This window comes from Mixophyes fleayi, chromosome 8 (genome assembly GCF_038048845.1).
Source record: "Mixophyes fleayi isolate aMixFle1 chromosome 8, aMixFle1.hap1, whole genome shotgun sequence".
Taxonomy (NCBI): Eukaryota; Metazoa; Chordata; class Amphibia; order Anura; family Limnodynastidae; genus Mixophyes; species Mixophyes fleayi.
In genome coordinates, this window is record NC_134409.1 from 31,266,600 (window position 1) to 31,338,688 (window position 72,089).

At 37.9% G+C, this 72,089-nt stretch overlaps 1 protein-coding gene across 2 annotated transcripts; it reads left to right on the forward strand.

The window, feature by feature from the left end:
- The first annotated feature begins 17,510 nt into the window (after positions 1-17,510).
- Positions 17,511-52,177, forward strand: LOC142099135 (uncharacterized). Of its 2 annotated transcripts, XM_075182300.1 has the most exons (14): positions 17,511-17,616; positions 17,775-17,851; positions 18,972-19,031; positions 19,234-19,290; positions 24,881-24,919; positions 25,952-26,005; positions 28,989-29,036; positions 30,320-30,361; positions 33,619-33,663; positions 37,946-37,990; positions 40,495-40,545; positions 41,123-41,191; positions 46,388-46,467; positions 48,902-52,177. In XM_075182300.1, exons 1-13 carry the CDS (start codon positions 17,520-17,522, stop codon positions 46,433-46,435), a joined length of 732 nt encoding a protein of 243 aa, XP_075038401.1. In that variant the 5' UTR covers positions 17,511-17,519; the 3' UTR covers positions 46,436-46,467; positions 48,902-52,177. The 2 variants fall into 2 exon arrangements, with proteins under 2 accessions (XP_075038401.1, XP_075038402.1); XM_075182301.1 differs by lacking the exons at positions 28,989-29,036; positions 30,320-30,361; positions 33,619-33,663; ... (3 more) ...; positions 46,388-46,467; positions 48,902-52,177 and adding an exon at positions 27,493-28,177.
- The last annotated feature ends 19,912 nt before the right edge of the window (positions 52,178-72,089 follow it).

Genomic DNA, 72,089 nt, shown 5'->3' on the forward strand with positions numbered 1-72,089 from the left:
GATGAAGAAAGAATGATGGAGAGGAGGTGGTGGTCAGAGAGTGGGAAGGGAGAGTTGGAAGAAAGGGCAAGAAGTTTGATAGAGGCTGGGTCAGTGGGGTTGTCAATGAGGGTGCTAAAGTCACCTAGGATAATGGAGGGGAGGTCTGAAGAAAAGTAGTGTGGTTGCCAGGTAGCAAAATCATCAGGAAATTGGAAAGTGGAACCTGTGGGGCGGTAGATGAATTAAACACGGTGATGGTTGGGGTAGAAGAGATGGATGGAGTAGACTTTAAAGGAGGAGTATGAAAGAGAGGATTCAGGGAGATGACATGAAAGGTACATTTGGTGGAAAGGAGGATGCCTACCCCACTGGCTGTACTGTTATCAGGTCTGACGGAGTTGGTGAATGAGAGGCCACCATAGGAGGAAGCAGCAGGGGAAACAGTATCAGTGGAATAAAGTCAGGTTTCTGTGATGGCAAGAAGGTTAAGAGAGTTGGAGATGAAAAGGTCATGGATAGGGGACAGTTTGTTGCCGATGGATCTGGAATTCCAGAGAGCACAAGAGAGAGGGAAGTGGGGAGATGTGGATGAGATTGGCAGAGTTGCTGGTGCATGGGGGTGGGCTGGATATGGGATGGAGATGAGACGGAATTCACACTTCCGGTGTGATCAGTCATACAAACGGCGCAAAATCGAAGGCAGAACAGAGATTGACTGCTGTCTGATTTCTATGATAGTTTCAAAAATCGTTATTTATACTTTTTCAGATGTCTATCATAATATTTAGACATAACAAAATTATTTTTATATTGGACATGAATCGTCATTGATAACAGTACTGACATATAATATTTAAGTAATACTAGGCATAATTTTAGATTTGTATGTATAAATATTTATAGTTGGCTCCGATTGGTGAGTGCAGTTGATTGAAGTCCATTGGTCAACAGGACTATAAAATGGATTCACAAACAATATACCTCATCCACCTTCAAAAATTCTTATGGTCGAAATGTGTTGAAGGATGAGGAGAGACTCATTACAGTAATCACCTGCCGGTTTAATCATCTTTGATTCGGATCAAGCATCTAGTGGCCTTTCTTACCCCGGAGACAATTAAGACCTTATGTACACTGCCTGTTTACTTTGTTTCCTCTGGTAGATTTTGTACAACTGCTTTTCACTTAGAATGTTATTTTGTAGAATATACTAAATAAATGACAACTAGAATCTGATTGGATGCTATAGACAACATCTACACTTTTTCAAACCCGCAGTTTAGTAAATATACCCCTTGGTGTTAAATACATATTTTAGACGATATCACACAAAATATGTTTCTATTATTCTATTTGGGAGACTAAAACAACTTTAAGACATGCATACTAAAGCTTCATCGAAACATATTTCTGGTAAGCTCATTTCCACTCGGGGCAACACGTGTGAATTTCCGTAATTGAAGCACAGAGTGGAAAGTGTATTCTTTAAAGATTGGACACTAATTTATCTCATTTCACGTATATACACAGTGGTGGATTTATTTTTGTTAGTCCAATAGCTTTGTTGGAATTACACTATTTGGATCTTTTTTTTTATTTTTATATTTGCTCTGGATCAATACACGGAGATAAGCAGATATGGACACATCAAGATTTTAAATATAAGTATATTTATTATTTGATTATTATTGTTAAAGTACGTGTGTAAGAGCACCAGTAGGTCTTACTTTTTTTAAAAACAAAAATATTGCCAAACCCCTGTGAGACTGTCATTCATTCATATGGTACATTCATATTTGTTAAACTCTATGGGACTGAGTCACTAAGGAGAACAAAGCATAAATAGGAGTAACTTTCCACCTGGGCAAATCCATGTTGCATTGGAGGGGGAGGTAAATTTAAAATGTGGGGACAGATTTGGGATAGGGCATGTTCTAGATCAAATTTAAATATCAGAGTACAAATAAAGCTATCAAGCATTTGTGTACTACATGAATAAACAGCAATTATTTAACTTATCTGCAAAATAATAAATTGATTTGCACCCCTTGCATTGTAACATGGTTTGTCCCAGAGAACATTTACTCTTTTTTGCCTTACTTTCCTTAATGACTCAGGCCCTATTATTTAAATTATGGGCAGTTATGTTAGCATAGTGACCCTTCCCAATAATTTTATTTTATGTGTATAGTTAGTTTTCAAGAAGAACATGATGATGATGATGATGATGAAGAACCAATTTATTACTGTACTGTTTTTAATAGACAGTTTTGGTGTGAAAAGAACTGGTTTTGTGTCAGTAAGTAACTTGAATATACCTTGCACATAAAATATACAGCAGGCAGCAAGCAAATTAAATGTTTGCTTAAGTAAAATTATATCACCATAATATCACCAATTATTTATATTTTAGAATCTCTTTCACCAATGATTATGATCATAATGTACAGCATATGAAGAATCACCCATTATGATTATACTAGCTGAAGTACCCGGTGGTGCCCGTATTGAAATCTTCAAGTTATTAAGTTATCAATGATTTGGATATAACTGTCAACATTTTAAAAATAATTAGCAGCTTAGTAGCTCTTCCATCACACCCATGATGTGGCTGCCCAGTGTCGTTTTTGTTTTTATATTAAATGTTATTCAAATCCATCCAGTGGAAGGCCCAGAACAGGCTTCCCGGGTCAAAGTTCTACCCAGCGTATACCTACGGGAGGTCCAACCGGGACTCAAAACCTCCTAAAATCTGGGCAGGATACAACTGGACCACCTCACATTGGTTTCATCCCAATTTGTACAGGGATGGCTGAATGCATAACCGGACAGATAAACAAACCAAATCCATCCAGTGGAAGACCCCGAACAGGCTCCCCACATCAAAATTCTGGCCAGCATACACTAATGAGAGGTCTGACTGGAATGTCAACCACCTCATATGTCTTCTGGGATCCAATGTTATCAGTCTGTGAAAATTTTCTTCAAATCCATTCAGTGGAAGGCTCAGAACAGGCTTCCCGGGTCAATGTTCTGACCAGCATACACCACTGGGTGGTCCGACTGGGTCCCTAAACTTTAAAATCTGTCCGAGATACAACTGGACCACCTCACACTGGTTTCATCCCAATCGGTGGAAGGGTGTCGAAGATTTTTGCCTATAAATAAAGAAACAAATAAACTTCTTCATTTATATATGTGCATGATTGTTCAAAAACATTCATGTACAGATTATATAATACATGTGAAACAGGCTGATGAAAAGAGAAGCTAAAATGTCAATTTGGTTTTCATTCATTGTAAAGCTGCCACATGGAGACTAAGAATGAGATCACTGAGTGATCCTTAATATGAGCAGATGTGTCTTTTTGCGGGAGCCATAAAAGAGATGAAACAAAGGTCATATATACAGTCTAACATTCCCATGTTCTAGAGCACATGAGCACATGGGAGAATGACCGTAAATGTATTGTGACATAATAAAGTACTTTTTATAGTTAGGATATCCTAAGTCACAATTGGTTGAATTTTTAATTGATGTTTCCTACCTATTTCTAGGGCTTTTTATAGCTCATTTAAAATGAGATGTAATGTTTTGTAAAGTTTTGAAAGTATCATTTGGGACTTTTATAGTGAGTGTTAAACTATATTTTCATATATATCACCAATTTGTGACCAAATTAAATTTTATCATTGTTTTTATATAACATTTAGGTAAAAATAAGTTGATCAGCAGACACTGCCGCAGCAATAAATAATGCCTATGTATGTATGTATGTATGTATGTATGTATGTATGTATGTATGTTTGTATGTATGTATGTATGTATGTATGTAACATGCAACTCACACTCAGCTGATAAACTGACTGTTCTATCCCAAGCAAGCAGTGACTTTTATATCACAACAGAGTGACATCACAAAGGCTGCTTATGATGTAGGTCAGTCCCATGATTAGCCCAGTGAGCTGTTGAATCTCACCCTGCCTGTCGGCATTTCACCACTACATGTAAGGATTCATATGGTTTCTTACAATCCCAATCCATTATTTTCTGATCACTGAGGTGACAAAGTACCCACATCAGGGGTCCAATATTAGAATCATAGAATTTGACAGCCCATAAGAACATTTTCCCATTTTTATCCCTTACAACCCTAGACCCTATAATAGCTTTTTTTTCAGATTTAGAGTAGCCTTATGTCTATCCCATGTATGTTTACCTGTACTGTATTAGTCTCTACCACCTCTGGTGGGAGTCATTTCCTTTTCAGTGAAGTAATTTTTCCTCAAAACTACCCTAACCTTATTACTCTAAGGTCCCCAATAAAGAGCACTGGTTGAAGTGGAGAGGTACTACACCGGTAGTCTTTTCCTCCTCTGAATGCACCCCATTGACTAGAAGTTATTCTGCACTTCTTTATTTCATCAGTATTTCCATTAATTCTCCTACTTCTGGTGTCAGGCTCAATGGTATAGAGTTACCACATTCTTCTTTACTTCCACCTTTGGGCAGCGGGATTATATTATGTTCATTGTGCCGACGCGTAGGAAAAACCCTAGTGCTGATAGCTCTGTGACGGAGAATGCCGTATATTTGCACCTTCCCACTTGGAGGTACCAGCCATGCGCTGGTTTTTATTATGACAGGAGGACCCAACAGTTTTGATCTTCCTGTTCCAATGAAAACCAGTCCAGGCTAATTTCCTGGGGATTGACCCTCATATTGATGACACTTTTTACTGTGAATTACTTTGTGTCACTGTCTATGAATAAAACTGCATTGTTCCCTTACCCCCTGTTTCCTTAGTACCCACATAACAATTGGGGGCAAGTAGTATTTTTTTTTTTTTAACAAATGCCCCCCATTGTATTTATTGTAACTGTGCTTTCTGCTTTGTTTTTGTATTTTCCTATTACGTGGCCCTGAGCAGGAAAGTCTCTCCCCTTATTATTGAGGTCATTGCTCCAGTAGTAAAGCAATCGTATTAATTTGAAAACCTTTTGGCTCTAACAAAGCTCAACACAAACAATTTTTATTAAATGCAATTTCTCAAATTGGACTACCTACTTTAAAAAGTAAATACACAAACATCAAACAAGGATTCTTCCGTCAGTACATCCAACGTTTTTGCTGCAGGATAAAATACATAAAAAATACAATAAACTAAGAGTAATGTAAATAAATTAGTATAGACAACCTAGCCTGGGCTGCTCTTTGTGTCCTGGAATCAACCTACTTTGTGTAACCTTTGTATTACCGGTAAAACTGAAATAGCTTGTGAGCATCCTGGTGTCTAATAGATGGAGGTTTAACATTTCTTTTGCCCCATTTATGAACCATTCATCCCAAAATTCAAGACACTACAAGGCCACCTGTCTAACTTCATGAGAGTCATCAGTTATGTGCAGGGGCATTACCCGACATAGGACGAGAAACTATAACAGACATCATGGTGATTTATCTCCCATTACATATGGAGTTTGAGGCTGCAGACGGTTGAAGAAGTGTGGACTAGAAATGAAATGATGAAGCAAAACAAGTCTATAGCCAACATTCTCCTGTTTAGAGTTTACATTACTGATTAATTTTTAACGTCAAGTTGCATCATAAGCAACAAGCGTTTGAAACGAATGGGTTAAAGGCAAACAGAAAAAACACAGAACCCCCAATCTAGACAACTATACAATCTAGTTTCTTGCCTAGAAACTAGACAATCTATTACATGGAGTGAGGGGTCATTTACCTTTTTAACCCAAGCCTGGAATGCACAATAGTTTTCAGAAGATGGCCAAATATCAGAAATTAACACATTTCATATACTTACTAAGAGTGGTGGAAAATTTAGAAGTGGCGACATGAAAAATGTAATGAGACTGTAAGTGAATGCAATTTAATAGTTTACAGTGAAGGCAGTAGGAAAAGTAGCGGTATGGCAGACCACTGTATACACCCCTATTTCCATGACTGCTTAATAATTAAAACAGTTAAAAGGAAGATATTGTCATACCAGTCTTCAGAGAGCAATGGTACCTTATTTGTAGGAATTAACTTAGTGGGTAGGTGTTAATAAAAAGAAAAGAAAAGAAAGGAAAACGAAAAGGAAGTGTGCTCAATAGTGGCATATAACTAAGGGTCTATATAGCAAAGACATGATATATAACTTATTTTTACTAAGCACACAAAAAATTGACAGTAATAAAAAAAACTAATTATTATACTTCCCTGTTATTAAGGATTGTGTATAAAGTATAACTGGGAAGAATTTTTCATTGACATTGCAAAGATCCTCGATAGAGTTGTAACCAATGAGAGGTCTCCAGGACGGTTTGCAAAGGAGATAATGGGCTGAACCATGAATGGTATTGGATAGGCATGGTAAGGCTTTCTGATTGGCCAGAGACAAGTGACATCACTGAATGGATTTTGTCAGGTTGTTTATTTAAAATGAGAAATCCTTAGTACATGATTTGCCTCGTTAGAACTGTGCCCCAGAGAAACGTGTGTCTGCATCCAGTGTTTTAGAGTGCCTATTTGTCCCCCCAACCCCCCATTTTCATTGATTAGTGTGTTAAGATAGTTGCAACTTAATATACACACATTAGGTTGTAATATTGTTCTAACATTTTCTGCTTACTTTCTTGCTACAAAATTGTGTCTTACTCTAGAGGAGGCCGCATGTGTTTGACACTTGAGGCTATATGATATGCTGTACACAGGGGGTATATTGTATTATACACAGATAAGAGATATATTACATGCAGGACAATTGGGCCTTTATTTTAGATTCTGGCCACTAAATGTGACATTGGCTAGGAGGAACATAGATGCAACACTAACTGTCCATGTAATATGCCACTGTTGTGCCAATTTGTGCTATGTGACTGACTGTGTACAACACTGTTTCAAAAACTACACCTATTTTTTTGCATTACCAAGTCACTCCTTTAAAAAGGGCACACGTTGGAGTGCTGCATATGTTGATGCTTCTTCCAGGGAGCCGGATAGTATAGAAACTGCTCTGAATAGCATTATGGCTTAGGAGGGTGAGACGGCAGCTGGATACTTTTCTGAGTAGGAAGGGAAGTTTCCCATTACAAGGCAGCGCCACTTTAAATTTAATCGCTGAAGACGCCGAACTCGTGGGTGTTGAAGAACTCGGAGCTTCATACATTTACCCCCAGGACTCCGATATCATCTGGTACCTTGGTTGACTTTGGATAATACAGTGTTCCATATAAAATTATTGGCAAAAACATCTTTAATAGAGTAGCAATAAAATAAGAATCACACAATAACAATGCTACTTGGTTCTCTGATGGCCTAATACCCCAATGGCGTCAGTCTGTCACATCCTTACTAAGGTCATTTGTCTTGCAGCAAAGTAGAAGAAAATTTACTGATTGGTAATCTACTGACATTAGATTTGTTCACTACCTGAATGAAGAATTATTATTAAATGTGATTTTTTTCAGCCAGACAGCTTATATAAAGAAAGTAAATACAGAAGAACATTAAACTAAGTTTCATCTGCCAGTACATCCTGTGCTTTTGCAGGATAAATTACATAAATGTTCCTATAAATTCCGGAATAATAAATTAGAACAGTATACAAAATCTGCCTGGAGCTAAACGTCTATTGCCTAATGGTGCCAGTAATGAGAACCTGTATATTACAACCTGCAGAACCAGGGACACTGACGTAGTTTGTGAACATCCTGGTATCTGTTATTCTGTGGTATATGTTAATCTGTTTAAATAGCTTCTGTATAACTCTGAAGTATTACAATTTATATGGATCAGTCTCGATTTGGAGGGAATGTCCCACTTTCCTAACAGTCTGTCCCTATATCCCAACAGTTGGGACCGTTGGGATGTATGAGGTTGCGAGCGAAGCGACCCTACAACACACCACTAGCCTACTTAACTGTTTATTCTTTGAAAAAGCTCTTAAAGAACCATTAATGTATTAGGCAGCATAACAAGCCACATCATAGCGCAGCAAATAATCACCATTTTTATACCTATTAAGTTTTACTCCCAGGGGCAGAACAATGCATCCTCGGGCCACATTTGGGTGGGGGCTCAGCAATGCCATTCTTGTCTTCGGGGCCCACCAGCTCTGTTATCAAAAGAGCAGAGTGGGGGGCCTCATCTAAGCATGTGTGTTCTGGAGCACGCACCTCTCAAATGTGATCTCCTCTCTGCTCTTAAATGGGTCTCAGGAGTAACATGGCCTCAGATGGGCAGCAAGCTGGCATTGTCGTGCTCCCCTCTCCTCCACGCCCATGAGCCGCCACACCCTCTGCTCCTACTATGTTATGCCTCTGGTTACTCTCATTAATTTCATGGTGAATTGACATATCCCTATGTGGGTATTTAGCTATATTTAGCTATATTTCTAGCTTATTATATATCTATACTTCTATCTCAAGTATGTAATTACATTCCTATTCTTGGCATACTACTATATTCCTAGCCTAGGGATTTGCTATATTCCTAAACTAGGTATATAGATTTATCCCCAGCCCACATATACAGTTACTGTAGGCACTTTACCAAAGTTATTTTAATATCTGCAATTGAACTGATCAGGAACTGGACACAACAATTACACAAATGCTGTTGTGAAGACATAAATCACTATTTATAGGCCATGTTCCTAGGTATACAGAAGCATAAATGTTATGTTAGGAAAAGCTGCAGCTGAAACTAATATTTTACTTGAAAAGTAAGCTACGTTTCTGTGAACCCCATCTCCCTAGGGAATCCAGCCCTGTGCTGACCAGAGGTTGGTTGCCATTATTTCAAGGGAACCCCACTCTGTGGGATTCCCTGCTGGTAAAGCCTAGTGCTGGTACTAGTAAAATCCGGTGCACATCCCATTAGGAAACGGGACGCTATTCCTGGGATCGGTGGCGATAGTTCACGTCACCACTGCCGGTAATTATGTTTCCTCCCTCCCTCTATTTATATGTGACTCTGGCACCATTAGGGTGCCAGAGTATTGGGTCCCCTTACTCCAACGCTTCCTGTGTTTAGCTTGTATCGTGTGGCTCCTGTGTATGACCTCCGCAGTTTCCTGACCTGTTCCTGGTTCTCCCTTCTAGCTTTGGTGATTTGTTCCTGTGACTGACTTTGGCTGCCTGACTACGTTTTTGGATTTCCCTTCGGTACCTTTCCTCCCAGCACGGTTTGACTCAGGTTCCCTGACTCGCCCATCCATCTAATTGCTTTGCTGTTTACTCTCTTTGAGGACCGCGTCCTACGTGTCTCCTGCAGCTGAGTCCAAACTCCCTTGTTGGGGTCCCTGGCGAAGACCAGAGGCACGTTAGACTCCACACCTCTCTGTAGAGTTGAGCCAAAACCAGCAAGCTATCCTCCAGTTTCATAAATAATGTGACAGTAGCACTAGGGTCAATATGTTTTTCTTGAGGGAGAGGCCACAATGATTATTTTTGTTTTGTTTTGCTATGTATTAACTGTTTTGCGCCGGCATGTCTGGTGGCTATATTACAGGTTGGATGTTGTTATTGTGACTGTTGACTTTACTACCTGTCGACAGTCAAATGTCGCCATTTTAGCCACAAAGACACACTGAACCTGTAGACATTTATGACTGTCGACCTTTTGGGGTCAACAGTCTGGCTGTCGACAGGTTCAGCGTCGACATATTGTACTTAACCCAGTGTAGCTTGTGTCTGATTGGCTGAAGTGTGGGAAAACCACCCTGAGTTGCTTTTTGTGTATGGACCCTCAAGGCCAATTAAGCACATTTGTGTCGTGGCTCTGCTAGGAGCAAGTGCTCATCTTTTTATCAGACTTTTTCTAAAATAATTTTCTGATTGGATTATTTCAGGGCAGAAGACAGAACATTACGCGTAGAATTAAGTGAATAATAAAAGTGGAAACGAGGAATTTGGTTGAGTATTTAAAATAAAATAATACATCAATCGGTGTGTATGTGTGTCTGATATTTTACTATTAGCAATGTTTGTGCAACTATATGTTTCAATGGGCCCTGGCTGTCAAGGTTTGCTTGTTGTTCTTCAAATGTATATGTACATAAAAAAACAATGTATTTTAAAGCAGAGACTATTACAATTTGTCAGTAAAAATAAAGGCCATTTTTCACAACTTTGTTTTGTGTCCATTTCATAGGTAATACGTTTTATATATTTTTATTTTCTACTTAACTGAATTATCTATTTGTTCTATTTGTATAAATGTTCCCTTGGATATATTTACATAATTACTACCTTGGATGTGAACAGGAACCAATACACATAAATATGTACTACAGCACATATAGGCGCTCATTAAGGGTTGGACACATGACAACATTTTTGCATAAGATATATATTGCTGTCCTGTGCTTGAGCACTTATATGTATTTGTATACATCCGTATTCAGATTTTTGCACATCATTGACTTATGACTAGAGATGGGCGGGTCCGGTTCTCCGAGAACCGAACCCACCCGAACTTTGGGTATCCGAGTACCGAGCTGAGCAGCTCGGTACTCTCCCGCCCGTTCCGAATCCAAATCGAGGCCGAACGTCATCGTGACGTCGCCGGATCTCGGGACTCTGTTCTCGCGATACTTCAACTTTATAAATACACGCCTCCACAGCAATCCATCGCCATTTGACAGAGGGAGAGAGCAGGGTGTAGTCATAGGCTGATTAGAGCAGGGACAGAGAATACAATATTGTTCTTGCAATTGCTATAACCAAAATCGCTAGTGCAGTGAGGAGGATAGAGGTTTATTATTTTTTCTTAATATTTGGCACTCCCCAGCGCTAATTGTGCATAAATATTTCTGGCTGTCAAAAGTCATATCTGTCAGCAGTATCTACCAAATAATTTTTAGCACTCCTCAGTGCTTTTGGGGTGTCCTCCCTAATTGTGCATTAATATTTCTGGCTGTCAAAAGTCATATCTGTCAGCAGTATCTACCAAATAATTTTTAGCACTCCTCAGTGCTTTTGGGGTGTCCTCCCTAATTGTGCATTAATATTTCTGGCTGTCAAAAGTCATATCTGTCAGCAGTATCTACTAAATAATTTTTAGCACTCCTCAGTGCTTTTGGGGTGTCCTCCCTAATTGTGCATTAATATTTCTGGCTGTCAAAAGTCATATCTGTCAGCAGTATCTACCAAATAATTTTTAGCACTCCCCAGTGGTTTGCGCTCAGAATGGATTCAAAGCAGTCCACATATGATCTGAATGAGCAACCAGGTTCTGTCACCAGTCCTGATGTTTGTGTTCCCAGTACGTCATCTGGCCAAGGCGATGTCAAACAGAGTGTTTTCAAATTAGTGCAAAAAACAAAAACCCCAAAAAAATTTACTGTATTGAAGCGAAAAAGAAGTGTAACTGAGCAAAAGTTAAGTGACGATAAAAAAAAAATTGCAAGCATGCCATTCTACACACGCAGTGGCAAAGAGAGAATGAGGCCTTCACCTTTGGCTATTAGTGGCAGATCCCAAAAAGTTACCCAGCCTACAATTGGTGCACAACTACTGTTACGCGTCAAAGCCGAGCTGCAAGATAACAGTGAGGCATTACAGGAGAATATTTGCTCTGATTCACAAATGACAACAATCCCTGTGGAGAGTCCATCCAACAGTGGGATGTCTAATCGTGAGCATTCTGCTGATGTGTGCCTTAATAGCCCGAGTGTAGCCGGTGATACCCAAATTGAGGATGCCACTTTGGAATTAGAAGAGGATGAGGGGGAGATTTGTGTAGGCGACGAGGGCGCTAATGATGATGTTGATGATTATGATGCAGACAGATACCAAATTGCCTTTCTCAATTTCTATTTATATTCTAGATTATAAAACGGCTGAATAGTTTTCTATTTTACTCCTAGTGGAGAGAGGATCTGATGCAGACAGATACCAAACTGCCTTTGTCCATTTCAATTTATATTGTACAGTATATAACGGCTGAATTTATTAGTATTTTATACAAGTGGAGGGGGGCCTAGAGAGACAGAAACCAAACTGGCTTTCTCCATGTCAATTAATATTGTACAGTCTATAACGGCTGGATTTTTTGGTATTTTATACAAGTGGAGGGGGGCCTAGAGAGACAGATACCAAACTGGCTTTCTCCATGTCAATTAATATTGTACAGTCTATAATGGCTGAATTTTTTGTTTTTTTAAAAAAGTGGAGGGGGGCCTATAGAGACAGAAAGCAAGCTGTCTTTTTCCATTTCTTTACATATTTAACTATAAGTGTAGGGTGTAATATACATCCAAAGACGATGGCTGCATTGCCAATATGCATAGATGGAGAGGAAGACAATCTGTTTTGTGTGTAGAATAAATGAAGGCCTACCAACGAAGAATTAAACAGTTTTTTTGGATGATTTATTACCTCAACAATTAGATTACTTATCTCTAAAACAGTTGGAGCACTAAATTGGGTTATTTTAGGCACAAAAACATGTATTTTCCAACAAAATAGCAAAACAAAACCAAACACGGGGGTCAGTGACCATCTCTACTTATGACTGACATAAACATAAACTGAGTACAGTAAGGTTGTATTCATGTAATTGCCATGAGCCAATAAGACACATCTCTAGATACACCTTTATAAGTCATATATCTTGCAGGTACTGTAGGACTGGTGCAGTGATACACAATGATGATGATGATGACTATCAGCAGCGCTATCTAGCCGCTTCTGAGGGGCTGACTGCGAATTGACCTCTTCAACTAAAGGCACTTAAATCATTAGTGTCGCAGCTACATTACATCAAGTTGTAGATGTCTGTTCACATTACTTAACTGACATTTCCAATTGGACTACTGCAGGATTTTTAAAGGGGAAAACAATGGATGTGGAAGTGTTTGCATTTAATTACATTTAATATTGAAAATGCAAGTTGTGCTCTAATTAGATTAGATGTGTACAAATAGGGTAATGCGCCTTTAACATTTACTTCTGAGTGTCAAGCCGCATCTCTATTCTATCCTTAGGCACATTTCCTGGCTTTGTCATAAGTGCGCTCCTTTTCAGAAGTAAGGTTTGCACCCGCTCCAGGGCAGGTGCAACTGATGGCTGATAGTGATGACCACGACATTGCCTCTCACAATCTACTGGGATGATTGCCAATACACCTTCACACCTGGCACCACTCATCTCATCAATATATAGTGTATATCTAATATATATAAGCCTAGCGGCGTGTGTTAGTGTGTGTGTGTGGAAAAAACTATTTTCTCAGAAAGGACTCATCCAATTGACCTGAAATTTGGTATACTGACATTATTTGACAAAAAAATTATAATAGTGAAGTTAACTTCCATCATCCCCCCTTCCCCCCGTGGGAGGGGTAGTAAAGGCTAAATTTACCAGTTGAGGGCTCAAACTCTTGACCGTGCGGGTATTTATTTACCAGAGCCTGTGTTTGGTCATGGACAATTGTATGTCGCATTTTCATGAGTATGGAGAAGCAGTGATGTGAAAGTGCAGGTTATGAATACTGGCCTTCAAGGAAGACTGATTGAGCACAGCAATAAGGTGTTTAGCAGAAATGTTGTGTATCGAGAGGTTCTAGAACAGTAAGACGATGGAGATTAAGGATGTGGCGATGAAGATGAAGGATGAGGTGATGAGGTGATGAAGAAGAATGATGAGGTGGTGACATGTGGACAAAACCATGTTAAAAAAGGGCGCTTACGTCGGGAAGTAATGCTCTTCCCCTGAGGAGGCCTGGCCTAGCCCCAAATGCATGACAAGAACCTTTTTAACACCTTAAGTAGCTTGATTTGACTAGAATGCATGAGTATCATGCATGGGTTAACTTGTGTATATATAAATATATATATAATTACTAGCTATAAGGTGAGCTTTAACTTTAACACAATGATGAATATACCTGTGCATTAGATAATGAATATGAAACAAAGTCTGTTTTATTGATTTTTATTGACATTGATAACAATAAATAGTTACAACACTTGCGATATAAATAAAAATATTTCAGAAAAATACAATATAAAAAGATTTTATAATGCTATAAAGATGAAGAAAAAAATTGCACAATTACTGTACAAAATTAATACAAAAATTAGATAATAATATTCTTTGTTTGATATTCTAAACTATAGACCTGAATACATTATTAGAATAAGCAAATGATTTTGGGTACTTAGCTTGCAAATCTATATTTTTTTTATTAATAAACATTAATGAGCCTGTGATTCTGAATACAGATTATATGTAATGAACATATCAGGTGCATATCAAATAAAAACATACAATTGTAGAGATTGAGCTCTAGGGGTATATTTACTAAGCTGCTGGTTTGAAAAAGTGGAGATGTTGCCTATGGCAACCAATTAGATTCTAGCTATCATTTTTTAGAATGCACTTAATAAATGACAGCTAGAATCTGATTGGTTGCTATAGGCAACATCTCCACTTTTTCAATCCCGCAGTTTAGTAAATCTAGCCCCTAGTCTTTGTAATTACAGACATTCTATATATACACCTATGGAACTTATCATGGGTAACATATGAAAATATCGCTATTTACGGAGTTGAATCTTTAGTTTGTACATATATTGTCAAGGTTGACATTTTTATCAATGTCAACAAATAATCCCTGTAGACACTTATTATGTCACCATTTCATCATTGTCGACAAAACAAAGCCCTATAGACACTTATTATGTCACCATTTTATCAATATCGATAAATAATCCATGTAGACATTAATGTCATCATTTTATCAATGTCGAAAAAAATAAGCCCTACAGAGATTTATTATGTTCCCATTTGATCATTTTCGACAAATAAACCCTGTAGACATTAATTATATCACCATTTTATCATTGTTGATACTATATACATGTAGCCATATTGTGTATCAACATATTTTGCCTAGTCATTTTCATTGTGCCGACAATATGCAGACAATATGACTGTGTACATGTGGTCCATTTAGGCATTATTGTGTGGACATTTCTACCATTTGAGTTTTGATCGCTGAAATATTGTACTCAGCCTGTAATCATTATTATGATAAAACTGCACAATATGTAAGGTGGAGATAATGCAGCCAACACAGGAACTGTTATGAATTCTGGGATACATACACACACACACACACACACACACACACACACACACACACACACACACACACATACACACACACACACACACACACACAAGATATATACAATTAGTAAGAAATTACTACAAAATAACAGCTAGAATCTGATTGGCTGCTGTAGGCATCATCTGCACTTTTTCAAACCCACAGCATGGTAAATTTACCCTTTGCATGAAATTCAATATGGAATCACTTTGATATTGTTTAGTCACAATATTTTTTTTTTTTTTCATTTTTATATTTTTATATGTTTATTCCATGTGGGGATAATGTATAGTGCCTATCAAAGTGATTTATTGTTTTTTGCTTCATATTTTGGATTGTGGGGCATATTGATAGCTTTATTATTCTCCTTGTAGCCTACCATATGAATTGGAGCTCTCTTTATCATTAATATTTTTAGTTTTTAGTTTGTATATTATGAATGAATGATTTTGTAAGCTGCCACTACTTCTACTAAAAACAGTTGATTTATGCAGTTACATAATAGTATTGCAATGTGAAACTATAACTAGAGACTGATGCAATACATTAACATGGCTGCACGCTGATTGTGCTACATATGTGGGTGTGGCTTACATCTGAAAAGTTAGATTTCAAATAAATGCTTTTATATTTTGTCAATGTCAGAAAAAAGCAGGAGAGGGACTGAACAAAACTTCATTAATATCCTAATTAAAATTCTGAACAAGAAATTTAGTCTATGTGAAGACAGGAAATGCTATCAGTGTAGGTAGGTGGGATAAGCTTTTTTTAAAAATTGATTGATATCTATTGTCGGGAGTATAACCAGTGTTCCCTCTAATCTGAGCAATCTGGAAATGATAGCTAAACCTGTATCTTACTAGGAAATATCCTACAGATTGTGAATGCAAACCTTTCCGGTGGAGCCCTCATTAGAGTAACCTTTTAACTCTTTTCTTTCCAGATTCCTCAGCTTAGCGGGAACACTGAGTATAACTCTTTTCCATCTATATGGAAAATAATATGGAATGTTTTAGCACATTAAAAGGTTATTTGTTCACAGGTACAAATCTGCACTATACAACAGCAACTATTTAGACATTTAACATTTGCTCTAATTGTCTAGGTGTCACTAGAAGCAAATTGTTAATGTTAGATAATTACCCTAGTGATGTGATATAGTAGCTTTTATTTAATGATATTTGGATCATGATAACTGCTAATGTAATTGGTGATATCATAGGTCTTTCTTCATGACATCATAATGATGTAATGTGTCATGTGACTTTATCATTAACATAATCAGAAAATGCTTGAAGTGTTGGGTAGTAGAATTCCATTCACTTACATCCCCATAACATTTTCCATACTGCCACTTCTATGTTTCCACTTTGACCACACATTAAATCTGTGCACTCATCATAGATGGTATTGCTGCAATTCCAACTACATCCATCTGTGCTCTGTATTAAACACAGGCAACAACTATAGGACACTTAGGGAAGTTGGTTAGGGAGGGGATCTATAATAAGGGTTTGTCACAACATGCATTTTTAACAAAAAAACTAGAAAATATTTAATGATTGTAAACAAATTAAATGGAAACTGGGGTGCAAAATGGGTGTGACCACATTGTGCAAACAAAGACAAATATCCTCTGCAGTCACCCAAGACATTATTAATGCTATTTTAGCTACTTCAATATACTCTGCATGAAAATTCTCTACATCACACCTCCAGTCTCAGTGAAGAAGACCATGGGGGGAATTCAATTCCCCCCAAAGTACCGCCGGGTTAAAACTATTACCGTTATTATGGTAGTTTTAACCCAGCTTTTTGTTCGCAGCTCAGGGAGCTGCGAGCAAAAAGCCGGCGTTAGAACTTCCATAATAACGGTAATTACGCCCACTAGTACCGTAATAACGGTAATTACGCCCACTATTACTGTAATAACGGTAATAATGGGCAGTCTGCATTACTATTAACAGTAACGCGACCAGCTGAATATGCCCCCATGAATTCATCCAATGCGGGAACTTACACAAGTAATAAATATTTTTACTTTGCTTCAGTTTTTGTTTTAATATATTTGTTAAATAATTCCATTGTTCTGTTAATGGTGTGTGCAGTGGAGTATTTAAAGGTAAGAGACTGTGGATGTGATATAGGGGTGAGCTGTACATATAAGACAGACAAGGAAGAATTAGACTGCATAAAGACTGTATAAAGGGGAAGTGTGGCCTGTGGAACAAAACATCAAAGAAGTCAGGTAGTTAGAGTTAACTCACAAATAACATTTCCAGTCTGTATTTGTCTTGATGAAACTTTACCACCACTTCTTCATGCGTAGGTTAATGTTTACTTTCTGGGATGGAAAAAGATCCTAGCGGTATTGTGTGTTTTATAACATGAGTGACTTAACACTATAAAAATAATGCAGCTTGTGTCATTCATACCTTCAGCTGAGCTTGCAATCTGCACAATGAAGTTAATCATATTCTTGGTCTTTCTATGTGTTGCCATCTTTTGGGGTATGTAATATTAATATGTTAGTATTGCTTGTAATAAACTGCTTCTTCATTTTATTCTGAATCTGATGTAATCTAAAATTAATGTACAGAAATGTGTGTAAGTACAATATCTATACTTATACTCAGCACATTCTAATTTACCCATGTTCTATTTGAAGCTTATGGTAACAATCCACCTCCTGATCGATCCACTTCTCCACCTGGAAATGGATCGTGTATAATGTCTGCAATTCAGGTATTGTATTTTTTATATGAAAAAAAGTCTTGTTTTTTGAGTATTGTTTGAAGAAGGTAAAGTAGATAACGTCTATCTACACTAAGGTCTCAACTTGTATTCAAACTCCATTCTATTCTGGAACTGAAGCTACAGTATAGTATATTAAGCTCAGAAAATAAATCAATATGATCACATTGGACCTGATTCATTAAGGAAAGTTAAACAAAAAATTTAGTAAATTGTCTTACTCAAGTGTTCTGCACAAAACCATGTTGCAATGCAAGGGGTGCAAATTAGTTTATTGTTTTGCACATATGGAAAATACTGGCTGTTTTTTCATGTAGCACACAAATACTTGATAGCTTATTTGTATACTGAAATTTAAAGTTGATCTAGGACATGCCCTGCCCCAGCTATAAATCTGCCATCACATTTTACATTTACCTCCCCCTCCAAAGCAACATGGTTTTGCCTTACTTGCTTACTTTTGATTAACTTTCCTTAATGAATCAGGCCCATTTTTCTTTTTTTTGTTTTGTTTTTTCTTTTTTTTTTGCCCAGAGAGAGAGACACCAAATTAAGGGCAACATTACCGCTTTGGACAATTTGTTATAATTGCTATGTGTGTGTAATGCCTCTCTAGGTGAAAACATAGGTGAGTTAGCAGATATGAATAAATAAGCCTGAGCTCTCATTAAGAGCCTGATGTAGAGTTGAACACAAGTTACATCAAAACCGGAAACTTACTTTGCATCCTATAAAAGGCGCCTTTTGCGTAGTAAAGTGTAAGATGTGCTTGAGTCTACTTCCAAATCTATATCAGGCCCTAAGTGTATAACTTCTAATTACAGATTTCACATTAAGAACTTTTGGACAGAAAGGATAATATTTATGGAAGTATTTGCCCAATTAAGTATCTTTATTTCACAAACTAGTTTCCTTTTTGCTGTTTAGTACAATTTTTTTTATACATAAAGAACATTGTCCACACAGGTTTCTCTTTTAGACACATTTTGGATGGTCTGAAAAACATATATATATTACTTAGGTTTTCATCATATCTTTCCATAATTTTTTTTTTTTCATTAACAATGTTATACACTTCTGCAACTGATATGTGATTGTATCTTCTAAATAGGAAACGCCAGATATGTTTAAAGCGCTTATAGATCTTGCATGCAGATTTCGAACAGGAGAGGTAAACATTTTATCTTTGCCATTTTTACATGTTAAGAAATTTAAATTAGGGTAGTTCTGAAAATCCTATATTGGTAGTTGGATTGGTGTAAAAGTACATAGACCGTGTCCTTTCTAAGAAGGTACCAGATATTTAATATAATGAATCTCATTGTCTCTTTCTTTTATTGATTTTATTCTTAACTGTTACTTTATCTAAACAGAGTGAAAAAATTGAGAAATTCCATGAAAAGGTTTTTAATGAAATGAAAATAATAATGGTAAGAATCCAGTTCCTCTCTTAAAAGCTATTTATACAATTAAGCTAGTGATCATTTGAGATAGAAAGCGAAAGAGATAGAGAGAATCTCAAACCCAGCCTACTCAGCAATGGGCCAGATCCTCTAGGGGAGGAGGGGGAGCCCTAAAAATGGTCAGGCCCTGCACCTAGAGAATAACAGCCCAATGCTGGACAGTGGCTGTTGGATATCAGGGTAATATTCTTAAAATATAGTGTAAGCTCTTGTGGCACTTCAAATGTCAGCACATACTGACAGTGTTCTTCAGTGCTGGCACTTGTAGAACTACAAATGCCAGCATGCACATGGCTACCAGTGCATATTTGCACTTGCAGTACCAGAAGTGTGCACTAAAACTATTCTCCCCCCCCCCATAAGAAATGAAAAACTAATCTTCTTTTCTGCCATAAATAAATAATGCTCCGTTTTCTTTATACATAAATAAATCCTATGTTCATTAATAAATACAGTAAAATTCACCCATACCTCTAAAAATAAAATGCCTCATTCTGCCATAAATAAATACTGCCCCCATAAATAATAAATAGTTTTTGCCATCATAAAAATAAAAATGCACCCATAATAATAATTACTTACCTAACAACTTCACTGATTCCAATAGCAAGAATAGCAAGATCCATGTAAGAAAAACATTAAAAATACAAAAGTAAGCAAAACAAAAAATTGAACAGATAGACTGCATCAGAGGAGTACCAGACACAAAATGAATTCAACTCTGGTGAGTCCTGTCCTTTACACTGCTCAGCCAATCACAGATATAAAACCTCTCCTGATTGCCTCTCCAGCTGTTATTTAGCCAGAAAGGGCCCAGCAGGGCTGCCATCAGAAACTGTGGGGCCCAGTACTAATTAATCTGGTGGGGCCCCCCCTCCCGATATATGTGCCCCCTCCTCATACATGTGCCCCCCTCCCTCTTCGCCATACATGTGGCCCCTATCCCTCATCACAGTACATTCCTCCCCACTCCCTCAACACGGTAAATGTCTCCCTCTCCTCTCCCCGCAAACACAGTTAATGTCTCCCTCTCTACGAGCTGTGGTGCTGTATGTGGTGGACAAGGGTTTTCTATGCACAGTATTTTGTTTTTTTACTTTCTCTGTTATGGTGCACACAGTACATAATATGTGTTTCCTTACAGACCTGCACTTAGTTTACTCAATCTATCCTCCCCACACTGTGCTTGTTGAAAATCCTACCATAATCTTAGAAAATGTGGCTAATAGGGCACTCAAAGGTCCTGTCTATAATAAAACATGCTAATAAGCTTTATTGATATGCATTAATATAATACTTAAATTGCAAAAAAATGTATTTATTAAAAACAAGATTAGCGAAATAATTAAAAGAGAAAAATATGCTGAATCTGAAAAATATTAATGACTGTTAAGATAGCGACAAATAGCCGCTAAAAGCACGCCGCCCAGGCTCCTGTTAAGTAAACAAGTCCCCTTATTAATTCTTTCTTGTGACATGATATATTCAATTAGCAATGGGGGAAGTTATTAGTTTAAATTAAGGCCACTCTCAATGGTAATTCTGTTGTTTTTGAGTCAAACCCTGCCTAAAAGTTAAATTATATAGCACGGATTCGGCGGCGAGCTTGTCTCGCCGCCACGCGTTTCGCTATTGTCTTTTTCAAGGCAGCCGGAGGCGACCCTTCTATTGGCTATTTCTAGAAATAGGTCCACCCCCTTATTTGCATCATATCTAGCGATGCTTGGGGCAACCGTTCTTACCCCATGTTTGTAAATACGAATTCAAAATGCTGTTAAACACTGAATGTTTCATTTTCAGCAAATGACAAGAAGGTAAATATCAAGACATTGAAATAATAATGAAAATTAAATGACAGGAAAGTAAGTTGCAAAGCATTAGAACTATAATGTGAGGCATTAAAGGGTCCTCCCATTTAGAGGAATGGAACATATGTGAGCGATCCAGTAAAAAATTAAAATAAAAAAATACAAAATTTAAATTTAAAATAAAAAATACAAACCTGATCACCCTGAAGTCAATGGATAATTCCTATAAAACGTTTTCAGCAGTAATATAGTACCCTTAGAAAGACATACCAATTTATATAAATCCTAATATTCCATAAATATAAAGTGTAGATAGAAGAGGAGAAAAATGAAATAAACCTATTAATACTATACAGTGCCCTATAGTGAACATCTAAATTAATTATTAACAAAATTACCCTAGTGAAGAAAATAAATAAGAGATACATTAGCACATCTGCCTAATGTATCATAATATCCATACCCTTAATCCTTCCATTATCATACAATAAATCAAAAGGACATATTACATCCTATATTGAATGAATAATATACATATAGAAATTAACACTACAAATTATTACTGAAGTGAAACTACCAAGTAACAAAATAATAGGAATGAGGGGCAAACACCATATAAAATATAAATAGTGTGAACTAATGGCTTAAGATGAGTGCCTACAAATAAAATAAAATTACTTACACATTCCAGAATGAAAAAGAAATTGCTTGCAGCAGCCCCTCTGTGTGATGTGAGGTCACACCATCATCTGATAGGAAGAGGAGGCTGATCACATGTTCAAATGGGCGGAGCCAACATTCCCCTGCGATCCCTGCTGCTGCTGTGAGCCTGGCAGTGACAGGCAGCTGTCAAACGTGGATCGGAGATGAAATTCACTTTTCACAGCTGCCTGACACTGCCAGGCTCATAGCAGCAGCAGGGACGCTGGGGAGGACACAGCAGTGATGAACAGCTCATTGGTGGCCAGCGGGCCCCCTGGTGAGCCCAGGCCCTATACATCAGTACCCCCCATACCCCCCTGATGGCGACTCTGGGGCCCAGTGCTACTTAGCTTTGGTCCGGTACTCTCTACGTGCGAAAGCCTACCAACCCACCATTAAAGGACTGGTTTGTAGTAGTAGCTTTTAGCAGGGACACATTGGGAACTTAAAGTGGCCCTGGAAAAAAAATCTTAAAGTAGCCTCATGTGGGTGGGACCAATTCAACTGGAGGTAGGGCCAACACATAAGTAGGTGGGATTTGGAACTACTGGAATTTGGTTGTAGTAACATTTCGTAAAACCTGGATGTGATGACTTAAGACACAGTGGGTCATCTCTAAAGCAATGCAGGGAAAAAGCTGCCAGTCCTGTGCTATAAAAATACATGAATTCTTTTGGATGATTTGCGACTGGTTTATGCCCCTGTGCTCAAACTTGATCAGTTGCCTACTAACACATCCTTCCAAAACCCCCTTCATAGAAACATATCTAACTTTGTTTAATAAGTTTAACTATTATGAAAAATGTTGGCACAATTGTATTTGATCAGTCTGCCAGAGCAGTGTATGAGCTCCTTACCCCATTATTGCATCTTTTCTTGACGTCCTGAGATGCAAACTACCAGTCAAATGTCTCTATATATAATATATGAATGTGTACTGCGTGTTTCAAAAAGAGGCATTCAAATAATCCTTATAATAAGTGGCTATAGAGTGCGATCACCACAAAGGTGAAGTTTTGCAAGCATCTGCAAGAAAACACTTCTTTTGTAACAATTGTGTATGAGCCCTAAAAGTGCCCAGTGATTAGTAGTGGTTTGAATTAATAACAGTGCAGGGAGGGTTGGCAGACAATGGCATAAGTGAAGGAGAGAGCTATTCCAAGGGTTTGCTGGTGATATACTAAGTACAAAGGAGGAAGGATTAATAATATTGTCAGTGCAATGGAGGCTGGCCATAAGTTCTACAAAGTGATCTGAGAATGGGGGCAGTGCAAGGTAGGAGGCAGGCAATGGAATCAATGCAAGAACCACTAAAGTATCAGGAGAGCTAGAATAAGGCTCTGGGGGGCCTGGGGCACTTAAGACAGGAGGGCCTTAATTTTAGATACATTTTAGACAACTACACAGACAAAACTGTGTGCACTACTGTTAGTTGCACGCAGCTCTGCCTTCAGAAACAGTACAGTGTGAAGAGGGACATACCTCCCAACTGTGATTTTAGTTGGACCAAATCCTGACTAAGGAAGACAGTCACCCAAATTTGGGACTGCCCCACCAGATTCAGGACAGTTGGCAGACTGTCCTGCTCTCTCATATCTGTTCTTTCACCACCTGTTGCTACTGGTTTCTTTAGATCAGTTGCTGCTTGTCTGGATCCTGGAATGTTGGGGGCCCTATTTGGAAAAAAATGGGTAAATGAAATTTAGAAAACTCCAACCAGCCCCGGCATTAAATCAATGGCACCCACATTTAATAATTAAGCCTCCCTCCTAACATTAAAATAATAGTACTCACATTTGAAAAATAGATCTATTTCCCTCCAACCAGCCCTAACATAAAAGTAATAGTATACCCATTTAATAAATAAACCTATTTACCTGCAAACAGCCCCAGCAATAAATTAATAGCATTTACATTTAATATAACCATTTCCCACAACCATCCCCAACATTAAATAATTAATATTCACATTTAATAAATAGTCCTCCTCCCTAAACTCAGCCACACATTCAATTAATAGTCCCAAACCACCGCAGTATTAAATTAAAGGTCCTGCCACCCCATCTTAATGTAATAGGCCCCACCAATAAATTAAATTGCCCCACAATCATTCCACAAATAAAATAGCACCCAATAAATAATTAGCCCCCACCTAAACTCTACCATTATATTAACAGCCTACCTCCCACTGAAAGGCTTTTAAGACAGCCTTCTTGCTTCCCTCATATCACACAATATATTAAGGACCTCCCCCCCACTCCCTCACATATTATAGCAACATACACTTGTTTTCCTCTCACACATTATAGCAGGCTTCCTCTCTATAATTTGGTATAGGCAGCCCCCTCCCTATAGTTTTGTATGGCAGTCCCTCTCTCCCTCCCTATAGTTTTGTATGGCAGCCCCTACTCCTCCCTATAGTTTTGTATGGCCGCCCTTCTCTCACTCCCTATAGTTTAGTATATTTAGCCCCCCCCATAGTTTAGAATAGGTAGCCTCCCTATAGTTTAGTATAGGCAGCCCCCTAAAGTTTAGTATAGGCACCCACCTATAGAATAGGCAGCCCTTCCCCACTCCTGCTCACTTACATTTAGCTACTCTGGCCAGCGCCCCTCCTCACATAAGGCAGACAGGAAGTGATATGAGACTTCCTGTCTGCCGTATAGTACTTTAGGACCCCATTTAGCAAAAATGAGGAAAAAAAGACAAAAGAGAAAAAAAGTGATATACGAGGCGGCCTCCAGTATGACTGCTAATGGGCATGGGCACATAAAATAGAATGGATTTTATTATTACATTTATTTGCATATAAGTCAGGCGCAGCATGAGAGTCCTAAGAATTATTTGCAATTTGTGACGCCTAAATGCAACTGTGAAATTATACATGTTCACTAAGTAGTAATATTGTGTTGTAAATAGTTTGCTTTGCTAACATTATGAGTTTTGTATCCTAGTAAACAGAATTTTTAGGATGATCTAACAAGTCATGTTCATCTCACTTTGGACAGTTAGTAAAATGATGTAATTTCTTCTAATTCACTTGACAGAACAATTTAACCTGTGGCTTAGACACTGAACAATTAACCGTAAGTTTATATAGGCATATTTTTATACACTTAAAGCTAATTCTAGATTTCTGATAACAAATAAGTCAAGATCATGTGTGAGATATACTGAGATTTTGGTTCCAGTTAGGGGAAATATGCATTTTATCTTATGTTAAATATTACCCTCTGTGAAGTAAATCTATTAGCCTATTATTTTAAAGGCTCTGGAGGAATGTGCCATGTCCTGCATTAAACAGCTGATAGCTGTATTTAACATGAATTTAGCATTTTTACAGTTGCTCTTGATTGCAAACACATATTCTAGCATGCATACGCGACTGTCGTCACTATCACTCGGCACTTGCACCCGTCCTATAGCTGGTTTCAGTGGCGCACGCGGGGGGGGTTTCTGAGTCTCCAGAAACCCTACCCCCCTGCGCTAACTCAGTGCCCACCATAGCGGCACTGTCCTATACAGCAGCCGCAGCGCTTCTTTGGCAGCGCCGCGGCTGCTGTATAGGACAGTGCTGCCGAAACTGAGCTGCTGCGCATGCACGTGCACATGCGCAGCAGCTCTCTCGTGGTTTTTTTTTGTTTTTTGTGGTCAGTGGGGGGGAGTTATCCGAGAGGTCAATGGAGAGGCAGTTGCAGACAATCAGCTCGAGTAGTTTGGAGGCAAAGGGGAGAAGTGATATGGGGCGGTATTTAGCGAGAGAGGTGGGGTCAAGGTTGGGTTTCATCAGAATGGGGGTGATAAGGGCATGTTTATCAGTGGAGAGTAACAGAATGAACAGGTGTGCAAGGTGAGAGCAGGCAGTGGGGGAGCGGGAGCGACAGACGTTGAAAGGGATGGGATCAAATTGGCAGGTAGATGGGGAGAAGAAAAAATGAGAGAGTGGACTTCGTCACCCGATGTGGGGCAGAAGGAGATCCTGAGTTGGTTGTTGGAGGAAGGTGGAACAATGACGGTTGCTGGAGAGTGTGACGAGGAGATGTCCAGTCCGATTGCACTTAAATAAAATCATGTTTTTGTCAATTTCATAAATTTTTTTTTTTTTTATCAAATTCTAGAATGAAATCGCTCATTTAACAGAATCAGCTGGCCACCTTGTTAACTTCATTTTTGTAAGTTTAAATTTACTTTTTTTATCTAATTAAATTCCATGATAAGATGCTTTGAATGTATAATTGAGGTATGATCATGTCTGCATTAGGTATGAAATGAAAATATACCAAATGGAATAATTATTTTTCAAATTGATATATGAAAAGAGAAGCAAAAGAAAAAGAAAAAACAAAATGGACCTGATTCATTAAGGAAAGTAAGGAGAAAACAAATTAATAACTTTGAACCTTGGCAAAACCATGATGCAATGGAGGGGGAGCTAAATTTAAAATGTGGGGACAGATTTATAGTTGGGTAGGACATGTCCTAGACCAACTTTACATTGCAAAAATAAAACTATCAAGTATTTGTGTGCTACATGAAAAAACAATCAGTATTTAACCTATGTGCAAAATAATAAACTAATTTGCACCCTTTGTATTGTAACATGGTTTTGTGCAGGAAAAAATGTACTCATTTTTTTGCCTTACTTTTCTTAATGAATCGGGCCCAATGTGTTTAAGAAAAGATACAATTTTCTGTACATAGCCTAAGGATAGGTCCAGAGGAACGTTTCTTTTGGAGTATTTGTGAAGCACTTTGAAGCTCCAGATCTGGTACTAAAGCTCCCCCCCATTTACTTGAAAATAATTTTTCAAAAATACTCAACACCTCTGAGAGTCATTTTACAATATGAAGAACAGACAATAATTGGGAGGACTGCCTAATTTTCTGCACTACTGGAAGTAGAATGAGAGAAAGAGTACTCAGAGTTCCAGATAAAAATTCTATCATATGGTTGAGGAACTGGATGACATTTCCTGGACAATTTATGGTATCCATGATCTTCTATTGATAGTGCGGTTCTAGCATTTGAAGTTATTTAATATTTATATCAATAGACTTAGGGAAAGATTTACTAAACTGTGGGTTTGAATAAGTGGAGATGTTGCCTCTAGCAAAAAATCAGATTCTAGCTGTCATTCATTTAGTACATTCTACAAAATGACAGCTAGAATCTGATTGGTTGCTATAGGCAACATCTCCACTTTTTCAAACCCGCAGTTTAGTAAATATACTCTTTAATCAGGCATATTAAATAAAACAGCATTTTGATGTACATGTTGAGAGGCTGAGCATCACCCACTTCTGGTAGATTTAACTGTAAATCTACATTTGCCAGATAGATCGATCAAGCTATTTAAGATACAGATATAGATAAAAAACAGTGGTCATTTACTCAGTTTAAAAAAGATAAAGTAATATGCCTGACATGACAACACCCACTGTACATATAATTTGCCAATGCTGTGTGGCAAAACAGATTAGCCAATATGTCCATATAGTTTTATGTGCCCCTATGTAGTAGTTTCATATGTGATGTTGCCTCAAGCTCTAACAGTAATTGTATAATTATTATTCCATTAAGGTGATGCCTCACGTGGAGTATTGATTACATAATTTTGTCACCAGACTAACTTGTTATAGTCTTGCACTTCTTTTGCAGGGGGACCACACTCTGTTCATCCCCATGCAATTGCCCCAACAGCTTCAGCGCTTGTGCTGGTATGAATTTTGGGGGACACATAATTTTTTTTTAAGAAAAGTTTTTTTTAACACCGCAAAGGTCTGTGCTGCTGATCATCGTTTACCTATAATCCTTGTTATGCCGATGTTCATATTTACTCCGTTGCTACTTCTTAAATATCTTTAGCTTCTGCAGTTCAACTACATTATAAAATGTGAGTAAATACACCTTTTAAGTTTAAAGAGTAACCACATATCAATTAGTGTCTCTGTAGATGCAGTGCAATATTATATCATTAGCATTATATTATTAGACAGTAGCAACTTTTGAAAAAAACTTGTATCAATGAATCAATAATCTTTTTTTAATCGTTTCATTTAAATCAAATATTTTTTATTGGATTTTTTCCAAAAAAACAGAAATAAAAATAACAAATATAGTTCCATTGTACATCGTACCTCATATTTAATGAGTGTAATAAGTAGATTAATTCTAGATGTTAATAACGGGCCTGATTCATTAAGGAACTTGGGAAAGAAATTTCTTACTTAAGTCTCCTGGACAAAACCATGTTAAAATGCAAGGGGTGCAAATTCATTTTCTATTTTGCACATAAGTTAAATATTGTCTGTTTTTTCATGTAGCACACAAATATCAACTTAAAATTTCAGTGTACAAATAAGCTGTCAAGTATTTGTGTGCTACATGAAAAAACAGACATTATTTAACTTATGTGCAAAATAGAAAACTAATTTACACCCCTTGCATTTTAACATGGTTTTGTCCAGGAGACTTAAGTAAGAAATTTTTTTCCCAAGTTTCTTAATGAATCATGCCCAATAATCTTAGTTTAAGACATTATAGACAGACTTTTGATGGCACTTTATCTTATTGTATGGATTAAAGCCCTTATGTTTGTCAGTTGACTGCCGGTATTTAGTTTTGTTTAGTGTTGCTAATTTATTTGATTTATTATTTGATGTTAAAAACCCTAATTTAATTAAAGTGATACTTTCAAAATGCACAAGGGTCATGAGTTCAATTCCCGACCATGGCCTTAACTATGTGGAGTACTCTCCCCGTGTTTGTTGGGTTTCCGCCGGGTGCTCTAGTTTACTCCCACACTCCAAAAACATACTAGTAGGTTAATTGGCTGCTATAAAATTGACACTAGACTGTGTTTCTCTCTCTCTCTCTCTCTGCATTAGGGACTTTAGAGTGTAAGCTCCAATGGGGCAGGGAATGATGTGAGTGAGTTCTCTGTACAGCGGTGCAGAATTAGTGACCCTATATAAATAGCTGCTTCTGATGTTGATTATAATTTATTTGTGATATGCGGTCATTCAAACAAATATTATTAGAATGCAATATAAATAAGTATGAAATAAATTGTATGCTTCATAGACCCTCTCTAATGTTCAGGTCTAATCCTTCAGAATGAAAACACAAGAAATACAAAGTGTGTTTTGTTTTAGGATACAGCCGGTCTATCTAAACCTATTGCAAATTTTGCATGCGACAAGGTATGTTCACCTTTTCTGAATGTGTGTTAGATTATTTAACTCTTTTTTTTTTTTTTATTTATTTATGCTTTTTTTGTAAAGCATACAAATATATTTGTTTTTTGTTTTGCTTTTTGGTCTTGGTATAATCTCAGCAATGGAGTTTTTGCTGCCGTTTGGATGCACACACTTATGACATGCAAGCCAAGACCAATGACCACCACCTAAGGCAGTTCTGTCTATGCCCACACCTGGACTTAGGAGGAGAACTATATTTTCGTGCCAACTTTCTCCTGCTTCATTTCAACATATAGCATGTCATTTTCTTATGAAAAATACAATATTACACTATTAATCAGCCAAGCAACATAAACTCTCGCATCTGTTCTCCCGTTGTAGAGATTACTGTAATGTTTGTGTGTTGAAACTAACAACATCTAAAAGTATCTACGATATTGTAAACACAATATAAATAATGGGGCACTAAATTGGAAAAAAGTAAAAAAATATAAAATTTAAAAAGTAATCTAAAGAAATGTCTGCCTCTTACGGTGGCTCTGCAGCCACCTAAATTAATACATAACTGTATGACTGCATAGGATGAATTTTTTAAAAACACTTATAACATGTACTAACCAACTTAAAAAAAAATACATAACAGTATAACTGTATAGGACTAATTTATTAAAAATACTTATAACATGTACTAACCAACTTTAAAAAATAAAATAAAATAAAATATCAGTATTATTTGCATCTCAAATATGACTATCACTGAAAGAAACTGCTTCCTCTGAAAAGAGGCACTGCAACCACCTAAATCAATACACAATTAGAAAAATATGTTGAGGCGCTCAAATAGCCAATTGACAATGAATTTGATGTGAAAATATGGCAAAATATTAATAAATATCCAACTTAAAATTACAAATATACTGTAGCAAATGTGTACACGGTTACTGAAAACATGGTATCATGCAAGGTGACAAATTGCAGCAATCAGTAGAGAAATGGCTAATCTGAAACCACAAGAGCTCATATAAAGAGAAATGTGATGTAAGTTCTCAAAGTGCCAGTAACAATGCTACAATTAGTGAGAATAATGGAATCAATTCTTTTCATAGTACCGCAGAAGATGAAAACCCCTATCTAGCAGAATAAAATGCCACACATGAGGTTATATAAATGAGTCTGATTGTCTTCTACCACCCGATATGTGTCACTTTTCGAAGATTTCAGCTTGTAATCTGGAATCATTTTTGTGCTTATTTATCCATGCGACTAATAACCGTATTATTTAACAGCTAGGATTCTTTGCATCAGACTGCGTAGCTCATCTCATTAAGGTAGGTAACATCATATTTTCTTAACCTATTTGTATATGAATATGCAAGTTTGCAAAGTGGGTAGAACGTTGGTACTTTAAGGCCACAATATATTTGATTTGGAAAAATGTTGAACTGATGTGGGGACAGATTTATAGTTGGGTATCACATTTGATATCCATGCCTAAAAAAATGTCTTTTAACCCTGAAATAACTTGCGCATAAAAATAAAATCATTTTTGTGGATTTTTTTATTTCTATACATATATGTGCTTTTAATCACTTCAGATTGATAGGTTTTAACCGACCATGCCCAAGCCAAGTTTTTTTTTATTGAATTAAAATAGTTTTTAATGTTCAAAATGCCATTATTGATATCATTGATATAATTTTTTTAGGGCAGATGGGGCTTTCTTTTGGGACCATACTGAAATAAATATTATAAATATTATAACCTATTTATCTTTTAGATTAAGAAATTTATAATGGTCAATATTTGGAAAAATAAACTCTTTTCAACATTGGTTCATTTTAACTTTTATAAAACTAGAACAACCCATTCATTTATTGTCTAGAATAGAGAGTGTAGAGATGCACAATTAATATACTTTATTATAGATAGGAATGTTAGAGCTATAAAGCAATTTTTTTTTATTACTTAAATAAAATGTACTATTGTGTATTATTTCTATAGCTTGGGCTACATACTGAGCTAGACCTATATGCATTTGTTTAGCATAAAATATGCATTTCTCTACTGTGCATGCACGCGAAAACTGCCTATGCCTACGTCCATATGCAGATCTTGCACATCTTTCGTCTATAGAGCTGGGATGGGGGGGGTGCGAGCGTAGTTTGTGTACAGTAAAGGTGTGTTCATATAAGTGTGACTTGGATACAGCCACTTTTACTCCTACAAGGAACTGTATCTTTTGCGTCTGCTGGCGGACTGGTGCAAAGATCCGCGCTGATATAATAGTCATCACTCACCTTTGCTGTGTTCAAAATAAGTTTAAATAAAATAAAAAACTACCCCCCCAAAGAAAAAGTGCTCATGGTCTGTTACTGACAGCTGCAGGGGTTGGGTAGTGTGGAGTTCCCGTGCAAAAGCTACTACTAGCACTAGGCTGTAACAGGTTGGACATAACTAGGATGTTATAGCCATATATTTCATTAAGGTGATGCCTCACGTGGGGTATTGATTACATTATTGTGCCACCAGACTAACTTGTTATAGTCTTGCGCTGATAAATGCTTTTGCAGGGGGACCACACTCTGTTCATCCCCATGTAATTGCCCCTACCAGCTTCAGCGCATGTGCTGGTATGACTTTTGGGGGACACATAGTTTTTTTTAAGAAAAGTTTTTTTCTAACACTGCAAAGTTCTGTGCTGCTGCTGATCATCGGCATGGATCATTGCACATGCCCTCCACAAAAGCATAAAAGGCATTAAATATACAGGCTATTTATGAAATGTAAAGCATCCAAGGCACACTTCAAAATCCTCTTCGGTAGCTTATTGAGACTCAGTATGCACTTGTGTGCCTAGATTTCCCCCAAAGTTCATGGGTTTATAGTGTAAGATGGAGGTGTTTGTGTAATAGCAGAAGTTTGCACTAGCTGATAGGAGTTGGATGGAGCATTCTTTACCAAGTGCATAATAGGTGTAGCTATGTGCCTAGTTTTTAGCAGTGCAAACCGATAGTTGATTTTGTGGACGGAGATAATTAAAATGAGTTAAGGGAGTGGAAAGAGCACATTTTTTAAGTGGTTGAGATCTGGGGCTAGATTTACTAAGCCTAAAGCAAGCAATCAGATTCTAGCTGTCATTTTGTAGAATGTACTAAATAAATGAAAGCTAGAATCTGATTGGTTGCTATAGGCAACATCCCCACTTTTTCAAACCCGCAGCTTAGTAAATCTAGCCCCTGGTCTTGTCTTTTACCTTTAATGGGACGCATTTTCTTCTTCTAGCTGTTGAAAGCACATTTCTAGCCACATTTTGCACTATACTTTGTAATATAACGTTTCAAACTGTTATATGCAATAATGATCATTTTAATGTACACCGACTCTCGAAATTAAGTTAAGCCTTAATTGATGTTAAACCAAGCAGTATATTTAGAGAAAAATGGAAAAGTTTAATTTAGTGAAAACGGTGATTCTGAAGTGATATGATGTTTCAGTTTGATGTGGCTCTTACACAGCAGGGCTCTGCAAATTTTTCCACCTCCCCCCAAATTTAGATGCACTTCTAGTTTGTGTAGGAATCTCCGTAGAGTAGACAGCAGGGGCCTGATTCATTAAGGAACTTAAATGAAGAGGATTCTTATTTCAGTCTCCTGGACAAAACCATGTTACATTGCAAGGGGTGCAAATTAGTATTCTGTTTTGCACATATGTTAAATACTGCCTGTTTTTTCATGTAGCACACACATATCAACTTTCAATTTCAGTGTACAAATAAGCTATCAAGTATTTGCGTGCTAAATGAAAGAACAGTCAGTATTTAACTTATGTGCAAAACAGAACACTCATTTGCACCCCTTGCAATGTAACATTGTTTTGTCCAGGAGACTGAAATAAGAATCCTCATCATTTAAGATCCTTAATGAATCAGGCTCCAGGTGTGTATCTTGATGTGTACTCGTGGACCATTTAGGCAAAACCAAAGCGATTTAGCGTGTTCATTCACTGCACTTCATAAATGAGGTCCACAGAGTGCAGAATATAAATAGTTAAAAATTAGAGCGAGTATAAGTGAACATAGATCATGGAACATGCGTTGTTAATGTCATGAGTTTGTATATGCAATGTGAAGCACATGCACACCTCACATGTTGCTTAATGGATTAAACAAATATAGTTATAGCAACATAAAAGAACATGTAGTAAAGGATGCAGCCCACAGAATCATATAGGCTTAAAATTTGTCCGATAAACAACTCCGGGAGATTTATTGGGATGTCAATTAGAAATGTTTAATACATTTATTGAATTCTACCACAGTCCACTTCAGATAACTTTGGGAACAAAAACAAGTTAGAATATCTTAAGGATCCATATATCAGACTGTAAATACCCTTTAACTTAATTTAATGAGTTATTGTTCTCTGATTAATGTGTTTTATTTAGTACAAACTGTTGCAGTTTTTGTAATTTGGTGGTTGATTAACATTGAATAATCTGTAACTCTTAATAATAAAGGACCGGAAAAAGTACATTTCTCCAAAGCAGATGTCTCCAATGTTCTCACTTATAACATATTTTATTTTAGGATCTTTCAGCTGTGACTGAAGACTTAAACAAACTGTTTTGTGAGGTAAGGAACATTTCAATACAGTATGTTCCACCAGGTAAATGACAACTCTATTATATTAGAACTAAACTTTACAGATTTACACTCAAATGGAGCAGACTTTAGTTCACTGACTAGCACACTCCCGCTCTATGCTCTGTATCACATTGTACATGTGGTGTAAAGAGATGCTCACAACAATTTGAAGAAGGAACTTTTACAGTTTTATAAAACAAACATTTATAAAGATTACTTCTGGGTACGCGCCTGAACACTTACACTACCTGTTCTGCAATACAGATTCTGGCCTATGCTCTGTAGTTGTCAGTTAAAGTCAACTAAAACACTTTTGGCAACAGAGCATGCTAGGCTTCAGGCAGATCTGGATTAAGGCTTTGGGGGCCCGGGGCACTTAAGACAGGGGGGCCCCTAAGATCTAAAATTAAGGCAGTGGTTCCCAAAATTTTGCAGTTTGCGGCACCCTTAGAGTATCCATACTTTATTCAAGGCACCCCTCCAAAATAATTACTGAGCAGTCCCATTTTATAAGTAGTTGGGTCAAAATAACGTAAAAAGTATTTAGGTCAGGACGGAAATACTTAGTAAGTTGTTTGCAAAAATAATACACATAAATCCAAGGAAAAATAATCTTTTTATATTGTTTTCTATTATATTTCTGTCAAATAATAATTAACAAAATAAATAAATGTTAATTTAATTTGTTAATTGTTAAAAGTGTTTATAAAGATTTAAAAAAAAAATATATATATTTCTTGAAGGAGAAGTGACAGTTGGGAGTGGTTGGTGGTTGCCGGGGGTGACAGTGGGGAGTGGTTGATGGTTGAGGCCTGGGCTATGGCCCAAATGCATGACAAGAACCTTTTTAACACCTTAAGTAGCTTGATTTGACTAGAATGCATGAGTATCATGCACGGGTTAACTTGTGTATATATATATATATATATATATATATATATATATATATATATACTCTTACTGCTATAGGTGGCTACATTTGACATATTTGATCAAGTAATAATCATGCTATGAAGGGTCTTCTGAAATATGTATATACATATGATTATTTTATGTATATATATATTTAAGAAGACCCTTCACAGCACGATTATTACTTGACTGCTTGATTAAATATGTCAACTGTAGCCAGAAAATAAATATATATATATATATATATATATATATATATATCTATATCAAGCAGTCAAGTAATAATCATGCTATGAGGGGTCTTCTTAAATATGTATATACATAAGATGAATAATCATATGTATATACATATTTAAGGAGATATCTTCTAGATATATTTAATTATATAGAGAGTAGGCGACTAACGTATTCTCTTCATGCCGAGGAGGAGCTTCTGTGGTTGCACATGCGCAGCAGCTCCATTTCGGCCATTTTGGATTGTACAGCAGCCGCGCTGGACACAGCTGTCAGATGCGGCGCCCGGCGGGGTCTCCACTGACACATGCGACCACTCTTTGTCAGCAGCACCGCAGCTGCTGTCACCAGAGGGGGTCATGCAGGCGTCAGGGGCCCCTCAGAGAGAGGGGGCCCGGAGCACGTGCCCCCTGTGCCCCCCCCCCCCTTAATCCGGCCATGGCTTCAGAGAAGTTTCTAGACAAATTGGCTACCAGAGCCAAGTATGATAATATGGCAAATGCACACATACACGCACACACATTACTAGTGCAGTAAAGGAACTGCGTTTAAACCATACTTGCCAACTCTCCTGGAATGTCCGGGAGACTCCCATATTTCGCGAGAGTCTCATGGACTCCCGGGAGAGTGTGGCACCTCCCGCATCTGGCAAAATTCTGCCCACTTCCTAGTGAATTAGGTCCAAACCGCCCCGAATTACCGGGAATCACGGCGTTTGGCAAAATGACACAAATTTTGGAGTCCCGCTCCCATCACACACACCGCTCCCGGAAGCCAACTTCAGCAAGTTGGCAAGTATGTTTTAAACAGGGGATGAAGCTACTGTATATGAAATAGTGGGTGCGTCTATGCCAATAATAAAAAAAACCCAGACAGTGAGCTCACAAAATACAGACTTGGGGATGTTCTCATGGGTGTTCTGATCCCTTCTGATGCCGGCACTTGCACAGGAGCTAGCACCATGTCTGACACAGTGAGAACAGATGGGACAGAGAGAGAGTACATGCTCTCCTATACAAACTTCTCTCACGTTGTCATTGACCATGCTACAATGACTGCAGGAAGGAGCACATGACACTGGTGTCACCTTGTACTTCTACCTACAATCGGGTTTGTTTTGCCAGGTGTAGATGCCTTGTATGCAGTGAGGCTTAAAGGCAATATCTGTAGCTGATGGGCCATCACCTGGTCTTTTGGAAAAGAGGCAGGTCGCTTGAAGCCCTTGAGGCTCTTGAAGTGTTTCAGGTTGCCGATCACCGATCTATATGGTTAAAAAAGGCCACATTTTTCTGCTTTAACTATACATCATTGCCATGCTCAACTTCCCCCTATACAGCACTGCTGCTTGTTATGATACTATATAAAGAAATGATTGTAATAATACATATTGTGACATGGGCACAGTTCAGGTGATACACACACAAACACCTTTTTATATTGTTTTTATTGTCAGGATGGCAAAGTAATTCATAACATAAAGTTGCACACACTTTCTTGTGAACCTAAAGCTAAATTAACAGAGACAAGCTCTGTCTGGCATCGTCACACTGCATAAAAGAAAAAGACAGGTTTAAATAGCATACACTGCTTCTAAAACCCTAACTTGATGGACAGACACTTCCACCTGTCCTTTAAAAGGGAGTTTTTTGCAGGTATTCAGTTTGATTGCAGACACACCCTTTCAGCCTGCTGCTAGCTGTGGAAAAGATGCTTTTTAAACCACTTCAAAATATGTATGCTAAGTCAGACTCTTTACTATTATTTTGTCACACATATGTCCTCCACCTGTATCTCTTTACCCTAGGTGCATTGCTGTATAAATGTGTAACTCTGTAGCCCTGCTTTGCCAGCTAAACACCTACCTCCTCTCTTAGGAACCTGAAGCAAATCAATCCCTTTTTTCACAATATATTCTATATTCTTCATTTTTCAGCATATCTTACAATAAAGATAGAATACTAATATACACACTTGATACCCAAAAATGTTTAGTTTTAATCTGTTTTTATTTTAATATAGATTAGATGAATTTTAACTAGTTAAGTGAATGCATCCTTATTAAACAATGTGATTAATGTGAGATAGTAGAGGTACAGTCACAGAACATCTGCAATGCACAAATGTGTTGATTTGATCTTATGTATACCTGACATAAACCTGGTGCATATGCCACTGATGCAAAGCTGCACACATCAGGAAATACATTCAACTGAGTATATGCATGCAAAACCGTTATTTTTATGTGCATTTGATTTAAGCAGTTTTTCTTTTACACATATGCATCCAACTCTGAATTAGGCCCTTTTTGGGTGGAGCTTGCTTACATGATTTTCCTACTCCCTTCATAACACAGTGCATCATCAAGCCCCGCCCACCTCTTTTCCTACCTCGCCTGGAAGCAAGGTAGGAAAAGTGGGCTAGTGTGATATAATACTGATGTGATGTCAACATATGTAAGGGCTCCAGTAAGTAATATCTACTTGTATAGTGATTTCTCATACCATCTCCTCAGTGTTCATTAGGAAAATGTATTAAATAAACTTGTATTATAATGAACAACTCACCTCCTATTGTAAATGATTATGGCTATTACAGATCACCATTGCTTTCCGTAAACTCTATAACTCTTGGTGACTAATAAAATCTGTATCATTTATAGTATGCAGTACATTATCCCATATATACAATGATGGTGGCTGGCAGGGGCGGGCTGGACCGGGCCGCTGAGTCTAATGGCTGTTCGGGCCGCCTTCCCCCTCCCCTGGATGAAAAATTAGCTAAATATTACCGGCGGCAGCATCGTGTCCGCGCACAGGCGGCCGCATCACATGACACGCGATGCGGCCGCCTGTGCGTCCCCCGGGCTGATACCTGCCAGCCCGCGCCTGGTGGCTGGTCATAAGGATTGGTGATTGATCGTAATAAGTGTCCAGTATGCTCTATGTTTTAAAAATATGTTTTTGTAGACCAGCTCCCATTAAAATGTCATGTAGTAGAGCCAATACTGAATATTATGGAATTTAAAACCCACAAAGATTGTGAAGAGCCTAATCTGGTAGGTGTGCTGCCATCTATTTAATGCAACTTTAGATTTTTCATGCAACATTATCATTTTGTTCCCTAGGCTCAAAAGGAGACAATAAATGTTCAGTTTTGCTTAGATATTTTGGTAAGTGTTTTATTATAAAAATTAATGTAGTCACTATTTCTCAAATGTTGGTAGTTTATTATTGTATATGTTCACCATATCCCATCTAAAACATTAACCAAATCCATGAAAACATATTATTAAATTTACCATGCAACACGTATGTAAATAAATAAACTTGCTAAAGAATTCTCAGCTGTACATCTAGGGAAACCAAACATTATCAGTGCACAAAGTTTATTATTCAATATCTCTGCTAGTATATAGTCTAAAAATGGTAATAATGGTAACCAAACATCCGTGAAGGTGGTGTCACATGATCGCTTTTTCTGCTGCCTTTTTGCCTTCGATTTTTCTTTAAATACGTTGTTTTATTGATATGGACTAAATACAGTACTGTTTGGAGTGTCTTTTAATCAATTTACATTTTAAATTAAAATGGTGTGTTTATTTTACGCTATTGGTATAATGGGCAGTAGTCTTAGGGTCCATAGGTCCCTATCTTGTTAATTACTCTGCATGACTTGTGCTTTTTTTTTTGCATCTGTCTATGAGGCAGCAGCAGTCCTGGGGGCATCCAGGTACCAGTGAGTTTATAGCGCTCTATGGAAATACCATCTTCCATAAGTGAAGACCGCGTTAAGAGGGATCTAGGGACTTATTCTGAGTCTGCCATAACAAATGGTATGCCCTCCATCAATACATGGTTATTACATAAGCTCACTGCTGGTAATCCAGCCCTTAGTGAAGGCAGACAAGAAAATATAAAGGTTCAAAATGGAGTCAATCATAAGCGTAACGCGCAGCAGCTCCGTTTCGGCAGCGCTGTCCTATACAGCAGCCGCGGCGCTGTCAAAGAAGCGTCCGCGGCGGTGCTGTATAGGACAGTGCCACTGTGGGCACTTAGTTAGCGAAGGTGGGGGGGGGGGGTTTCTGGAGACTCAGAAACCCCCCCTGCTTGCGCCACTGAAACACCAAAAAGAGAAAGCAAAAAGCGCTGTAAGTGATTGAAGTAAATGCAAACAAATTACATGATAAAAAAAAATATATATAATCATATAATGATTAAAAAATATATTTAGTGAAAAGAATATATAAGAATATATATAAATTTGTTTGCATTCACTTCAATCACTTACAAGGTTTTTTTGCTTTCTCTTTTTGCTGAATGAATAGCAGATGAGTTTGCTTGTCAACAGACACACTCCTCTGACACGTACATCCCACTTGCCAACATGTACAAAAACCTTTCATTAATATGTTATAAATTGAATTGATATGAAGCACAATTTTAACTTGAACAACCTTGCTAATACAACAGGAACAACATCCCAACGTGTGTACAAAAAAAAAAGTTATTTGATACAACTCTCTAAGCAGATCCTAATCTATGTCCGAGTGACTACTTAATTCTCAATAAGCTCCTTCAAATCATTTGCAAATCTCTGATTACAAGTGAATCATTTGCAAACCTTTAATTACAAGCCGTTCATTGATCTCTGACTCCCCGAAAACAAAAATGCTTTTTCAGCTGTATCTGTGACTATATCCCAGTCTGAATCCACACGCAATTATTCATACATGTCCTTACTGTACATTGTCTATATTAGAACACCCAATTCTGAAATGCCTGTCTTATTCTACACTACATCAGGGTACGAACATTACACGACTGATCAGCCGGGTTTTGTGGGGCTCTAGTTGGAAATTAATATTAATACCATTTTGTAGCATTAAAATCTCAACATTCTTGGAGCAGGAAGTACAGTGTTATGAAGTAAAGGCATAAACATCACAGTTCTCACACACCCTCAGGTCAGATATTGCTCTAATAAATTTTACTGTATTGTTAATGCTCAGACCAACTAGTTCATTTAAATGCACTCTATTTAATGTAAAAATGTAATTTGCTTGATTGGTTCTAGTGTAAGGGGATCTATTTGATTGACACAATTTTGTACTATCCATCTCTCCAGGTTAATGGCAATGTCTCCAATGTAGTTGCAGATGAAGCTTGTTTCATTGAGCCTTTCTGCGTGATAAGGAGAACAAGGCTGTTTGCATTGCAATAACTTCATTATACTTCAGTGGTAGTAGGGAGAAGAATATCATGACTGCTGTGCTGTGCCATACGTCTGATTTATATGTGCTTCACCTGCCACCATACCCTAATTATGTCAGACCTGTAATGTAAGGACTTTAGTACATAGGTTGATTATGGAACAGAGATGAATTCTTGTAGTCTAGTTTGCACAAGTTTAGTAACACATTTGTAAATGATAAAGTAGTTAAAACAAAAATATACCCTTTAACAAGTTCAAAGGGGACATAAAAATGAGTGAGCAATTAACAAAATTATTTATTTAGTAATATTTGCCACTTCAATTGCATTTAACAACAAATTAATGTAACTAATTTAATTTCACTCATATTATGTATTCATTATATTTAGTTTGTAAAATTTTGTAGTGTAACAAATAGATACAGAGTTCTTTATTTCAATTTTATTTTCTGTTTTGTATTAGAAAAACATTGGTTGTATTGGAGATGAGGCACTGAACTCTGGACATACATTGGTAAGAAAATTATTGTAATTACAATTTCTAATTTGTTTTTTAAGCTCATTTTATTTTGGTTCCTACTATATTGATAAACCTATATTCTATAGTGCATATTTTGATTAGAGAGCTATAGGCTACAAATACAGTACAACAAATATATGCAAACCCAATATTTTTTTGAATTCCTGAATTAGAGTAGAGTTAAAATTCAGTTGTAATTTTCACATTGTGGTCAAAACTGTCTTTAATTTCATACAATTATACACAATTTACTTTTGATAATTATAATAAAGTATATAAAACATGCTTAGCATGATGCAGCTGTTTAGCTAATAGGAGAAAATATTATTTTAGTGGTGACGTATTTTGTAGTGAAACAATGTTGCAAAATAGATACAGAGTTCTTTATTTCAATTTCATTTTCTGTTTTTTATTAGAAAAACATTGGTTGCATTGGAAATAAAATATTATTTCAGTGGTGACGTTAATAAAGATGAAATTAAGATGTGAATGGATTGCATATCACATTTGTCATATTCCCTCTTTGAGATTATTTGCTGTAATGTGCAACTAACTAGATGCAATATTGCAGAGGAATATAACTGAAGTTGTTGCTGAACTTCTTGTTGAACCATTGAAAAATGCCATCAATGAGATTAAGGTAAATATGAGAATTAATTTTAGTGTACATAATGTACATCTTATTGGATATAAATCCTGAAATGTATATCAAGTTATATCATTACAAATTTTGGTTAGGATCACATTTCAAGTTTGGTGCATGCTGGCAATAAAGACAAATACAGATCTGCACAATAGGACAGAAAGTTGTACAGTATCTGCTCATGAGACTCATTCTCCCTGGTTGTTTGAGAGGAGAAACCTGTCTCTAATCTCTGTGACTCTAAGGAAATCTTCTTGGATCTGCATATTACACTGGTGCATCCACACAGCTGTTCACATGCTTCACTCTCCACAAAAAGACCTAGTTTGTTTACTCTATATGCACAGTCGTAGACTAGGGCTGTGCATGTCGAGTGAACAAACTAGGGCCCCTAGTTTGTTCACTCTACATACACAGCCCTAGTTTGTTCACCCTACATACACAGCCCTAGTTTGTTCACTCTGCATACACAGCCCTAGTTTGTTCACTCTACATAGCCCTAGTTTGTTCACTCTACATGCATAGCCCTAGTTTGTTCACTCTACATGCACAGCCCTAGTTTGTTCACTCTACATGCACAGCTCTAGTTTGTTCACTCTACATGCACAGTCCTAGTTTGTTCACTCTACATGCACAGCCCTAGTTTGTTCACTCTACATACACAGCCCTAGTTTGTTCACACTACATGCACAGTCCTAGTTTGTTCACACTACATGCACAGTCCTAGTTTGTTCACACTACATGCACAACCCCAGTTTGTTCACTCTACATGCACAGTCCTAGTTTGTTCACTCTACATACACAGCCCTAGTTTGTTCACACTACATGCACAGTCCTAGTTTGTTCACACTACATGCACAGCCCTAGTTTGTTCACACTACATGCACAACCCTAGTTTGTTCACTCTACATGCACAGTCCTAGTTTGTTCACTCTACATACACAGCCCTAGTTTGTTCACACTACATGCACAGTCCTAGTTTGTTCACTCTACAAACACAGCCCTAGTTTGTTCACTCTACATGCACAGTCCTAGTTTGTTCACACTACATGCACAGTCCTAGTTTGTTCACACTACATGCACAACCCCAGTTTGTTCACTCTACATGCACAGCCCTAGTTTGTTCACACTATATGCACAACCCCAGTTTGTTCACTCTACATGCACAACCCCAGTTTGTTCACACTACATGCACAACCCCAGTTTGTTCACTCTACATGCACAGCCCTAGTTTGTTCACTCTACATGCACAACCCCAGTTTGTTCACACTACATGCACAACCCCAGTTTGTTCACACTACATGCACAGCCCTAGTTTGTTCACTCTACATGCACAACCCTAGTTTGTTCACACTACATGCACAGCCCTAGTTTGTTCACTCTACATGCACAACCCCAGTTTGTTCACTCTACATACACAGCCCTAGTTTGTTCACTCTACATAGCCCTAGTTTGTTCACTCTACATGCACAGCCCTAGTTTGTTCACTCTACATGCACAGTCCTGGTTTGTTCACACTACATGCACAGCCCTAGTTTGTTCACTCTACATGCACAGTCCTAGTTTGTTCACTCTACATACACAGCCCTAGTTTGTTCACACTACATGCACAGTCCTAGTTTGTTCACACTACATGCACAGCCCTAGTTTGTTCACTCTACATGCACAACCCTAGTTTGTTCACTCTACATGCACAGTCCTAGTTTGTTCACTCTACATACACAGCCCTAGTTTGTTCACACTACATGCACAGTCCTAGTTTGTTCACTCTACATACACAGCCCTAGTTTGTTCACTCTACATGCACAGTCCTAGTTTGTTCACACTACATGCACAGTCCTAGTTTGTTCACACTACATGCACAACCCCAGTTTGTTCACTCTACATGCACAGCCCTAGTTTGTTCACACTACATGCACAACCCCAGTTTGTTCACTCTACATGCACAACCCCAGTTTGTTCACACTACTTGCACAACCCCAGTTTGTTCACTCTACATGCACAGCCCTAGTTTGTTCACTCTACATGCACAACCCCAGTTTGTTCACACTACATGCACAACCCCAGTTTGTTCACACTACATGCACAGCCCTAGTTTGTTCACTCTACATGCACAACCCTAGTTTGTTCACACTACATGCACAGCCCTAGTTTGTTCACTCTACATGCACAACCCCAGTTTGTTCACACTACATGCACAGTCCTAGTTTGTTCACTCTACATGCACAACCCTAGTTTGTTCACTCTACATGCACAACCCTAGTTTGTTCACTCTACATGCACAGCCCTAGTTTGTTCACTCTACATGCACAACCCCAGTTTGTTCACTCCACATACACAGCCCTAGTTTGTTCACACTAAATGCACAGTCCTAGACTAGGGCTGTGCATGTAGATTGCACAGCCCTAAAAAGATGAATTTCAAAAGTCGCACAAATGTACAGGACAGCATAATACAATGCATCATACCTAATGATGAGCACTAACCCCTGCACAGCAAATATATCATCATAACCAGACATACATTGCATAGGGATAATCACTGGCAGGTGCGGTCCTGAGGTCCTAACTGTACAGATTACAACTCCCCCATCAGCCACCTATTGCACAGATACATCTGTCACAGAAACATCAATCCTCTTGTGAAGAGTTAAGTACCTCCATAGACCTCTATCCATGTTCAGAGGTCATTCATGACTGAGCAAGTGCAGCCCGTGAATGACCACTGCATGGCGCAATGACAGCGGGCATGATAGCAAGCGCAGCCGTCATCTTTATCAGTTGAGAGTAGTCAGTGTGCTTATGCTTTGGATGCGTGCATGGATTCAGTTCATTGTAATCCAAGGTTTGGTATATATTTATAAAAGATCATTTTGGGTGATGATTAACTCTTCTTTACCAAAATCAAACAATTCGTACACAAGATCTGTGAAGTTTATAACTCACAGTAAAAAAGAAAAAGGTAGAAACAGTGCTGCCAAATACCCTCCCAGTCTCCAGCTGACATTATGACAAAAGAGATACAAGATGGCTGTGGGGTGGCTAATGTAGCTATACAGGACATTCTTGTAGGAAACCAACAAATTTGCCAAATCAGTTTGTGGAATTGCTAAATTTATGCATGTCTCTTTTATACCAATCCCACACTATCTAAGTGAATTTGTTATGAAAAGAGGTATGTACACATAAGTCTCACCCTCCAAGGTTCTTTTCAAAGTCGGTTCAGTATTTTGTTAGTGAATATTGCTGTCAGTTTTGGATGTATAGTACGGAAATTGTGACTTAAAACAGCAAATTTGTCCAGTATGTGACCAAGATTTAACATCAGTACACTGGTATAAACAGAAGTCAAAGCTAGCAGCAGACACTACAGAACGTGTGTGATTAGTGAACCTAACGTGAAATAGTTATACAGCCAATATGTCCTTTGTTTGAGGGTAGCATAAATGATCTCTAAGCTCAAATTAATTGCTTATTGATATTTTTATGCTTTGCATGGTATCCTTTAAAGATAGTGCTTTATACACTGGGATAACATGACAGGACCGCTGTTGGGACAGAACCCCATGGAAAGACACAGAAGGACATTTATGTAGGGCTAGCTCTACCATTAGGCAAGTGGCTGCTCATGGAGCCAATTGTTAGGGGTAGTCTAAAACCTGATTGAGTCACATGTATGCCTATTCTATGCTCTCAGAAGATGTCTCAGCAAACAAAGTACACCTGGGGCTGTGGAGAAATACAGGGCCTGATTAATCTCTAGATGGAACCTACATGCCACTTGCTTTTAAAAAATGAGCACGAAACTTGAGCATAGTTCCGGTCATATTCAAAGACAATCAGATCTCAATATACGTTTCCATTTAAATCTGTGAAAAAGTACACTCTGGCTAAATAATACTTGCCTTATGTAATCAGACAGAACAGAGTGCAGGATATGCACATGCATATGTGCAATATAAAGGCACATCCGAATGTATGCAAAAAAATATTTTAGATAAAAAATTAGCAACTGAATACTAGAATCATTAATAAAAATTAATAAAAATATTTGTTGCATTTCCCCCCATTTTTAAAAATAGTAAATACATAAATCAGGATGTTCTTAATGCATACAATGCGGTTTTATAGTATATCTTCCTTGCATACACATGTTCTGTGTTTTAAAAAAATAGATGTATGATATCAGTTGGCACTTGTACCTGCACTGTAGCTGGTGCAAATGATACGGCTAAAAACTGCATTCTTAAGAGAAACCCTAGACTTGATTCGGCTGCATCTGCATTACCACATGTTTACTGTACATTGCCTACGTTCATCTGCTCCTTCCCTCCCCTGTTTCACCCTTCAAGTCATAGGCAGCTATAGTTATTGTTTGAATTCAGACATGAATTGCAGGCAATTGCGTTCATTGAAGTAACTTTAGTTTCTGAGTTTGGCTAAAGCTATTTCACACAGGATACGGCATGGAAATGGACTTTCGTCCGAGGATGAATCAGGCCTACTATGTGCAAAAGTGTAAATGTCATATCCAAATTCAGCCCTCTACCACTGTAAAAAAAAAAATTGTCTCAGTTTGCACTAATTTATGGTTTAAATTGAGCTGGGGTGATCTGTCTGGGTGGAAGATAATTACTCAAAATCTGCTTTGTGTCTTTCCTCACTTTCCTCAAGGCACTGACATTTTTAAATTAAGCTTTAACTTTCAGCGGCAGTCTATGATAAAATGACTATTTAGCACCGTGCTGACCAGTGAAGAGTGCCCCCAGTGACTACCAGGCTTGCAGCCTTGTTTGTTTTGCCCTGGCACTAGTATATGGATAAGTGTTCAAACCCAGGCAAGAATCCATAATAAAAGATTACATTATTTCTTCCAACCAAGCATTGTACCTATATTACAATACTTCTCACATTGATGTTTAAGAACATCAAGGAAGTGTGCTGTCAGCATCCAGATAAGAAGGTCCCAGCTGGACTTACCTTTTAATAAATTGTACTTGGTACTAATGTCATCACAGGGTAACTTGTTTGGTTTCTTCCTTTGAAAATGGTCTCGACTTGTTCCAATCTACTGAACAGGGAAACTTGCAGAATGCATGCCCAGCAATATTTTAATTTAATGTATAAGGTGTCTGCTGTTTTAGGAAACATCTATTTAATCTTTTTAAAGTTGAAATATTTATTTCTTGTTTAGGCTTCCCTTCCTCCTAATCCTGGTGGTGCCCTTTTAACCAATTGCTGATAAAAGACGAAGTGGAAAAAACCATGAATATGGTAGGTTTGTAACAAACAAGGCAAGTCACAATTTCTGATATTAAATCTTTTTAGCATGTACAGTATGCGTCTTTTTCTGCTTGAAGCAATTGTAAATCATAGGTGCCTAGTTTCTGAAGTGTAGATGTGGACTTGGCTACTGTTTTGCACAATATCAATAATTGTTACCTCTCCAATTTAGACCTCAATACCTGCAGGTTTCTGAAAAACATCACTGGCTAGACCTCACATTACAGCTGCTCAGCAATAGTTCGATGTGTATTAAAAGGATAACTAGTAAAAAACCAGTGACCAGTCTTTAAATGTTTCGTTTTATGCATTCGCATGGGAGTGTTGGTACAAATGCAATAACAAGACTAGAACAAATAAAAAAGTGTAGTAGAAATAAAAAAAGCTAAACAGATCTTAGTATCACAAGTCATAAGCATCAGGTGTAAATAAGAGTTGCATTATAAAGTGACAATTGACCTGTAAAGATGTGTTATGAAAAACATTTTTTGGGGACATTTTCAGTGGAATCTCTTCAGACAATTTTGGGTCTGATTCATTAAGGAACTTAGGCAAGAATTTGAGTAAGTTTTCTGGACAAAACCATGTTGCAATGCAACGGGTGCAAATGAGTTTATTTTTTTGCACATAAGTTAAATATTGGCTGTTTTTTCATGTAGCACACAAATACCAACTTTAAATTTCAGTGTACAAATAAGCTATCAAGTATTAGGTGGAATATCCAGTCCTAAGAGGTTACTTACTGAAGGTCTGGTGACAGGCCATCTGCTGAACCTCTGATATTCTGCACATGTCCATCTCCGCTTCTCCACGCTTTCACTGACAGCTTGTTGTTGTTGGAAAACATGATGTATTTCTGAAAAAGGCCAGGGCAGCAAGAGTAAGAAGAGTATCGCCTTCAGGACCAAGAATAATGGGCCAACATGCACTATATGTTAGCCTGAACACCGGATTGCATCATCAGTTTTGGGTGTAATCATACTTTAATGATACCATTAAAGTAAACTGCAATGTTTGGACCAAAAAAGTGTTCTATATATTGTGTCCAGAAAATTTCATCCCACATTTGGCTGCAAATATGTAATAAACAACAGTCACCACTTTCCTCTCCTCTTCCCCTCCATGTTTTGGGACCCCTTCTTGTGAGCTCTTGGGTTCCCTGAATTAATCAGACCCTTAAAATAGAGGATCCAATTTGAAACCGGCATCAGATCACTCATTCCTATCTCCTACTTCTGTCAGCATGCTGCTTGAGTCACATCGGTGACATGATGGTGGGACTGACCTAGCATTTTAATGTGGCTTATTTTGGACCTCTTTTATGAGAGCCTAAATTTTTTAGGGTGTCTAGTAGCACAGAAGAAGGGGGTCTCAGTGGATCTCAGTTGAGGCACTCTAAAGTTTAGGTATAAGGGAGCAATGGGGGTTTCGATTACTAATTAAGATTTTTCATCCAAAGATCAACTTTAAATCCATTTTAAAGGTATGATGCTGTCAATGTAATACAGCAAAAGGTGGAATTCTATTTTTTTTTTAAACTCTTTAAATAAAGAGGAAACAACAGAAAAAAAATACAATCAACACCAATGACATGAAAATATTAACATTCAAAATGTCTCTTCTATGTTTTATATTTTTATATGGGTAGGGAGGGGGAGGGGGAGGGGGAGGTGGAATTCTATTTTAAAGAGGTGCTGCACACCTTTTAGAGGTATGCAAAATATATATGGCCAGATTCAATTCTCTGCGTTGTTCTTTAGAACAACGTGGCCCGTGCATTATTAACATTACTACGGTAATTTCTACGCTGATTTTTGCGAGAAAAAAAATCAGTGCAGACAATACCATAGTAACGGCAATAATGCACAGCTATTAACGTAGTAAAGGTAATAATGCACAGCTATTACTTAGTAACGGTAATAATGCATAGCTAGTACCGTAGTTACGGTAATAATGCACAGCTATTACCGTAGTAAAGGTAATAGTGCACAGAACTACATGCTTGTGAGAATTTCATAAATGTCCACTGATGTGATACTATACATTCATGTTATTGTTACATATTTAACACTTGTCACACCAACAATTTTCACAGTAAAGACAAATAAAACAATACATAAAATATGTTATATATAGGTAAAAAATTCTGTATAAAGAGCGCTGCTTATATGTTTTTAAGACAGGGCTGCCAGCTGAATACTATAAAAGGAAGCCATACAATGGACTTTTAAAAAAATTGTAAGCAGTGGGCACACAAAAGCCTTGGAAAGATGCATCTGGCATATTAGCCACCAGTTGAGCAGTCTCGGTTTATTTAATCCAAGTGCACCCTTCACTAATTTATTTTTATTCCCACTGTTATTAAGTATTTTAATTTATTTATATACAGTATACGGTCTTTATAACTTTATTTTTTTATCTACAGATGCTGGATTTCAAGCATAATGTATAATGTAGCATGTATGGAAATGATCAACTGTGTAAAATAACCTTATATCTATGTTTACTTATCCTCCTGGTTTTCTGATTTTTTTTTTTCATGCTCCATATAGCATTATGAGAATTCTTTTATGGCTGTATTTCTTGAACCATTTAATCAATAAATGCATGCAACTGATAACTATGAGAGTAAGTATGTACGTATAACATGAGCAAAATAACACACTTATTAAGTTAATAAGATCATCACAGTGGGAAGAGCAGTATTTGGTAGGGTTGATGAGAGAAGAAGGTGGTGAACAACATGGGATCCAGCCTAGGTCTATATTTTAGTGGAGGCTGATTTCCATTAATAGCCCATGATCTGCAGCCAAGGACCTTTAAACACAGGAGTGGAAACCAAAACTCAGAGTTGAGTCTATATATGTTTCTTTCTCTCTCTCTCTGTCTGTCTCTCTCTCTTTCTCTCCCCTTTATAAAATACATTAAATGTATTTAAAGCAATGGAACAATGGAAGATGTCTAAAATTGACACGAATGTTATTTTTAAAATTGTTGCTCAATTTTATAACTTTAACACAGTGTGCAAAACTCCAAGGCTTCAGTTTTGATTAAGTTTTGAATGTCTTTTATTATTTTGCAGTGAAAAATGTAATAACTACTAGGGACTGTCTGTTTGCCAAATACACATAAAACTGCACAATATACAGTCAGAGACAGATAGAAGGAGCTCTGAATATGTATTACAGCCTGCAGTGATTTCATCACGGAAACAGGATCCCCTCTCATCTAAGTTACTCATTCGCCTCCACTTCCTGCTCCCATCTTGCTCACCTCTTCAATCTATCCCTCTCCCCTCGCATCTACCTCTCATCCGTGAAACATGCTCTTGTTTACAACCATCTCACCAGATACCTGTCTGACATCTCCCTCCTTGATACTCTCCAATCTAGCTTCTGCCTCTCCACTCCACAGAAACTGTCTTGACCAAACTCACCAGCAATCTTCTCGATCAAGTCCAAGGTTCCACTTCTCACTGCTTATCCTCCTGGACCTCTCTATGGCCTTTGACACAATTAATCATCCTCTCCTACTGTACACCCTTCATACCATTGGCCTTTCTGACAGTGTCCTTCGTGGTTCACTTCCTACCTCTCCGGCCACTCCTTATCTGTTTCTACCTCTGGTCCACCCCCCATCCACCCTCCCTGTTGATGTCACACAGAGTTCTGTCCTTGGCCCTCTGCTTTTTTCTCTGTACACCTCCTCCCTGGGTAAACTCATCAGTTCCTTCGGCCTCCAGTATCAACTCTATGCTGACGACATTCAACTCTACCTCTCATTTCCTGATCACTCTCCTTCCCTCTCCACTCAGGTGTTCAGTTGCCTCTCTGCATCTCCTCCTGGATGAATTTACTATTTCTTAAACTAAACATAGCCAAAACTGAACCCATTGTCTTCCCTCCATCAAGAGTCTCCTCCCCTCCTGACCTCACTATCACTGTCGACAACATCATTATCTCCTCTGTTTCCCATCTCTGCTGCCTGGGTGTCAATCTTGACCTCTCCCTCTCCTTTGCCCCCCACATTCAATCTCTTGCTCAATCCTGCCACTTCCAACTTCAAAAAATCGCTTGTATCAGACCCTTCCTCTCCCAGGTTGCCACTAAAACAGTAGTCCACTGACTGATCATTTCTCTTCTAGACTACTGCAACCTTCACCGTTATTGGCATCGTTATTGGCTTCTCCTGCTCCCATTTCGCTCTGCTTCAATCTATACTTAATTCTGCAGCTAGACTTAATTTCCTCTGTCACCATTCCACATCTGCCTTCCTTCGTCCATACAGTATCCTCTTCAAACTCCTCACCCTCACGAACAAAGCTCTTTCCAACTCCTCTGCTCTCTACATCTCCAACCTCATCTTCATATTTACTCCCTTTCAAACTCTCCGGTTGACAAATGACTATTCTTGCTTCTTGCACTCAGATCCCCTTACACTGGCTCACCCCCATGTGTCAACTGATTGTTTTTCCTCTTTAGATTTTAAGCTCTAGTGAGCAGGGTCCTCTTCCCTACTGTTTTCATTGCCTATAACTTTTGCTCGCCAGCTACACTGTGAACCTATCTGCCCCTTGTCTTCACTCCTCCATTGTCTTTGCGCCACCATCAGTGGTGTTTTGGAAGCCAACCCGATTGACTGTTTATGGTTAATATTGTATCAATTAAGCAATACAATATTGTTATATTTTATGTGTCCAATTCAAAGTCGGTTCAGTATTCTGTTTTCTTCAGAATTCAGCTGGAAATTGGCAAAGGTTGAAGTGGTCTGAACAAATTTATTAAGAACAATGAGAAAGGTCAAGCTAAATAAAGTGAAGTGAGATTTACGATGCCAACAGTTATAACATTGTTGGTGTATGTGATTTCTTTATCTCAAGGTAGCCAATGTTTATTAGGAACTTCTTTACCATATTAGGAAACTGTAAATAAGGGGTATAGATTATCACATTGTGTAATAGATGCTGTTAAAATGTATAAAATCTTGTACTTATATGCTCAAGGACACACTTCTCTTAGCTTGAAAAGTGTCCACATCTGATATGAATGATATGAATACTGTAAAGACTTCATATTTACTTCAGAAGAATTTGAAAATACTTTTTGCCTTAACAGTGGCTTTAAAGCTGTTAGTTACGTCCACGCTATGGGCATAGGTTTCAGCTTGTGCTGAATATACCCCTTGCACTCCATTACCCATCCAGGCTAACAGTAGCTGTGTTGAGAGTTGTAGTGTTATTTGTTTACTGTATCATTTTGTTATAACATGTACTGTCTTGTTGTTTACCCTCTGTACGGTGCTGCGGATCATATGTGAGCCCTATAAATTGAGGTTAATAATAATAATAACTTGCGTTGGGAAGAAACAATGATTCAGATAAACCTTCTCAGTGTAAAATAAGTGAAACAAGATTACTATGAAATAAAAATTGTTAAAATGTGAAAAATAAAAACCCTTAGTTCTTTAAACATATAGAGGATTGCCCAGGCAATACAAGATATTGGAGGAAATTTCCGATCTGAAACCTCAGCTGTACTAATCAATGTGCTCACAACTCAATTCCATTGAAATTAAAAGCCAATTTATCAAAACTTAATTTGTAAAGAAAGGATACAACAAGGATACCATAAGAATAGCACTAGTCAAAACCAAAGCAATGTGAAGAAACTCTCCTGAGCTACCAGAAAATACAGGAACTAACTAACAAGAAACAGAGCAATGCCCTCTTCATAAGCACCATTTGTATACCAGGTTGTATACCAGCCACAGTTTTGTGCATACTTGCCAACATTTTATCATTTACGTCCGGGAGATACAAAGGTGAGGTGGGCGTGTAGGGGGCGCGGCTTCGGAATTCGCGTCATTTTAGCCCCGCCCGCGTGACGTGATGATGCAAATCGCGTCATTTTACAGCTGGGGTGGGGCCAAACGCCGCGATTCCCGGTGAATTGCGGCGTTTGAACCGAATTCTGCCCACTTCACTAGGAAGTGGGCAGATCAGGGAGATTGCCATACTCTCCCGGGAGTCCGGGAGACTCTCGTGAAATGCGGGAGTCTCCCGGACATTCCGGGACAGTTGGCAAGTATGGTTTTGTGGCAGTATATGACCTGTAAAGGTTTCCGAAAAAATCGCACCACAAGGTATTTTTCGTTCTACAAATACAGGCTCTAATGAATTATCACTATTGACTCTAATACAGGTTCCACACATCGCTGCATATGCTTATAATGTTTATAATGTACTTAATTGTTAACAGATCCTCTAACTAATGTTTTTCATACCTACCAATGTAGTCTCTATGTAAACATATGTTGTATGAAGGCTTTATACACATAAGATGAAACCTTTTATTTGCCTTTTTAAAAACCGGTGCGCAATATTTCTTTCACTGAGGAATCAAAAAGGCATTAAAGATAGTCCCTTAGTATTGGGGCAATATAAGATACATTTTGTACAACAGAGGCCAAAAAGGCAGTGCAATTGAACTAATATCACACAGAGCCTACATTACCATACCCTGTATGGCAATGTACCCTGTGAAAATTCAGAATAATTAACAATAAAAAAATTATAAAGGGATTAGCCAATAGGATCCCTGTTAAGTGGTTGCAACCATAATAATCACAGTTTATACAAGTGCATATTAGTGTGATAAATTATATAAAGATAAGATAAATATGATCTAATTGTTAAATGAAGATACACAAGACAGCATGTTTCACAGCATTTTTATACACTTTATTTCCTTTTCACAACAATACTTTTTTATTTGGGTGTTTTTTTTACCTATGATCAGACAGTAACATAAAAAGATAATGTAGACCAATAAAGTTTAAGGTTGTGCACCACAAAAAATGTAATATCTTTTGATTTCTTATTTTTTTTGTGGTCTTCAGTATAGGAATTCCTAACTATTTTGTCAGTTACAACTATAATAATTGACATACTAGGTGCCAGTCTTTCTCTGATACACCCGTGTGTCGAATAATTGGATGTAAAATAATAATTCCTGTACACTACAATCAGTTGGGATGTAAATCGGATGCAGCATAATGTTTATCATAACATTTAAGTGTGTATAATGTATTTTACAATGTTTATCATATAAATTATAGTGTGGGGAGCTAAATAATGCTTATGACATCTGAATTACATTGAGTTTGCTATCAATCTGCTCGCAATTTTATGTTACTTGTGTAGTGTTCGCACCTTGCAAATGCTAGTTATAAATAATATCACTATTTCATACACCAAATAACCAGTACACAGGGGTCATAAAACCAGTTTATGCAAGTTTAGACATGGGAAACTGAGGAAAGAAGACCTGGCAGTTTGAAGAACAATGACCAGAGGAATTCACCATTGCCATGTCGAGTACCTGAGAGTGCAAGAACCTTCAACCAATGAATGAAGACATTACAACTGTAACTGTATATCTCTGTGATGCAACTATTTTTACAACCGTACAGTGTATAAATTGTTGAGCTTGTGTTTTGGACCCTAGAGTGTTCTCATTGAAGCTTGTGTCAGCGCTTGCAGGCGCATGTTTATGCATACTAAACTTTGCTTTTTAATATACTTTGCGACTAAAACCTATGTGCTTTGGAACCACAGCGATCGCAGTGGGCAATATTTATTGATAGCGGAAAAATTAGCATAACACACCAATTGGAACTCAGGTGTCTGTCCACATGTAAAAGTTACAAACTGAGGAGAGTGGCCTCTATTTGACTGAATTTTTGAAGCAGTATTTATACATATGTATTAATCACAAACTGAAGACAGGCCCTGCACCAACCTAATATTGTAAGAAAACTTATGTGGCTTCAAATATTTTTAGTACTAAATACAGAGATAACCACACTAAGTTTATCAATAAAGTTGGCTATTACGTAACCCCAATCAGGGGCGGGCTGGCCCGAGGGGCAGGGGGGCAGCGCCCCCCGGGCCGCTCAGTCAAGCCGCTATTAGGGCCGGGGGGTAGGCATCTGATGGTATCACATGACAGGGGATGCGACCGCGTCATCAATGACGCGGCCGCATCTCATTTCATGTGATGTGGCCGCCTGTGTGCCCCCCCCGGGCTTCCCTCTCCCAGCCCGCGCCTGACCCCAATGTTACTGATTATACAGTTATTCCAGAATTAGTTTATTTTCTAAAACTGGAGGGTGCACCCTTGTAGTTTGTAGATTCAGAAGAAAGACCAGAGAAAAGAGAGTATGTAGAGGCACTCTGGGGTCTGGAATATTAAAATAACATTTTATTGGTATACATTAAAATTTTTATGACGTGAACAAAGGGGCGTATGTCCCACAGCTTAAATAACCAATCATTACTATTGCTCGTCTTGCCTTGAAAAAGCATACAAGCGAAACGCGCATCGGCGTTCGCATTGTATCTCACGCTCTGCTGCTTTATAATGCCTTACCTGCTATTAGCGATCTACAATATAATATCTACTTAGACTAGATCCAGCTTTAGCAATACAAGAGTACATGGCTGTTCCATCATATCTTGGTTTATGACGAACAATTTAGCTATCTCCGAGATATTAATATAACATATAGAGAGATCACAGCTATGATAGTTTAGTCTATCAATACTATACCAAGATATAAAATTAATTGTAATTCAGCTACAGCTACTAGAAACCAGCAATATATTATGCACTACATATGTGCCTCTGGAATGTATGGTTGCTGAATGTGTACCTCTGGAATGCATGGTTGCTATATATACTAATTATTACTAGCTAGAGACAGCTGTATCGTTTTAATAACAACTATGAAAGTGACAATGCATATTATAATATCAAAGAAGGTATTATAAACTCACTATATCATCCTATTAATATGAATGTACCATTTTGGACAAAAATACCAATATTTTAAAGGATGAGTGAGTAACTCATCAATTATATATTGAGCAGCTGAAGAATAATAGCAATCAATTATATATTTATTCAATAGAACTGCGTGAGAATACAAGCGATTTGCAGCTGGGACTGCATTTTCAATCTCACATTCTAATTCACCTTGCACCAATTTTTTATTATTTTCGCTAGTTGTATCAAGTCAATATACTTTTAATGTATACCAATAAAATGTTATTTTAATATTCCATACCCCGGAGTGCCTCTACATACTCTCTTATCTCTGGTCTTTTTTCAAATATTTTTAACCTGTCTTTCTATCCTTTCAAAATTATGACCCACCGCAATAATGAAATGTAGCATAAAAATATATGATCTGTAAATTGATTAGACATCAATGTTATTTATTATTTTTTATTAATAGGGTACACTCTCTGTAGCATAAAGGTATAGATAGTAACAAAGAAAAAGGAGAAATACTACTTGTGGGAGGTACACCTATCTCTCTATATTTAATTCACAAATATAATCATGTACAAGAGGAGAAACAGGAAATTAGAATATATATATTTTTTTCATATATCACCCAAATGGTAGATTAAAGACACACACTTATAATAAAAATTAACTTTAATTCAATTTAATTAAAACTAAAACTAAAAGCAAATTATAAGATACAATATGTGAGATCAATAGGGGAAGCAGAACCAGTGATCTCTAAGGTGAATTGGTTCTGAATCTCTTATATATATATAGATATATAGAAGAGAGACATAACACTCTGGTATATGTGAGATCGCAAGCTACAAATCTTACGCAATCATTGGACATATCTCTTATGTGAATAATTATTATATTATCCAAAATTGGATGATAGAGTTATTATCCTGATTATTCACACATATCAATAAATTATTGCATATTCAATCAATGTGTCTCACTGTAATAATTATGAGACTTTGAGCTCTCGGATTTTGTGTAACAATGTAATGCAGTAAAATTATTTAAATATAGGCTAATGTGAATCTGCGATAAGTTTATAACAACTAGTATATATCTAGTGCAGCAACTAACCTAGCAATAGTGTATTTATATATATAAGTTCAGTAACTCATGAGAATTTATGGCATTCAGCTAAATCTTATTGCTGATGTAATCTCAATAACTTTCTGTATAAAGGGGTCTCAGCTGCATTTACAAGTGTATCTACACTTTGTAGGATATTAGGAATATCACATAAATCAAAATACTTGATCTTATCACTAGTTTTGAGACGCTACACACTTTCCCCTACCATTGCTTGAAAATTTTGTTAATAAACTTTTTAATGTTTTTTTCTAAAGTTCTTTTGTATAGAAATTTTGTGATTGCTTTATTAGAGAACATCATCCCATGCTCAAGTTCCACAAAGGCAGTTGCGTTCTGACACCAAAAATATCGGTCCTGGGGGCAAAAGATGTAAAAAAATTATGAAAGTTGTTTTCATAAATATAAGATTATAAATTATCTGTATGGCTATATGTTTTTACCGAACGTATTTACTATACCTGAAGAATTCTGTGGCTGTGTTTGTATGGTTTTTTTGGACCAAGTTAATTGTTACATTAATTACAAAATACAATTTTTGTTATATTGTTTTATCCTGGTATTTTATGTGTGCGCCGTGATCACATATTATATTCATGTTTTTCAGTCTGAAATCTCTACTTTAAAGACAAAGCAGACCTTTTCAACAGAGAAAGAAAAGTAGGTTGTATTACAATTCAAGTGCCATTTTACAATTGGCTGAAATAGTATATAGGCTCCCTTGGTCCTTTAAGATCAAGACTGGAATGGGCTGATTTTAGGAAACTTGGAATGTCTTTCTCCGCTACTGATTAGAAACATCTGTTCTTCAAATGAAATCTTCCACTGCTGCTCACATCCCTCTCCCCAGCTCACATGAACAGATCAAAAATACCACATAAAATAAAAAAAAACAGCCTATATATATTTCTTGCTAATATATTGGCTTTATCCAAAAATAACTTTGACATCTTCTAGTTTTAAAACCTCTTAAACCTCATGCTCAGGTTCCCCAGAAGCAGTTGCTCCTAGAGACCGTAGGAAAACAGATGGCAGACTATAAGGGCTTAATGCCAGGGCTGCTTCGATCACCTCCAGAGTTCTTATTTGTCTCCTCTGTTGATCTACTGGAGGTTTCTTCTAAGGTTTCTTCACCTTTGCTATTGTTTCTGATATCCTCTAAGTGCTGGTTTGATGTTGATGTGTCTAAACAGCATAGATGAGGTGAGAGGTGTCCCTGGTATCCCTTCCAGAGATATATACTCTCTGTTCTCATCCAATGGTGTTCTAAGATCCTACTCGGCCTGGACAACCATTTTTGTTGTCTGCCCACACCGAAGATGGAATAGTAGAAATTAGTTTTTTCACTTATGCTTATAAGCACGATTGAGATTAAACTAGTTAATCACTATCCTTAGTGTAATATATATCGAATACATAGAACATGCCTTTTGTGGACCACATTTTTTTATTCTATTGTCAAACCAAAACTAGGAACAACTACATAAAAATCTTTATGATTTTGTCCAGTTAGGCTAAATGCTTTTGTTTTTATATAAAGCAATTTTCTCTGTAATTGTGTTAGAATGTATATAATGCTGATGGTGGGGGGGCAGTTTATTAATATTTTAGGTTCATTTGGTTAAAAATGAGGGCTAGGGTGGCAGCAGATTTCCTTCTTGCCTTAGGTGCTATAATTTTAAGTTACAGTTCTAATGGATTGAAAATCGTTTTAATTAAAGTGCTTTTTATGGTGGCTGAAGTGCCATGTTTGTGGATACGCTCAGATAAGCAGATTTTTGCCACATTTAGCACTGTTTTGGCTTTGTTTGTGCACATTTGCTTGTAGTACCATTATCTAGGATAATATTTAATAGAACGGTTTGCTTATTCTAGCTATGGTAATAACAGAAACCATGATGTGTGTACTCCATACACGGCTCTGCATCCTGTGCAAGCCAATCAGAGGTCCAAACGTTAATACAGTAATTCACTTGCAAACATGAGGGCTAGAAGCTTCTCCCATCATGAACTCCTGGCTATGGTGTCTGTCATTTACTGCCATATAGACTGCCCAGGAGCTGTTATTAGGAATCCCGACAAAAAGCCACATACATGGCTGCAAAGAGGTGAATATTGTGCAAGATTGGGACCAGATGGACGATGGCCCAACACCAACGATACTACTCCAAACCTCAGGAGTAGATAGCCAGACTTCCTGGTGGAACTCCAACAGGAGATAGAGGAGTATAAGTTAGAAAATAAAAATAACAGAGTAAAAATTTGTTAGATTATGCCTATCATGAAGTTTTCCCAATGTAATTTAGAAAGTAGGACATACAGTCATGTTGTTTGGAAAACTCTTGCCCTTCAATGAACAAGGACCAATATTTGATATGTTATCAAGATGTGTAAGTATTAGTCCTGTCTGTGTAAAATGCCATATAATTTGATCCCAATGATTAAATTAGAAGGATTGTTAATTGAGTGTCATCCCTTATGTCAACTCTATATTAAAGTGGACTAGAGTTATAATATTATTGATCTGAACAGTGATACACATGCACCATAGTTGGAGTGCCTGTAACAGATATTGGGATCTTCATATCCTGACATGTTAATACATTACATATTTGCTTAAGAAAAAGTGTATATGACAGCTGTGATGTTATAGTGTAGATTAAATACAGCATAAATAGATATGTCTATCTAATTTATTTCTTATATATTTTTCACAGAACACCGAGCCTCACAGGCCCACCATTGCTGCCTAATGGTACGGTACAAGGAGGTGGTCTGCCACCTGTCCTGAATCTGGTAGGAGAGTCCAGAAAGTGGGTGACTGTCTCACTTAGTCAAGATTTTGTCCGACTGCAAGGACAGCTGGGAGGTATGTCCCGCCTCACACTGTACTGCTCCTGAAGGCAGATCTATGTGCATCTAACAGTAGTTGTGTGCTGTATTGCCTGGGTATTTGTCTAAATGTGCTTAAAATTATAACCCCTCCTGTCTTTAGTGCAGCAGCCCCCCAGAGCCTTAATCCAGCTCTGGTGATACTTTAGTGGTTCTCGCCTTGATTCTATTGCCTGCCTTCTACCTTGCATTGGTTCCATTCTCAGATCACTTTGTTGAACATATGGCCAGCCCCCCATTAGACTGACATTGTCACCAATTTTGCCTCCTTTGCACTTACTATATCACCAGCAAACCGTTGGAATAACTCTCCCCTTCTCTTATGCCATTGCAGCCCTTACTGTAGTGATCCCATTGTCAACCTCCCCTGCACTGTCATTAATTCAAACCACCCCCAATCACTGGTCACATTGAGGGCTCATACACAATTGTCACAAAATAGATGTTTTGTTGCAGATGTTTGAAGCATTTTACCTTTGTGGTGATTGCACCTAGAAAGTCATTTATTATAATTAGAGATGCTCACTGACCACCGTGAAGTAGTTTTGGTTTTGGATCTGGATTAGCTTTGTGTTTTGGTTTTGGCAAAATCACCCTCGTGTGTTTTGGTTTTGGTTTTGGATCTGTATTTTTTTAGAAAAATTGCTAAAATATGCTAAAATCACATAATGTTGCTCCTTTTTGATCCTACATTATTATTAACCTCAATAACACTAATTTCAAGTCATTTGCAGTCAATTTTGACCACCTCAGAGATCACATTATTATTTTCATACACTTTTGGACAAATACTGTAGCGATCTGGCTGGGTGGTAAGTGACAGAGTAATGACTCAAACACACGGCAGTTCCTACCACATCTAGGACACATTGGCACACATCAGTGGCAGAAAGAAAAAGTCAGAAGAAAAGCCTGCAAGGCCTAGTATTTGTATTTCAGCAATGACAATTGGCAATGAAGTTCTTCTCTTTGGGTGTATATAACACTGTACACTTTTTGTTGCAAATTCAGAAGCAAAGCCTGCAAAGACTAGTATTTGTATTTCAGCAATGACAATTAGCAACACAGCTCTCCTTTTTGTTTTACCTATATAACACAGTAGAATTGGACTGCAGAATTACATCAATCCTGTAAGCACTATTATTTGAATTTTTCTGCAATGAGATTTAACACAGGAGTTCTCCTATCTGTGTGTTACCTATATAACACAGTAGAATTAGACTGCAGAATTACACCAACCCTGACAGCAGCAATAGTATTTGTATTTTTCTGCAATGAGATTTAACACTGGAGCTATGGAGCTCTCCTGAATGTCACTAATTCCTTTCTTTAACACTGCTATCACCCTCCTCTTTCAATTCTCTAACTTTGCCTGCCCAACTGCTCTACACTCTATGCTACCCCTTCTGCATCCCTCTCTCAAATGGCGCTAGATCGCCGTGGAGGGCGGTATTTATAGATTCCAAAACTTGCAAGATCCGACAACTTAACAATGACGTTTTGCCTCGTTGTGGAATCAGAAAAAGCGCGAAAGTACCGAGGGGCTCGGTACTCAGATCCTCTAAGTTCGGGTGTTTTCGGTTTCCAAAGAATCGAGCATAAGCATAGCTAATTATAATGATCATTTTAAATGCATGTTTTGAAACACACAGTGCACATTTTTATATGTAAAATATATATTATAGAGGGAGATCCAATTGGTAGTTTGTATCTCATGACATCAGGGAATGATACAACAATGCGTGAGGTGCTCATATGCTACTTTGGCAGACTGATCAAATACAATTGTGCCAATATGTTTCATAATAGTTAAACTTATTAAATAGATATGTTCTATGCAGGGAATATTTGAAGGATGTTTTTGCAAGTTGGAGCACATATACTGTTGATGCAGAACAGGATGTTACTTTTATGTGTGCCTTTTTTAAATGTAAATTACACTAATATGCAGCCAACTCTGCATCAGAGACAATCTACAGGTCGCTTTACTAACTTTGGGTGTCACTGATGTCTTATGATGATATTAAACTGCCTATCCTCCTGTGTGATATGTGAACTATTGATGTTCCTAAAAGCATAAGGGAGTCAAGGACCATCTCGTCAGGAAGGATAGTGCCTAAGGACAGTTTTACATCTTCAATCGAGATAAGCTGTTTTTAACTATATTCATGGACCTACATCTGCAAGGATATTTATGATTGTGGTGTTTTATTTATATTGCAATGCTCAGTAAAGGAGGTCCAGTGATTACAGAATTATTACAGACAACCTACTTATAAACCATTTTCTGTTACCTAGACACTTTCTACTTTTAGTTGTGGCATTCTGGTTCTGTGCAAATATACTTCACCATTTGGGCACCTGTTTTTTCTTTAGCATTTTTATTTTATGTGTACATAAATGATTATGAAATAAATATGACAATTAGGAGCAATATTAAATTAATAATCATAACTATCTATAGAAAGTCACTGAATCGTAAAATAATCAATTCTTAGGTATAAAAAGCAACAAATACATAAATCCATGTAATATTAAAGTAATAAATACATAACAAAAAAACTAAATAAATCCAAACACATACTTTAACAAAGCAAAAAAAGAAACGTATGGATTTCTTCATTTAAACCAAATAGTACATTCGATTTAATAAGATTCTCTTTTGAAAAATGTCTCTCTCAGTACCACTGCAAACAACTTCAGTCAATAATAGCAATATACTAATAATTATCAATACTATAAATATTTTCACTGAAACAGATTGTGTACAGCACATAAAACTAGAGTGAAAGTAAATGAATTATATCAGAATTATAAAAATATATAATCAAAATTAGAGTAGTGAAAAACAGTAGCCACTTTACTAGGTACACTTGTACACCTGCTTGCTAATGCAAATCAGCCAATCATGTGGTAGCAACTCAATGCATAAACGCATGCTAACATGCTCAAGAGGTTCAGTTGTTGTTCAGACCAAACACTAGAATGGGAAATAAAATGTTATCTAAGTGGCTTTGCTTGTGGAAGATTGTTGGTGTTAGATGGAGTGGCTTGAGTGTCTCAGAAACTGCTGATGTCCTGGGATTTACACAAACCAAAAACATCCAGTAAGCAGCAGTTCTGTGGGCAAAAATACCATGCTATTGAGAGAGGTCAAAGGAGAATGGCTAGACTGGTTCAAGCTGTCAGGCAGGCAGCAGTAATTTAAAATAACCATGCATTACAACAGTGGTATGCTGAAGAGGATACATTCTGCCTTGTGCCAATGATGCTGAGCAATGGTTGTGTTGGTGTAATGGTGTGGGGGATGTTTTCTTGGCACGCATTAGGACCGTTAAGAGCATGTGAGCATTGTTTAAATACTACAACATACCTGAGTATTGTTGCTGACCATGTACATCCCTTTATGGCCACAATTTACCATTCTTCTAATGACTACTTCCAGCAGAATAAAGTGCCATGTCTCAAAGCACATGTCATCTCAAGCTGGTTCAGTGTACTCCAATGGCCTCCACAGTCACCAGATCTCAATTATTATCTCAATCCAATAAAGCAAATTTGTGATATGGTGGAACGGGTGATTCACAGCTCTGCGGTAACTGCTATCCTGTCAACATGGACCTGAGTCTCTAAGGAATGTTTCCAGCACTTTGTTGAATCCATGCCACAAACAATTCAGGTTGTTCTGGGGGCCCAAAGGAGGTCCATACCAAGTACTAGAAAGGTGCACCTAGTAAAGTTGCCAAATATATATGGACAATCAAATTATGTAACAATACATAAACAAGGAATGGAACAGGATATTAGTAAGCTACTTAATCAAAATCCTTTTTTTTTGGATAAAATGTCTGCCTTCCCAGAGACTTGCACTCACCTGGTGTACAAATCTGTGTAGGCAGATATAATGCACGTACAATCACGTAGGTGGAAAGGTCTTTCTGTTCTCCAAGATTGAATACTCTCTCAGGAGGTAGAAGAATCACCAATTTTTTAGAGTCAGTCAGACTGAGGATTGTGTAGAGATAAAAGAAGAGAAAGATGAGAAAAATACTACTAATTATGCAATATAATATATATATTTTTACTCTCTAGATATTTAAACATAAAACACATACAAAATATTAATTAGAAAGAAAATATCTGTATCTAGCAAAACAAAGTGATGTTTTTGCTCAGTATTTCTGCAGAAATGTAGAAGTGTATCCATCATTACCCATGGATGGTTAAGACAGAATAGGCGAAGGATTTGAAGTTGGGTTATGTATAGGATACAGAGATCTATTCCTAAGATGTAGTATTTGGTCCTCCCTGATAAGTGTGTCAAAAATGTAGTCTCTGATTTCTTTTGCTTTAACCCATTGATAAATTGAAAAAAGAGCTGCAATGGCCATCCTCTGAAGAAAACAACTGTTTTCTCTGGATTTTTGGCTCAGTACAGTTAAACAAATAGACCCTCTAGTCTTTTCAAACACATTGTAATGTTTACATTTAATAATAAATACTACCTCTAAAGTATTGAAAATGCAGCTGCAAAACATTAGTCAAGTAAACCAGTATCTGAAATAAATGGTAAAAACTGACATCATGAAGAGAGTCTACAATATTGCATCAAGAAGATTTACCACTACAATGACATTTCTGACTATTATTTGCTTCCTTGAACTCATTATTACTATGGTCTGCTCCCAATTCCTATCTCGCTACTGTGCATCAATATGTCCAAGTCCTTAACTAAACTGATTGTTGGATATGTATTCATGTGCATTACAATTCAAAAGGAGGTATAATGATGATGCCTGTCTCATTCACGTGGGCAAAACTGTGTATCTGAAACTAGTCACTTCTGTTTTTGACTTTGCAAACAATATAATATGCCCAGTTAGAAACATTCAATGTAATGACTCTTTAGGGGCCATAAAAGTGCATCATTTTATAAGTACATATGAGAGATCATGATTTACCGCACAAAATAAGCACTTACCGCAAATGTTATTTTATTTGCGTGTTATATATAGTTCCTGCAATTAGAAATGTATTACTATTATTATTTTCCTTAAGATAGGTTTGGAGTTATGGCAGATTTTTCTGAAACCAAAATGTTCATAAGCATTTTCCTGGCAGTGCACAGGCAGCACAATACAAGTTATTGTGGCCAACTTTGAGAAGCAACCATTTTAATTGGAGACAAGTTTTGTTTACTTAATTAATTTATTATTCCAGCACTTTAGTGCAATGTTTAATGTCAGAGGTACCATGAGGTGAATCTTTGTTTAATGTTCTCATGCACTGTATTTATTTTTAATATAAGTTGTCTAGTTTAGAAATGGAACTTTCCACTGCCATTGCCACATGTTGACAATGCTCAAAAATTCAGCCGTTATAGACTGTACAATATTAATTGACATGGAGAAAGCCAGTTTGGTTTCTGTCTCTCTAGGCCCCCCTCCACTTGTATCGATACCAAAAAATTCAGCCGTTATAGACTGTACAATATTAAGAGAAACGGACAAAGGCAGTTTGGGGTCACTCGGTCTATGACACCCTACCCTTAAGGAGAAATTGCCCAAACAGCAGCCTTTCAAGATGGTACGTGATATGGAAATGCCACAAGTCCCTTTCCTCTTTGGGGGTAGATTGCACCCTACACTTACATGGAAAGTTTTAAAAAGATGTTATCGTCATCCTCTTCAGCTTCATCCTCACCCTCATCAGTGTGTACGTCATCATCACAGACTATCAATTCATCACCGCTTTAATCTGCCATTAGAGAACGGTCAGTGCTTAGATGTCTTGGATGGTGAAGGCCTTCCTCGTGAAAGATGTAGTTCATTTTTACAAACATCATTTTCTCCACATTTTTGGGAAGTAACCTTCTACGGCGATCACTGACTAAGTTCCCTGCTGTGCTGAACACTCGTTCAGAGTACACACTGGAGGGTGGGCAGCTTAGGTATTGCAAAGCAAGTTTGTACATGGGTTTCCAAATTACCTGCTTTTCTTCCCAGTAAGGAAAGGGACTGTCTGACATTTCCATATCAACTACCTCTTGAAAGTAATCCTCCACCATCCTTTGCATGTTTATACTCGTATTGGATGGAGTTATGGGCAAAGTGACAATTTTTTTTGAAAAATCCTTCAAACCAGCCCAGATGTTAAATTGTTCTGATCTGCCCACTGCGTCTTCCCTGCTTCTTTTTGGGAAATATAATTTTTTTACGAGCAGCAGCAGCTTGAGAAAGTGAAGGAGGACACGTTGTCAAGCCGACGCCCAGTTCAGCAGCCAACTTGCTGAGCGATAGCTCCTTGCAAAAGTTCACATCTCGCTCATTTACAAGTAAAGACTCAATGTAGGTTTTAAACCTTGGATCAAGCACAGTGGCCAAAATGTACTGATCCGAGTTCAAGATCTTAATTACTCGAGGATCATTGTGAAGCGAATTAAGTACTTGATCGACAAGGCCAACATACTTTGCTGAATTGCTTGCTTTCAGCTCCTCCTTCATTTTCTCAAGCTGCTTTTCCAATAGTGTAATTAAAGGAATGACTTGGCTCAAACTAGCAGAGTCTGCACTTACCTCACACGTCACAACTTCAAATGGTTTCAGCACCTTGCACAGGACTGAAAGGATTCCCCACTGTGCAAGAGTGAAATACATCCCCCCTCCTTTCCCAATGTAATGACTTGCGCAATATGCTTGGATGTCTTTGCGCTGTTCCTCCATCCTCTGAAGCATGTACAGGGTGGAATTCCACCTAGTTACCACCTCTTGCTTAAGTTGGTGGCAGGGCAAGTTAAACTGCTCTTGGAGCTGCTGTAATCTCCTACATGCTGTGGCTGAATGCCTGAAATGGCCTGAAATTTTACGGGCCACCGAAAGCATCTTCTGCACCTCTCGGTTATTTTGTAGGAAGCTCTGCACCACCAAGTTGATGGTGTGAGCAAAACAGGGAATATGTTGGAAATCACCCAGCTGTAATGCTCGCACTATATTGTTGGCATTATCAGAAATGACATACCCTGGGGAGAGTCCGAGTGGTATAAGCTATGTATCAATCACATCTCTCAGTTTGCGTAACAAATTATCAGCTGTATGCCAGTTAGTGAAGCTGATGAAAGAAAGAGTGGCCTGCCTGTGACAAATGTTACGTAGTGGTGTACATGCTGCTGCTGTTCCTGCTGGTGAAGGTGAATGACCAACCCAGTGGGCTGTCACAGTCATATAGTCTTTGGTTTGGCCACTTCCACTTGTCCACATATCTGTGGTTAAGAGGACAGTGGGCAGAATGGCATTTTTCAGAGCAATCTCTACATTTTGACACACTTTTTGGTATAGTTGTGGAATTGCTTTACGGGAGAAATGGTGTTGCGATGGAATTCTGCAATGCGGACACAAAACATCAATTAACTGTGAAAAACCAGCTGCGTTTATTGTGGAGATTGGACGCAGGTCTAACACTAACATTGCAGCCATGGCGTCTGTGATTCGCTTGGCGACTGGGTGACTGCTGTCATATTTGCTTCCCCTCGCAAATGATTGTTTCACAGTTATTTGCTGAAATGTAGGACTGCTCATTTTCTTGACCTGCTTCTGGGTTGACGATTCACCCCCAGCAGCAGCAACAGCAGCAGCAGCAGTGGGACTAACGCTTTTTTCAGAGGAATCAATAATAGTGCAGGTGTCATCCAGCCTTAAGTGGGATGCCGGGCTAACTCCGAGCGCTACTGAGGATATTGATGAGGATGGTGTGGTGGGTGTATTTTGTAGCCATCGGGATGTCAATAAGCAGAGGGTCTTAGCTGATGATAGAGTGCTTGTGAGTTTTTGGGAAGAACTTTCAGCTTTTCCCAACACTTTGCCATGAACTTTCGTTAAAGGGCGTAACATAGACGAGGTTCCAAGATGGTTAAGGTCCCTCCCTCGACTGACTGTGGCTTGACATACACTACAAATGGCTATACAATTGTTGTCTGGATTTGGGTAGAAATAATTCCACACATAAGAAGTTGATTTTTTTGTTTTATGCCCAGGCATGACAATAGCCTTTTTCTTGTCACGTGCCAGAACTGCTGCCACTGGTGCAGGACTTACACAAACAACCTCATCCTCATCAACATCCTCATTAGCACCCTCATCGCCTACACAAATCTCCCCCTCATCCAGGGCCGGTGCTAGGGTCCTTGGCGCCCTAGGCACACTTTCAAAATCCGCCACCCCCCCCTCCCTCATGCACACTTTCAAAATCCGCCATTAACTTGCCTCCATAAAGCTGCTCCTCTCTGCTCCGTCCCCTCCCCTCCACTCACTGACAATGTGGGGCCATGATGATGATGTCACGCCCGACAGTCAGTGAGTGGAGGGGAGGAGAAGGAGCGCCCCATCAGCTGTTGGAGGGGAGGGCGGCGGTGGTGTCCATAGCCCCTTTCCCCTCCCCGTGAATTTATCTGAAGCTGTGCGGCGGCCGTGGAAGTAATTTTAATTCTGTGGCGCCCTCCAGAGCCCGGCGCCCTAGGCAACCGCCTAACCTTGCCTAATGGGAGCGCCGGGCCTGCCCTCATCCTCTTCTAATTTCAAAGTGGCATCCTCAATTTGGGTATCACCGGCTACACGCGGGCTATTAAGGCACACATCAGCAGAATGCTCACGATTAGACATCCCACTGTTAGATGGACTCTCCACAGGGATTGTTGTCATTTGTGAATCAGAGCAAACATTCTCCTCTAATGCCTTACTGTTATCTTGCAGCTCAGCTTTGACGCGTAACAGTAGTTGTGCACCAATTGTAGGCTGGGTAACTTTTTGGGATCTGTCACTAATAGCCAAAGTTGAAGGCCTTATTCTCTCTTTGCCACTGCGTGTGTAGAATGGCATGTTTGCAATTTTTTTTTTTATCGGCACTTAACTTTTGCTAAGTAACACTTCTTTTTCGCTTCAATACAGTAAATTTTTTTTTGGTTTTTGTTTTTTGCACTGATTTGGAAACACTCTGTTGTTTGACATCGCCTTGGCCAGATGACGTACTGGGAACACTAACATCAGGACTGGTGACAGAACCTGGTTGCTCATTCTGATCATATGTGGACTGCTTTGAATCCATTCTGAGCACAAAGCACTTGTAGTGCTAAAAATTTGTTGGTTGATACTGCTGACAGATATGACTTTTGACAGCCAGAAATATTTATGCACAATTATGGGGGACACCCCAAAAGCACTGAGGAGTGCTAAAAAAAAATTGGTAGATACTGCTGACTGATATGACTTTTAACAGCCAGAAATATTTATGCACAATTAGGGAGGACACCCCAAAAGCACTGGGGAGTACTAAAAATTGGTTGGTAGATACTGCTGACAGATATGACTTTTGACAGCCAGAAATATTTATGCACAATTAGGGAGCACACCCCAAAAGCACTGGGGAGTGCCAAGTATTAAAAAAAATAATAAACCTCTATCCTCCTCTCTTCTCTAGCGATTTTTGTTAGAGCAATTGCAAGAAGAATATTGGATTCTCTGTCCCTGCTCTAATCAGCCTGTGACTACACCCTGCTCTCTCCCTCTGTCAAATGGCGATGGATGCTGTGGAGGCAGGTATTTATAATGTTTAAGTATCATGAGAACCGAGCCCCGAGATCCGACGACGTCACAATGACGTTCGGCCTCGATTTGGATTCGGAGCGGGCGAGAAAGTACCAAGCTACTCGGATAGGCAGAGTTCGGTTGGGTTTGGTTCTCGGGGAACCGGACCCACCCATCTCTAGTATGAAGTCTCTGATTTCTTTTGCTTTAACCCATTGATAAATGTAAAAAAGAAATGCAATGGCCATCCTCTGGAGAAAACAACTGTTTTCTCTGGATATTTGGCTCAGTACAGTTTAACAAATAGACCCTTTAGTCTTTTCAAATACATTGTACTGTTTATATTTAATAATATATACTACCTCTAAAGTATAGAAAATTCAACTGCAAAACATTAGTCAAACAAAACACTCTAAAATAAATGGTAAAAACTGACATCATGAAGAGAGTCAACAATAATACATCAAGAAGAATTTCCACCACAATGAAATTTCTGACTATTGTTTGCTTCCTGGAACTCATTATTACTATGGTCTGCTCCCAAATCCTATCTCGCTACTATGCATCAATATGTCAAAGTCCTTAACTAAACTGATTGTTGGATATGTATTCATGTGCATTACAATTCAAAAAGAGGTATAATGATGATGCCTGTCCCATTCACGTGGGCAAAACTGTGTATCTGAAACTAGCCACTTCTGTTTTTGGCTTAATTTGCTTTGCAAACAATATAATATGCCCAGTTAGAAATATTCAATGTAATGACTCTTTAGGGGCCGTAAAAGTGCATCATTTTATAAGTACATGTAAGAGATCATGATTTACCGCACAAAATAAGCACTTACCGCAAATGCTATTTTATTTGCGTGTTATATATAGTTCCTACAATTAGAAATGTATTACTATTATTATTTTCCTTAAGATAGGTTTGGACAGGCAGCTCAATACAAGTTATTGTGGCCAACTTTGAGTAGCAAAGATTTTAATTGGAGACAAGTTTTGTTTACTTAATTAATTTATTATTCCAGCACTTTTTAGTGCAATGTTTAACATCAGAGGTACCAGGAGGTGAATCTTTGTTTAATGTTCTCATGCACTGTATTTATTTTTAATATAAGTTGTCTAGTTTACAAATGAAACTTTCCACTGCCATTGCCACATGTCGGCAATGTTCAATTGGATTTTTTATTGTCCCAGGGACTGTGCCATTGATTCTATGCCACTGGCTTCTCTTATAGTTAGATCCACGTGATTCCCTATGTAGCAAATTGCACATTGATCAACTTTTTGTTTTCTTCAAAAGGGGGATGGTAGGGAGCACTAAATTGCACAAAAATATACAGTGCAGAGGAAACTCTGTTCTTTAGCCTTTCCACTGTGAATGGGGGATCCTTTCTGTTCCTCCAATGTACTTTTATATCTAACTGGTTGCTGTCACAACTGACTGATACCTGATAATTGGAGGAGAGTCTGGCATAGAGGAAATCCCTAGAGTTTCCCTACAGCCCCCTTCATGTCAGAATATTCTGCCCACTCTCACCCTACTACTTCTGTGCTATACAAACTCTTCCTGTAAATTAGACAAGAGCCTGCCAGGAAGACCACCAGAGTAGTGGGTGAGCCATTGGATTGCAAAAGGGATCCAGGAGCAATTTGTTTGTGAGTAACGGGGATGCAGAGACAAGAAAGAGAGAAGACAAAAAGAGAGAGAGACAGAAACAAACATGACCCCCACCCCACAAAAAATATTACATGTAAATAAATGAAAGGGCTGTTTCCCACAATGACCTGACTAGTATTATTATTATTATTGTGCTCCATGGCACCGCACAGTAAGGAATTTAGAACTTACATAAGGAACACACAAGATAGACAAAATAAAAGCAGACATGAAAGCAAAGGACAGTGCAGTGGGCCAAGATAAAAGTGGGTATACTAATGCTTTTAGCTGTACTATGTGTGTGCCCTACAAAAACATGGTGTCCACCACTTAGTCAAACTAGAAAAAGTCCTTCACCTAGTAAATATTAGAAAAGTTATACTTATTCATTCATAGCTATGGATTGTTGTAGATGGCTTCTTAGTTTGTAAAAGTAGATGAGGATCTTCATTATGCTCTAGGGATAATGCACACCTTTAAAACGGTTGCAGATGGAAAGGATAGACCAATCAGAAGCCATAATATTCTGCCGATCTACAGCCCCCACTAAAGCAGCACACACAGCCATGGTTTTCAGCTGTGGCTGTGATGCTAAACACAGAGTCTGAGGAAGGAGGTGGAGCTAGTAAGCTGATCATGGCAGTACAGTTTTAATAATGGAATAACAGTAATTAATCCTAATTAAATACATGCAAAACAGATTGTGAGTCCAGAACAGAAAGGAGCACAATAGTGATGGGAAAAAAATAATTGGGGAGAGAGAAATAGGATGCTGGACAGAGACAAGTTTGGAGAGCGGTGTGGAGAAAGAGAGAAGGTAAATTGAATAGGTGCATGGTAGAGTGATGTGAGATATGTGGATGAATGTGTATTAGCTTTGTTGCAAATTTCTTATTGTGTCACCTTACAGTATATGATGTTTAATGCAGAGCCGTAACTAGACATTTTAGTACTCTGGCATCCCACCCCAGCCTCTCAGTGGTAGCGCATCACCAGGGTGGATGTGCCTAGTCCTTTACAAGAACAATGCCTTTCTCCAACATGGTGCTGCACTCTCCTACCTGTTCTTGTAGTGATGACTCTTCTTCATTATCCATTGGTTTTGCTGAGCCAGTAGTATATCTACATATATTTTTTAGCGCTGTAAGGCTTATTTTTCTTTTTATGGTTTTCAGCTAGGGTTTGGCTTCATCTTTTTTTGTTATCCAGCTTCTTATATATCCCGGCTTTTTGTAACAGCTCAGTGCAAAATGTATCTGTTATTCTTGTAGTGATGACTACCTGGTGCTGTTGCTGGTGTCTGGTGATCCATTGTGTTCCTTTGCTGGCTGCCTATTTCCCAGAATGTCGGTTACCTTTTTGAAAAATATTACTACAATTCACCTCCAGGAAAGTTGAGCAGTGAGTGAACAATTAAGGCCTCCCTCCCCACAATCAGACGGACATTAAATTAGTAGCTTTTTCTGTTTAAAACCTCCTCCCACCCAATCAGCTAAATAATGTAATTAATTGCATTTATATTTAATA

Excerpts from the sequence above, each read along its gene's own strand:
- LOC142099135 (XM_075182300.1), top strand. The coding sequence starts at position 17,520 with ATGCAGCTTGTGTCATTCATACCTTCAGCTGAGCTTGCAATCTGCACA. Across the intron at positions 19,291-24,880 it reads ATGAAATGAAAATAATAATG|AACAATTTAACCTGTGGCTT; the intron begins GTAAGAATCCAG and ends TTCACTTGACAG. Across the intron at positions 29,037-30,319 it reads CAAATTTTGCATGCGACAAG|CTAGGATTCTTTGCATCAGA; the intron begins GTATGTTCACCT and ends ATTATTTAACAG.